At 33.0% G+C, this 61159-nt stretch overlaps 1 protein-coding gene across 1 annotated transcript; it reads left to right on the forward strand.

The window, feature by feature from the left end:
- Positions 1 to 17447: 17447 nt before the first annotated feature.
- On the forward strand, positions 17448 to 59805 carry LOC123560961 (dentin sialophosphoprotein-like; the record flags this gene model as incomplete). The annotated part of the gene is made up of 25 exons (XM_053533512.1): positions 17448 to 17579; positions 29264 to 29329; positions 30211 to 30265; positions 30610 to 30656; positions 31339 to 31393; positions 31939 to 31985; positions 32733 to 32804; positions 34672 to 34726; positions 35591 to 35637; positions 37262 to 37316; positions 38173 to 38219; positions 42037 to 42091; positions 42424 to 42470; positions 48983 to 49051; positions 49540 to 49605; positions 50376 to 50430; positions 50967 to 51013; positions 51825 to 51879; positions 52725 to 52771; positions 53747 to 53801; positions 54718 to 54764; positions 57144 to 57201; positions 57763 to 57809; positions 58787 to 58841; positions 59759 to 59805. Coding segments are annotated over exons 1-25 (1428 nt in total), but the record flags the coding sequence as incomplete, so codon positions are not given.
- Between the last annotated feature and the right edge of the window lie 1354 nt (positions 59806 to 61159).

The following is a 61159-nucleotide window of genomic DNA, read 5'->3' on the forward strand; positions in this document are numbered from 1 at the left end:
TTATTTAAAAACAAATGTCATTAGTTATATTTCTTGTGCAAAGTGCACGCGATCATATTTGAAAACAAATGTTTTAGTAAGAATTCTTGTGCACAATGCAAGTGATCGTTTTTGAAAACAAATGTTTTAGTTAGATTTCTTGTGCAAAAGTGCACGTGATCTGTTTTGAAAACAAATGTTTTAGTAAGAATTCTTGTGCACAATGCAAGTGATCGTTTTTGAAAACAAATGTTTAAGTTAGATTTCTTGTGCAAAAGTGCACGTGATCTTATTTGAAAACAAATGTTTTAGTAAGAATTCTTGTGCACAATGCAAGTGATCGTTTTTGAAAACAAATGTTTTAGTTAGATTTCTTGTGCAAAGTGCACGTGATTTTATTTAAGAACAATGTTAGTCGTTATATTACCTGTGCAGAGTACACGCGATCATATTTGAAAACAAACGGTTTTCTTAGAATTCTTACACAAAGTACACGTGATCGTATTTGAAAACAAATGTTATTAGTTACATTTCTTGTGCAAATTACTTTTTGTGCAAAGGTGCGCGTGATCTTATTTGAAAATAAATGTTAACAGTTAGATTTTTTGTGTAAGAGTGCACGTGATCTTGTTTGAACATAAATGTTATTAGATATATTTCTTGTGCGAAAATGCACGTGATCTTATTTGAAAACAAATGTTATTAGTTATATTTTTTGCATAAAGTGCACGCGATCTTATTTGAAAAGAAATGTTATTAGTTATATTTCTTGTGCAAAAGTGCACGCGATCATATTTGAAAACAAAGGTTTTAGTTAGAATTCTTGTGCAAAGTGCACGTGATCGTATTTGAAAACAAATATTTTAGTTATATTTCTTGCGCAAAGGTGTGCACACGATCGTATTTGAAAACAAATGTTTTAGTTAGAATTCTTGTGCAACGTGCACGTGATCGTATTTGAAAACAAATATTTTAGATATATTTCTTGTGCAAAAGTGCATGTGAGCGTATTTGAAAACAAATATTTTAGTTAGATTTCTTGTGCTAAAGTGCACGTGATCTTATTTGAAAACAAATGTTATTAGTTATATTTCTTGTGCAAAGTGCGACTGATCTTATTTGAAACAAATGTCATTTAGTTATATTTTTGTGCATAGGTGCACGTGATCTGATTTAAAAACAAATGTTATTAATTATATTTTCTTGTGAAAATTACATTTTGTGCAAAGGTGCGCATGATCTCATTTGAAACAAATGTTATTTTGTTATATTTTTTGTGCAAAGGTGCACGTGATCTGATTTGAAAACAAATGTTATTAATTATATTTTCTTGTGAAAATTACATTTTGTGCAAAGATGCACAAAATCTTATTTGGAAACGAATGTTAATAGTTAGATTTCTTGTGCAAAAGTGCACGTGATCTTATTTGAAAACAAACCTTTTTCGGTAACTGTTCTTGTGTGTAATGAAAACAAATGTTATTACTTAGATCTTTTTTGTGCAAATGTGCACGTGATCGTATTTGAAAACAAACGTTATAAGATAGATTTCTTGTGCAAAAGTGCATGTGATCGTATTTGAAAACAAATGTTTTAGTTAGATTTCTTGTGCAAAAGTGCACGTGATCGTGTTTGAAAACAAATGTTTTAGTTAGATTTCTTGTACAAAAGGGCACGTTATCGTATTTGAAAACAAATGTTTTAGTTAGATTTCTTGTGCAAAAGTGCACGTGATCGTATTTGAAAACAAATGTTTTAGTTAGATTTCTTGTGCAAAAGGGCACGTTATCGTATTTGAAAACAAATATTTTAGTTAGATTTCTTGTGCAAAAGTGCACGTGATCGTATTTGAAAACTAATGTTTTAGTTAGATTTCTTGTGCAAAAGTGCATTTGGTCGTATTTGAAAACAAATGTTTTAGTAAGATTTCTTGTGCAAAAGTGCACGTGATCGTATTTGAAAACAAATGTTTTAGTTAGATTTCTTGTGCAAAAGTGCACGTGATCGTATTTGAAAACAAATGTTTCAGTTAGATTTCTTGTGCAAAAGTGCACGTTATCGTATTTAAAAACAAATGTCTTAGTTAGATTTCTTGTGCAAAAGGGCACGTTATCGTATTTGAAAACAAACATTTTTCGGTAAATGTTCTTGTGTATAATGATAAGTGCGATCATCTTTCATGTGCCAGGATGCAAATTTGGAAACAAAAAATTACTATTGTGTGCAATCATGCACGTGCAAAAAAAATAAAAATCAAGTGCAGTGGTACGCGTGGTCTTGTTTGCAGATTAATGGTTGCAGATGTCTGGTGAAGCGATGGACGTGGCCATATGTCTACTTTAATGGAAAACGTGATCATATCTTAAAATAATAAATAAATAAAAAGCAAACGAGAATTTGGCTGCAGATTTCTGTCTGTTACAGTGAAAGACGTCATTACATTTGCAACAAAACAATGAATTTTCAGTTGCAGGTTATTTGTGCAACGCTGAACATGGAGGTGAATGCAAACGTTGAACTTGCAGCGACCAAGATTTTGTTGCAATGTTGCATATGGTGTTATTTCAAAGAAAACGTTTTTTTTTTCTCGTTTACAAATGTCTTGTGCAAAGATGCACGTGATCATATTTCTAGTGCAATGATGCACGTAATCATATCTCTTGTGCAAAGATGTAAGATATCTTACTTGAAAAGAAAAATCAGTGTTGAATTCCTGGTGATATGATGCATGGTGATAAAAGAAAACAACAAAAATACTAAGAACAAAAAATCAGAAAAACAATTTTCTCGGCGACAGATATTTTGTGTTATGATGCACGTGAATGTGTCATTGTCATATTTGAAAAAAAATCAATAACAAACTTCTTTTGCAATGATGAACACGGGATCAAATTTCTTTTAGAATGACAAACGTGGTCGTGTTTGAAAACAGAATACTTGTGCAAAAAGAAACAATTTTGTGCAATTATGCTCATGATAATATTTACAGGAAATAAATTCTGAATTAGAAATTCATTGTGCAATGATGCACGTGATCATATTTGAAAGGAAAATAATTTTCAGTAAGAAATTTCTTGTGAAATAGCGCATGTGATCGAGTTTTTTTTTGTGTTTTTTTTGCACAGTAATATATTTTATCGGAATTACATCTTTTCAGTCAAGGGTTTCTTATGCGGCGATGGGCGTGATTAAGCTTGCCAAAAAGGGTTTTCGGTACTGGTTTCTTGTAAAATGATGCAAGTGATCATTTGTGCAAAGTTCTTGCGCAATAGTAATCAAATTTGTTAAGACGAATTTTCAGTTACATATTTTCTATCAATGATTCACAATGATGTTTAATGATGTACGGTTTTCGTGGAAAGACGAGTTTTCGTTTGCAAATTTCTTATGCGGTGGCGGACATGATCATATTTGTCAATAAAAAAAAAAAAAAAAAAAAACCCGGAAAAACGGGTATCAGCCAGTTTTACATTATCTGCACATGATTTAATAGTGTAGGGAAAGTATGCACAGGAAAGTTCTTGTGAAAGTGTTAGAAACTGGGGAGAAGCAATTCTGTGGTGAATATATTGTGCAGAGATGCACGTGAAAAACTAAAATTCCTTTGAATATTTTTGTGAAAGGATGTTGCAGGGAGAGCTTTTGGTAACATTTCCTTGTCCGGGATGCACATTATAGAAATAGGAGATTTGAGGCAAAATTTTCAATCACAGGGGTTGGATTTTGCTGAGTTCAAGTGGTAAAATTTAAATGTCTTGTTTGAGGATATACATAGTGATTCATAGTTTATACATATACATTTAAGTAAGAAGTGTGTGATATTGTAAGTACAGTGGTAAGAATGCACCATTTAGCAAGGATCTGGGGTCGAATCAAGTTTGCTAAATATTTGTGTACAAGGAGTATGGGCAAGATATGATGCTTTAAAGACATATGACTTGTGATAAATGGCCTGGGAAAGTATCCTGTTTCAAGATGCAACCAATCTGTGTATAAAGTATTGCAGCTGTATAAACATGACCGGATTAAAAATGATCAGTTTGGTTGATGTAGAATATTCCCAGGTTAAGATAACCATTACGTGGTTGCACTTGTTGATGGTATATGATTCCAGTCTCTGGTATATTCATTGTGATTGTGACTGTATGACAATATCCGTTATAAAATAGTTGAAATCAATGTTCATTTACAGTCTCAGATGTTGGAGACCAAAGTTCAAAATAACAAGTGTATAACATTACCAAGAAAACAACTGAATGAAATCATTATAATTCTGACTATAAAAATATGAAATTGTTCATCATTTGACTAAAAAACATGAATATTCTCAATTGTGTATAATTGTGTATAAAGCATTTAAAGAATGTTCTTTTATGCTGGTGCTGTCTTTCATAAAATTAAGATTAATAAGAGGTGGCATTCAATTGAGAATATTCATGTTTTTTAGTCAAATGATGAACAATTTCATATTTTTATAGTCAGAATTATAATGATTTCATTCAGTTGATTTCTTCTGTGTGATGTGAGAAACTTGCTATTTATCTGACAAAACATATGCAGTATACTTAACAGTCAGTATGTATGTTGTAAGGACAGCCTAAGTTACGGGTCCATTGACACTTTTGTTAAATTTTTAGAAGTTCAAATAGAAAACCTTCATTTGAAGAATTTCTGGGATTAACAGTGAATATTCGACATGTTTAAAAAACCAGCCAGGCTATAAATTTAGTCACGGTACTTCTGGGCCATCGGCTTAGCATTTGTTTTCATCCAAGGCTCTAGAGGGAGCGTTAATGGGAGTTATATTGCTTTGATGTAATCGAAATTATATGGGTGATTTTTATCGAATATCACTTATTAAATAAAACTGATTTTGACTTGCTGTTTTGGTGAAAGGGTTTATTATTTGTGAATCATTATTGATAGTGTTCTAATGGTGGACCTGTAAACACACGGAATGGAAGAATGAAGTAGTCCAATTCATTGTCAGAAGAAAACAAAACAAGGGAAGTCTTATTTGGGACCTTCATTGCGGTGATGATAAGTGTGACCTTGTATAGAATATATACTGTTGCTGCCATGCTCAATTCAAGTTTTAGCATTGAACTAACTACCATCAGTTAATATGGTTTACTGTTGTTTCAGGAAATAAACACTCGTTTATCTATCATGGGAACTGAAATGATTTTGGCTGATTGTAAGAGATTATCACATATTTGATCAAAGATTACGTGACAAGTGATAAACAGATAGATATAGAATATATTTATTTAACTTTGTACTGTAATTCTGCAAGAGATGAATGACTTAGCTGATGGCAAATGATAACTTATTAAACAGACAATGTTTGCTTATTGTAAGAATGTTACATAATAAATCACAGTACAAAAGTTATTTAAAGGATAGATGAATATCATTCACATACCAGGTGTCTACCATTAATTTACAAATGTGTTGGATCTGCAAAATTAGCACATTTTTGATGTATTGGTAGCTCATACAGTTGTGTATTCAATGAATATATGAGTTTTATGTGGTATGCAACTTGTACTGGGGCATGCGGTTGTACACTTGATTGTGGGACTTGCTTTTTGTGAGTATTGGATGTATAGGAGGGTCAAGGGAGGGTTGTAATGTAGGATGAATGTTGCACTGTCATTGTAAAGGGAATTCACAGTTTTCTTATATCCAATACTATAATATGAGGGGAAAGAGAGGACACTTGAAATAGATTACTATTTCAAGTGCCCTCTATGTGCCCCGATTATGATAAGCCACTTGGTCAGTTGTTTACTGGACATGCATGATGAAGTCAGATGTTCATGAGCGTAGCATAGGTGTAAAGTAGCTATCCAGCCTATGTTGAAGTTTTGGATATATATATATATATGTTTTTTCTTTAAAAAAAAAAGAAAGAAAGAAATAGAAATATGTCAGTGCATGTCTTGATAACACATTGTTATTGTGTCTTTCTCCTTTCCCTCTAACATTTTAAGAAAGCTCACAGTTTTTTCTTATATCCAATACTATAATATGAGGGGAAAGAGAGGACACTTGAAATAGATTACTATCTGCAGGAGCGGCTACATGGAAATTAAAAAAACATTAAAACAACATGCTCAAAATGATCAATTCAAGATTTTTTGGTCTTGTATATTATATATAAGCAAGCAACATGAATATTTCAATCGCTTTTCATAATTTAAAATTTTGGTACTATTTCAAGTGCCCTCTATGTGCCCCAATTATGATAAGCCACTTGGTCAGTTGTTTACTGGACATGCATGCAGCAGCATCGTTGTTAATGTAGCTGATACAATTTAATGTTAGACATAACAATTGTCTTAGACAATAATACGTTGTCTCTCTTTTCTTGATTTCAAAGGAGTAACAATGGATACATATAAACATAGTGATGAAATTAAACATGTATGTATTAAATATGTATAGAAAAGTAAAAGGTAAGGTAGACGATGAGAGGTGATAGGAATAAGGAAAAGTGGATCGAATCGGTATGTTTATTTTCTTCATTATTGCAACCAGACTAATATGAGATGCTAAAGATTAGTGATTAAAAATTGTAATATATGAGAGTAAAGTGACGAGAGGTCTGAGATCAAATATTTCTTTTATTTGTCAGAACTGAATTGTTATGTTTGGTTTTTCAGTTGGTGTTTTGAAAGTAGTCTAATGCACAAATGTTTAAATAACTCGGAAATCGTAAAAGTGAAATGCACGTGCTGTGATGTGCAGTGTCGACGAGATATAATCACAGTGATAGACAATGTAAGTTATAGTGTAAATAATATACGTGTATATTCAATTTCATGAACTAGCACATATAACTGGTAGATCAATGTATTAATAAGAGTTTGTTGCCATGATAGACTGTTAACTTGAGTTGTTCCCTCATAGTTTCTGTTATATTTACTGGAAGCGTATCCATTGTTTTGTTACTGAAATATAAATAAATTGAGAAATTATTTGTTATATGTTAGAAAATAGTCTGAATGTACACTGCAACTAGTAGAAATTGTACAAAATGTTACTATAGTATGCGACTAGAATTAGGCTTTGAGTCACGAACGTTGGTAGTGCTACTGGCACAGGTAAATGGTATTATTTTGTACTGAAAATAGTTTTTTAAAGTTTTTTTTTAACAACGAAAAATAAAGAATGCTATGTGGCGATCAAAACCGTGAAGTTTATTTGTGTTGTCGCACGTGTAGCTGGTGGTATATAATGTTAATGGCAGTCTGAGGTGATTTACGTATTTAATTGAATCGTTGCCTGAAAGACGGTGTTACAGTTGCAAGTGAATGATAAACAAGTAAAAGTGATGAAGGGACATGTGTATTTAGGTGTTTTGTTGAGGACTCAAAACTGTTGACAGTGCTTGTTGTGTTGCTGTAGTTATTTGTGCTAAGATGCCAAAATACCAAAAATATTAATTATGTTATGGGTGCAAAAGATAAAATAAATCAATTAAATTCCGTGGTATGGTTTTGTCAGCATGGAAACACGTGATAGGAAGTATTAAAAGGAATAAAATTTCAATAGCATATGTTTTGTGCAATTACGCACGTGATGAATTTTTTGAAAATAAAAAAGAAATAAAGATAAACTTTCTGAATTAATGTTTGTGAGTTATACGCGTGGTCACGTTTGGAAAATGATGTTTTTCAGTTATAAATTTCTTGTGCAAGGATGCACGTGATCATATTTTTTCGTGCAAGGAGATCTTATTTGACAGGGAAAAGTATCAATGACAGAATCTTGGCGAAATGATGCACAATATCATGTATTAAAAAAAAATCAACAAAGAAAAAAAACTCCGGATTTTAGATATTCAAATGTGTTTATCAGGTATAAAAAAGACGGTTTAGTTCTATTCTATAAGATTAAATGAATATATTGATTCAAAACATTTTAAAATGGAAACGCTCAAATCTGCTATTTTACTGAAGAAACCATTTTTATACTTAGCAAGCTACAATCTTAAAGATGCTTTTTGAAGCGTAAATGTGGCGAACAATGCAGAAAATAGTTGGGTTTTTGCTGAAACATTTGCTGTCCCTGCAGTATCCCATGCTACAGTATTTTTACAAACGCTTAGACATCTTACGGAACGATATGCTGTAGGTCAATAAATGGAACTGTGATTCAAGAATGCAGTTGACCAACATATGTAGAGAAGATATCAAATGGTGGAAAAGTAATCTGCCTTCCTATGAGAAACTTGTGATTGCAAATGATTACAACATAGCACTTTTCACAGAATCTTCCCTAGATGGTTGGACTACTGTAATGAAATTGTCGATGGGATATAAACAGGAACCACCTAGAGCTTAGGGCAGTTTGGCAGTTTTTAATAGCATTACAGTCTTTTTGTAAAGATATGCTTGATATTTACAGATAATACAGTCAGAGCTACTTGCATAAACAAACAAGGATCAAGTAAATCAAAGCTTAATGACATAACTCAGGGACAGCTGTTTGCATAGAAAGAAAGATAAGAACTAATTTCGCAGTAGCAAATTTCTTGGGTAATGGTACACATGATATTGTTTGTAAATGTTTGTGCAATGATGCACGTGACCATATCTGCGAAACAACAAAAATCAATTTCAAATTTATTGTGCAGTGTTGCATGTGATCTTACTTTCATACAAATGTTTTTCAGTTACATTTCTTGGGCAAAGATGAGCCTGATCATAATTCTTGTGCTATGATGTACGTGTTCATATCTGAAAACAAATTTCAAGTGCACTGATATATAACTGCTTTTGTTTGGGGCAAACATTGCTTAATTATATGTACAATGGTTTTCGTGATCCTATCATTTTTTGTGCAATAATGCACGTGATCTTATTTGAAAACAAATGTTAATAGTTATATTTCTTGTACAAAGGTGCTCGTGATCTTGTTTGAAAACATATGTTATTAGATATATTTCTTGTGCAAATAGTGCACGTGATCTTGTTTGAAAACAAATGTTTTAGCTAGATTTCTTGTACAAAGGAGCACGTGATTTTATTTGAAAACAGTTGCATTAGTTTTATTTCTTGTGCAAAAAATGCACGTGATCCTATTTGAAAACAAACGTTATTAGATATATTCTTGTGCGAAAATGCACACGATCTTATTTGGAAACAAATGTTATAAGTTTTATTTCTTATGCAAAGGTACACACGATCTTATTTGAGAACAAATGCTAGTAGTTATATGACTTTTGCAAAGATGCACGTGATCTTGTTTGAAAACAAATGTTATTAGGTATAGTTATTGTGCAAAGATGAGCATGAACTTATTTAAAAACAATTTTTATCAGTTATAATTCTTGTACAAAGGTGCTCGTGATCTTGTTTGAAAACATAGCTATTTTCTTGTGCGAACGTTTTCGTGATCTTGTTTGAAAGTAAATGTTATTTGATATATTTCTTGTGCAAAAAGTGCACGTGATCTTATTTAAAAAGAAATGTTAAGTTAGATTTCTTATACAAAGGAGCACAAGATCTTATTAGAAGTTGTATTAGTTATAGTTCTTGTGCAAAGATGCACGTGATTTTGTTTGAAAACAAATGTTAATAGATATACTTCTTGTGCGAAAATGCACGTGATCTTATTTGAAAACAAAGGTTATTAGTTATATTTTTATGCAAAGTGCATTTGATATTATTTGAAAACAAATGTCATTAATTATATTTCTTGTGCAAAGTGCACGCGATCATATTTGAAAACAAATGCTTTAGTTAGAATTCTTGGGCACAATGCACGTGATTGTTTTTGAAAACAAATGTTTTAAGTAGATTTCTTGTGCAAAATTGCACGTGATCTTATTTAAGAAGAATATTAGTAGTTATATTACTTGTGCAGAGTACACGCGATCATGTTTGAAAACAAATGTTTTTCTTAGAATTCTTATACAAAGTACACGTGATCGTATTTGAAAACAAATGTTATTAGTTACATTTCTTGTGCAAATTACTTTTTGTGCAAAGGTGCGCGTAATCTTATTTGAAACAAATATTATTTATTTATATTTTTTGTGCAAAGGTGCACGTGATCTTATTTGAAAATAAATGTTAACAGTTAGATTTCTTGTGCAAAAGTGCACGTGATCTTGTTTGAACATAAATGTTATTAGATATATTTCTTGTGCGAAAATGCACGTGATCTTATTTGAAAACCAATGTTATTAGTTATATTTCTTGCGTAAAAGTGCACGCGATCTTATTTAAGAACAATGTTTTAGTTAGTTTTCTTGTGCAAAAGTGCACGTGATCTTATTTAAGAACAATGTTAGTAGTTATATTTATTGTGCAAAAGTGCACGTGATCTTATTTGAAAAGAAATGTTATTAGTTATATTTCTTGTGCAAAAGTGCACGCGATCATATTTGAAAACAAGTGTTTTAGTTAGAATTCTTGTGCAAAGTGCACACGATCGTATTTGAAAACAAATATTTTAGTTATATTTCATGTGCAAAAGTGCACACGATCATATTTAAAAACAAATGTTTTATTTAGAATTCTTGTGCAAAGTGCACGTGATCGTATTTGAAAGCAAATATTTTAGTGAGATTTCTTGTGCAAAAGTGCACGTGATCTTATTTGAAAACAAATGTTATACGTTATATTTCTTGCGCAAATTACTTTTTGTGCAAAGTGCGCCTGATCTCATTTGAAACAAATGTTATTTAGTTATGGGTGATTTTTATCGAATATCACGTAAATAAAACTGATTTTGACTTGCTGTTTTGGTGAAAGGGTTTATTATTTGTGAATCATTATTGATAGTGTTCAAATGGTGGACCTATAAACACACGGAATGGAAGAATGAAGTAGTCCAATTCATTGTCAGAAGAAAACAAAACAAGGGAAGTCTTTTTTGGGACCTTCATTGCGGTGACGATAAGTGTGACCTTGTATAGAATATATACTGTTGCTGCCATGCTCAATTCAAGTTTTAGCATTGAACTACCATCAGTTAATATGATTTTGAAGAGTTGGCTCACTGTTGTTTCTGGAAATAAACACTCGTTTATCTATCATGGGAACTGAAAAGATTTTCGCTGATTGTAAGAGATTATCACATATTTGATTAAAGATTACGTGACAAGTGATAAACAAATAGATATGGAATATATTTATTTAACTTTGTACTGTAATTCTGCAAGAGATGAATGACTTAGCTGATGGCAAATGATAACTTATTAAACAGACAATGTTTGCTTATTGTAAGAATGTTACATAATAAATCACAGTACAAAAGTTATTTAAAGGATAAATGAATATCATTCACATACCAAGTATCTACCATTAATTTACAAATGTGTTAATTCCACAAAATTAGCACATTTTTAATATACTGGTAGCTCATACAATTATGTATTCAATGAATATATGAATTTTATGTAGTATACAACTTAAACTGAGGCATGCAGTTACACACTTGATTGTAAGACTTGCTTTTTATGAGTATTGGATATATAGGAAGGACAAGAGAAGGTTGTAATATAGGATGAATGTTACACTGTCATTATAAAGGAAATTCATAGTTTTCTTATATCCAATACTATAATATGAGGGGAAAGAGAGGACACTTGAAATAGATTACTATTTCAAGTGCCCTCTATGTGCCCCGATTATGATAAGCCACTTGGTCAGTTGTTTACTGGACATGCATGATGGAGTCAGATGTTCATGAGCGTAGCCTAGGTGTAAAGTAGCTATCCAGTCTGAAGTTTTGGATATATTTATATATATATATATATATATATATATATATATATATATATATATATATATATATATATATATATATATATATATATATATATATATATATATATATATATTATTTTCTTTAAACAAAAAGAAAGAAATAGAAATATGTCAGTGCATGTGTTGATAACACATTGTTATTCTGTCTTTCTCCTTTCCCTCTAACATTTTAAGTAAGCTCACAGTTTTCTTATATCCAATACTATAATATGAGGGGAAAGAGAGGACACTTGAAATAAATTACTATCTCTATAATATGAGACCATTTGCAGTAAGATATCTGAAATGCGCGCACCAACTGAAGTACGATACTGAAATATCTCACAAATACCACATAATTATAGCGTCGTATCGTGTTTTTACGCTGTATATAACAACCCTATTCGAAAATGAAAATTGAAGACATATTTGTCACACCGCATATAGCTCCCTTCGGATATAGCTTCCCGGGGAGCTGTATTCGGCACACGTTTTCGTATATAGCTCCTTGGGACAGAGGAGCTGTATACGACAAACCCGAATATGACTCCTTATACATGGAAAAAATAGAATACTATAACAGTACTGTTCGAGTAATAAAAAACATGAATATTTGGCAGAGTGTCATTTTGGTATACGATTTTCCACATTACTTGGGAGACAGGTGGGGATTTATCAATTTTATTTCTCGTGGCATTCGTAAGTACGAGCTAGAGAGCGAGAGTGCGTAGGTATACAGCCCCGAAAACGGATATTGTTAGACCAAGAATCGCCAACCTGTACAAGAAAATAATAACTGGCAATTTAAGTTAGAAACATGGGTTTAAAATTTTGTATCTGGTCTAGCAAATATGACCTTGAGTCCAAATACATACTTGATCATACTGTGACAGGCACTCATCTTCTGTACTATGTGACAGAATTATCAAATTTGGAACAAATGTTAATTAGGTGTAACTGAAGATTTTAGTTTTTTTTGTCGGACTTGACGAAATAAGGTAGTTGCCCCAAAGTTCCAAGACTGTTCAGAAATGTTGACAGGCAAATAGTGGTTTAGTACTAGTTATGACCCTTGCATCAGAATTAAGGCATCATGTTTGAAATATTTGACACTATTTAGTCTTTAAAAATGCGACATAACGAAATGTCCAAAATAAGCCACGTGGTCCATGTTGCATAAAAACCCTGAGGAGCTATAATTATACGGAACAAAGCTACAGGTGTTCCTTTTATAGCTCCAGTTTAAGCAAGGGAGCTATATACGGAGATATATACGGAGAATACGAAAAGGTGCCCCGAATATAGCTCCCCGAGGAGCTATATCCGAAGGGAGCTATATCGGATGTGACACATATTACTAAACCTAGATTAGACACTACCGAAAAGCCTGGTAATTCATACAGCTGAGGCAAACTGAAAGATGGAGACTAAAGATAATAAAAAAAACTACCGAGGCAAATGCGGCAGAAAAATGACCGAGGCAAGTGCAAGTGCCTCGGTTGCCTCAATAGTCGCTACGGCCATGCTATATAGCATAGATTTCGCACAACCTATGCGCCCGTTAGTTTATATTCCAGCTTACACTGTCGCTGTCAGTTGGTTAATGTTCTTGCGAAAGAAGTTTTATGTTATGCATACCTAAATAAAACGGGGCGCTTATCTGACTTAATGTTGATATATTTTCTAAATTGATTCATTTTGACATTACAACAGAATGAAGTCTTGCAATCATGAGGTTTTGTTCTTAACGCGCCTTTGAACATATCATTTCTAAAAAGTCACGATTATAGATCTACGTACAGCATTTGAAAACTTCGTTATAAGATTTCTCTCAAAAATATATGGTCACTTAAAAGTTAAGAACTTATATCAGATACACTTATTAATTGTTCGTAAGTATGGAATCTTCCCGTTTATACTTTTTTTATATAAATGTTTGACATTTTAGATTTTGATTGACTTATAAGTATAACTCTATGACAACATTTGATCTTTTAGATCTGACATGTTATACACACTATTTATCCAAGTGCTGATTTTCAAAAATGTAATAGTATTTTAAGAAGATTGACAAAATATATTATGTACTAAGTACATTGATTTTGTATTAGGTTTCTGTATTGTAGTTGTATATGCATAAACTGTGTTGCTTCTTTCAAATTTTCGTTTCACGTCAGCCATGCTAAAAAGTTTATACATGAACATATATACATTTACTCAACTGAAGATGTAAGAACCAAGCAAACATGACCATATGCCTTTAAACTAGCGTTTTAGAGTGACAATAATCGCAAATACGTTGGCTATTTCAAAACTCTTATTTTTCTGTAGATCTATATTAAGTAAAATGTATGCGAATCTTTTAACGTCATTTATTTTTTCCGAAATCGGTATCTTAAAAGTAACAAAATCATGTTTGAAATGCAGAAAAATGCACGAAATGGCACCCTCGAAAAAAAAATCCAGGGGAGCATGCCCACGGGCCCCCTATCAAATGCCTTCCTATATTTTTACCTCTGGCTACGGGCCTGCATTATGGCCCTCTTGTTTATTTTGAAAGATCCCAAAGGGTTGTTACAGGAACTTTGTTATGGTTGAAAACGATTTTTAGAGAGCATTCTATGCAATATCCAGATTAAATATTATTTACTAGTTGCGGGTTATAGAACAGCCACTGAAAAGCGAAGTCAGCATCATCAAAAATATTCCTGACAACCTAGTCCAAATTGTAACGGAGAAACTGTGGATTAATAATAATATTATTAATAATTCTTACATGGCACGATCTCATTGCCACAAAATGGAAGTTTCAAGCTTATTTTTATCCTGTGAAAAACAACGGCAGATGCGGGTCCGGTAAGAGAACATTATGTGAATTAAGACGTCAAATTGCCGCATGACGTCCGGTTTGAGGTTTATCGTCTAATTTACCGAGTTTCATCGTTCAAATGTTTATTTACCACTTTTTCTTTTGTACAATAATTGTTTGTAGATATTTGTCATCCTATCAGTGGAAGTATACAATTTGGATGATTTGCGCACATGGAAGTGTACCTGATATCGCCGGAAGCGTGCCAAATATCGATATCAGGCACATCAGCTCAGTTGATTTAAAGTGCATTGAAATTTACCTGTTGCTTTTATAGTTTTGTAACAATTTAGTTTTGCAATTTATTTTATAATCCTACTATTTGATTGCTTTTAATATTTTGTAATAATCCTTAACATGTGAAATATTGCAATCATATTCATGCGTCTAAGCTTACGGTTAAAAAGGGCACATTTCTATGACAAAAATATAATACAATGTCAACAATAGATATTATTTTGATTGAAAAATCGACAAAGAGTTACATTTTCAACCCAAAAGCTTTTGAATAGACATTTTGTATAACACTTCAGTCGTAATTTGTCACGCATAATTACCGTTCCGTTATTTTCAGATATTACAGATATATGTTATAATTGTACTTACAGTAATCGAACGATAGTTTGATATTTGTATACAAACGCATTCGACCTTTTATCTACCAGTTTAGATAAATCACGCATATAGTGCATTTTATTTGACCTGGCGGGGCGTGGTTCCGCGACGGTCTACTACATTTTTGTGCAGGGTATATATCGCATGTAACCAATGTAGCGTTGAATTGTAGTCGTTGGTTTACCAAAGATTACGGAATGAAACAATTATATTGCTCTACCTATTTTTGCTCATTTTTTGAGATTACTATTATTTGCATATGTCAGAGATTAACTCCGCCCCGCCAGGTCAAATAAAATGGACTATAGACGATATGGATTAGTATCTCAAACTGAGACTCAAGGAACAAGGTACTGTATTAGCGCAACACGTTAGGCTGCTAGGTATGACATCCGAGGTCTGGAGTTCGATACTAGGTTGAAGTAAAATTTTTAAACTTTTTTTTAGCATAGATACGATATTTCCACTGGTTTTAAAAATAATATTGTAAAATAGCATACACGGATATTCGTGAACATCCATTTATACAGATGGAATGAAAGTACAGTACCCCCACATTATACACTAACATACCATTCCATAGCTCGAAATGGCGAACATTGAAAAATCTTCTGATGGTGAAAATTCTGAAACGGACACAGCCGACGATTCTGCAACAGATACAAGGGAGCCGGAAATGAAATGAAATTTAAATTGTAATGATTAAAATCTCAATGATATATATATATAAGAAATAAGAAAATAGAAAAAAGAATTAAAAAGTAATACGCGTAATAAGAAAAATAAAAAAAAGAGAAGACAAACTGAGAATTAAACTGAAATAAAACAAAAATAAAGCACGGCCACATAAAAACATTTCCTTACAAAATAAACCTTTTGTGAGTTTCGAACTCATGCTAATATTCGCATTAATATCCGGCAGTCTACCCACCTAAGCTATTTCGCCATTCAAATAAATGTTAATTTTTATTTGACAAGTATTATAAGAATGCCTATCTAATTTATCGGTATAGTAGTAAACCAACCTAAATTATCTTGTCTTAGACTCGCCTGACATTTTCGCGCCATTTTTATTATCGTTCGCCGACCGACTGTAAATCTTTAATGTTAAAGGAACTTAACTATAGTATGCGTATACTTGTGAAACAAAATTGGATTTATATGTTTCATTATGGATGTAAATTCAGTTTTTCAATTACCTATACAAAATCGTTTCCATTGTCTTGGTGCGCGGGAAATGGACAACAATGAGACTACGCAATTTGCTAGACAAGATTTTATTGCAAGCTCAGTTGATGACAAGTTAACACATTTGTTTGATGAACTAAGGTTTATTAGAAATGAACAAGTGTCATGCAGCACGAATTTAGTGATTTTTCAGAACTCTATGGGTCAAATAAGTCATAAAATTAAGCAAGTGGTTAAAGTATCAAACGCTCATACGGAACTTACACGAGCATTGGCGTATAAGTCAATCGATTTGGAGGCCCGCTCCAGAAGGAACAATGGTGCATTCAGGGGCATTGTGGAAAACAGGAACGAAAGGTGTTTTTCTGTAATATGTGACTTTCTTGAGTCAAAGTTGGATATTGATACGAGAGAAATTTACATTGCACGGACACACAGGCTTGGAGCAAAGAAACCCGGTAAGAATTTAAATAAGAGACCCATTATAGTGAATTTTAGGGACTATGGAGATGTAGACTATATAATGAGCAGAGTGACCAAGTTGAGAGACTTTCCCGGGTATTCTATAGATTCAGATTTCCCGGAGGAAATACAAGCAGCTAGATCTAGACTCTGACCAAAATTTAAGGAATACAGATCACAGCACCAAAGATCCAAAGTTAGTATAGCATATCCGGCTAAGATAATTGCTGATGGTCGGGTCATTCATGATGAATTCCCATACTAGAACTACTATGTAAATTATGACAGTCTCACACAAATCGAATTCATCAGTGATCATATTATAAACAGACATACCGAGTTCGACACAAATACAAGTCCAAACATGCAGCAAATGTGCCCAGGTGAAAATACACAGGTACAAAACAATGCTAAATACAAATATTAGTCCTGTCAGACCTCCCCCCCCCGGATTCGGCCAGACAATCTACACCCCAGATCAGTCAAAACAACTGGGTGAATTTACAAATTTGCTCAGTTCAACAGGTGTGTTTACAGGTACGACTAGTCAACCGTGTATAGCAAACGCGATGCCGGCAGTGCATAATGAGATACACTCGGTATTAACTGTACAGTGTAACAATATTGAGCAGTTATCAACCCATGTGAATACGGTATCTCAGGACACAGAATTCAGACAGGATATTTTGCCGAGCACGGAGGTATAGTGCATTTTATTTGACCTGGCGGGGCGTGGTTTCGCGACGGTCCACTTCATTTTTGTGCAGGGTATATAACACATGTAACCAATGTAGCGTTGAATTAAAGTCGTTGGTTTACCAAAGATTACGGAATGAAACAATTATATTGCTCTTCCTATTTTGCTCGTTTTTAGCTCACCTGTCACATAGTGACAAGGTGAGCTTTTGTGATCACCCTTCGTCCGTCGTCAGTCCGTCCGTCCGTCCGTCTCGTGCGTCCGTGTATCAACAATTTCTTGTCTGCACGATAGTGGTTTCATTTATGATTTTATTTTAACCAAACTTGCACACAACTTGTATCACCATAAGATCTCGGTTCCTTTCTTGAACTGGCCAGATCCCATTACAGGTTCCAGAGTTATGGCCCCTGAAAGGGCCAAAATTAGCTATTTTGACCTTGTCTGCACAATGGCAGCTTTATTTATAATTTGATTTTTACCAAACTGGCACACAACTTGTATCACCATAAGATCTCGGTTCCTTTCTTGAACTGATCAGATTCCATTATGGGTTCCAGAGTTATGGCCCCTGAAAGGGCCAAAATTAGCTATTTTGACCTTGTCTGCACAATAGCAGCTTCATTTATGATTTTATTTTAACCAAACTTGCACACAACATGTATTACCACAAGATCTTGGTTCCTTTCTTGAACTGGCCAGATTCCTTCATGGGTTCCAGAGTTATGGCCCCTTAAAGGTCCAAAATTGGCTATTTTGGCTTTTGCAGCCATATAGAGACTTCATTTATGGTTTTATTTGATACAAACTTCCAAAATATCTTCAACAACAATAAATCTTGGATTCCATGACAAATCAGATCCATTCGTAGGTTCCAGAGTTATTTTATATCTGATTACCTCCCCTGATTGTAATCAAAATGGATTTATATCAGTAAGTACTTATAGGACTTATTTGAAATTTCATTATTGTCATTAGTTGGACTGAGCCTATGAGGGTAGATAACTATGGACGGATTTTATGTCAAGTTACCTCCCTTTATTTCAAGTTAAAATGGGTATATCTCCGTAACGAATGAAGATACTGATCTGAAATTTCATTTATGTCAACAGATTTATTTGGCAGATCCTTCTTTTGTTAACTTACAATCATTTTTTTTTTTACAATATGTCTGTAAATCTTCCGAAGGGAAGTATAGTACAAATCTGTGTTGATATTTTACTCTTTATTTCGAATTTTCGGACACTTGTCCTTTTTCAAGAATATGGAAATATTTTTCTGACTAAGTAATATCCATGTAACATTTATATCACAGGAAATGAATAATGTTGACGTCCTGTCACTAAGACAACGTCACGTCATATCCTGTGTAAGACGTGACGTCGTTTCCCGCAAAAAGGGCAAGGTGTCAACATCATACATAACCAGAGAGCAAAACACAATACTAAGTGCAGCAAGATATACAAAATAATAATAATAATAATAAATAAATAAATAATAATAATAATAATAAAAAAAAATATATATATAATAAATAAAATCAACAAGATAACTGTCCAATTCATTTTAAACCCCTAAAATTTAAAATATACAGGATGTCTATACGCAGTCAGTATGGAAACACTAGAAATGCATGTATTGTCATTTAAGTGAAAGGACCCTCCATAGTTTTTAGAATTACACAAGTTATCTTGCTGCACTTAGTATTGTGTTTTGCTCTCTGGTTATGTATGATGTTGACACCTTGCCCTTTTTGCGGGAAACGACGTCACGTCTTACACAGGATATGACGTGACGTTGTCTTAGTGACAGGACGTCAACATTATTCATTTCCTGTGATATAAATGTTACATGGATATTACTTAGTCAGAAAAATATTTCCATATTCTTGAAAAAGGACAAGTGTCCGAAAATTCGAAATAAAGAGTAAAATATCAACACACATTTTTTTTTAATTACTTCCCTTTTACGTAAATATAAATAGCTTGTTTTTAGTAACTTTTTTATTATTAGCCGTAGGGAAAAACCGAGACCACTTTTCTGTGGTACAACATGGATGGTACCTCCAATTTTTAGGTGTATTTTGACATATCTGTACCTTGTAAGAGTTTTTTTTCTTTTAGGTTTAATTTCTTCCCTTTGTTGTTCCTGTCCTTTGGACTTAGATATTTTTTCTAAGGACCTTCTTGGTCCTTAAGTGCAATGATAACAGGTGAGCGATATAGGGCCATCATGGCTCTCTTGTTTGACATTACCATTATTTGCATATGTCAGAGATTAACTCCGCCCCGCCAGGTCAAATAAAACGGACTATAACAACACATGTTCTGTCACATAACGACCAAGAAGTGCAATCAGGAAGAATAACTTTTGGAGATAAGAGATACGTCCACTATCCTGAATGAAACACAAACATATAATCCGCACAATGAATCAAACACTGCAAATTCACCAAATGATCAGACTATACCAAAATCTATTGACTGTAACACTACAACACACTTTACACACGTTTCACGTGCTAGAAGTCGCTCTATGCGACGCAACCAGTCATCGAGTCCTTACAGGAGAAGCGTTTCATCCAACATAAACAGGCTTTCCCCGGCTTCTATAAATAGAAATCGGGAAATACCAGATCGTGGACGCGATGTTAATAGGTAGGACATTACGGAGAAGGTCTGTGTACGTTGTGCGTATATGAACATCAATGGTTTGCAGACTCAACGTACAAATAAACTGAACACAGATTTTCTTAAAGATACTTTTCTTAAAAACGATATCATTTTGTTTACAGAAACATGGACAGATGCATACTCTGATTTACATGTTGACGGTTTTGAACATTATGTCCTTCATAGAACTGATGTAAAAAGCAGTGCGAAACGAAATTCAGGTGGTGTTATGATATATATTAAAAATGATTTCGTATCAGACGAAACTTTGGTATTTACTTCGCAGGATGACATTATTTGGGAAAAAATACCTGGGATAAAATTGTCGTTAGATAGGGATGTTTTTATTGGTCTTTGCTATGTTATACCGGATAATAGCAGTAGACAGTCTGTTGTTGAAAATAATGTGTTTGATAGATTGGTTGATTCTGTTATACATGTAGAATATATCTCAAATGACCAATGTTATTCCTGGATTTTTGGCGATTTTAATGCCCGCACTTCTACACTACCAGACTTTGTGGTCGATGATTATTACCCGATTTTTGTAGACAAAAAGGATACATGATTGTAAATGGCCGAAAGGGAGAAGATTTAAATATGGGGAAATATACTTTTGTAAATAATAGGGGATGTAGTGTGATAGACTATTTTTTATGTAAACCTACTTTGTTCGACAGTATTCATGATTTTAAGATTGATTGCCCGAATTAATTATCAGACCATTGCTTATTGGCAGTGACCTTTTCGTTTGAAAGTACAGAGTGCGAGTGCAACCCGTGCACTACACAATGTGAATACATGTGTCCTGATTTTAAGTATGTATTGAAATCTGGGTTGAAAGATCAATATATTGAGTCACTGTCAAATGCTGAAAATTAAGAACTATTTAATGTTTTATCGAACGATATATCATCTAGCTCTTCACCGTCAGATATTGACAACTGTATACAACATTTTGAATCTATTTTTAGTGATGTAGCTTCTCCTTTTATTAAAATGATAAAAGTAGGTAACGAATCATCGACACAAACTTTTGAATTTAATCAGCCGTGGTATAACGAAGAGTGCTATGCATTATCCGAATACAAAACATTGTTAAGAAAATGTAGATTTAATTTTGATAAAGAAAAAACAAATCAGTTGCTGAAAGCTCGATACAAAAATGCACGTCTATACTGGAACATGTTAAAGGAGTCTACCATAAAACAATCAAATATACCATTGTCGGCTTTTGAGCAGTATTTCAAAATTGTAAATGATCCAAATGATAGAATTTTCTGTCCAGATGAAGACATTATCCAGTTTGTAAATCGCTATGAAAAAAATGAGTTCAAGGTAATGTTTCAGGAACTGAATCGTCAAATTTCCATAGATGAGATACATGTGGCAATTAAAGAATTGAAAACTAATAGAAGTGGCGGACCAGATTTAATTAACAATGAACTTTTTATGCATGGCAAACATATTCTAGTACCTGTTTTGTATTCTTTGTTTAACAAGATATTTAAACTTGGATACTTTCCAGAACGATGGTCAGAAGGGTATGTTATACCCTTACATAAAAAAGGGAGCATAAATAATGTAGAAAATTACCGTGGTATTACTCTGCTAAGCTGTAACGGAAAACTTTTTACTCGATTAATGAATAACAGATTGAAAGCTTGTTCGGAAAATTACAACGTTTATATCGAAGCTCAAGCGGGTTTCAGGTCTAAAATGAGTACACTCTACACATTATTTGTTTACTACACTAAGGCCTTTGATTATGTCGTAAGGGAAAACTAATGGTACAAATTAATACAATTAGGTTTAAGAGGTAAAATTTTAGACATAGTTAAATCTATTTATACATCAGTAAAATCTAGAGTTAAACATTGTAATAAGTTAAGTGAAGAATATAGTTGTATGCTAGGCGTCAGACAAGGGGAGTGTTTATCTCCCTTTTTTTTTCCATGTTCATTAACGACTTAGAAGATGTATTTATAAATAGTGATGCTAGTGGTATAGATGTTAGTATGTTTAAGGTATTTTTATTGCTTTGTGCAGATGATATAGTGGTATTTGCTAATTCAGCAGAGGAATTACAAAATAATATTAACATATTACATAATTATTGTGAGACTTGGAAACTTAAAGTAAATGTTGATAAGACAAAAGTAATGATTTTTAGAAAAGGTGGAATTATTTCTAGAAATACGGAGTTTTTATATGATGGCCAGCCTATAGAAATTGTTAACAAATTTTGTTATTTGGGGATTACATTTACCTCTGGTGGTTAACTTAGCACAGCGCAAAATACGCTTTCTGGTCAAGCACAAAAAGCTATATTTAAGTTAAATAAATATTTACATAAATTTACCTACATACCGCCAAAACACCAGTTGGACCTGTTGGACCTATAAGCTTGTATCACCCATATTGTTTTATTGTAGTGAAGTATGTGGTTTTGTTAACGATCCGTCAGTTGAAAGAGTACACATGCAATTTTGTAAGAAACTTTTAGGGTTCAAAAGTGTACACAAAATGATTTTATATATGGTGAATTAGGTCGTGTCTCTTTTAGAACAGTTCATATGTATAATGTTATAAAATACTGGTTAAAATACTACAACTTGATTACAATAAGTATGTGTTTATGACATATAACTTGTTAAAGGATGATCTTGAACAAAACAATGTACGTAATTGGTGTTCTTTAATTAAAGATTTACTGTGTTCTTTAGGTTTTGTTGATGCTTGGATATTTCAAGGCGTGGGCAATTCAGATCTGTTCTTATGTTTAGTTAAACAACGGCTAAGTGACCAGTTTATTCAAAATTGGAATTCAAGACTAAATAATTCAAGTAGAGCTTTATTGTACAGACTCATTTCGTCGATTAGATTTCAGCCGTATCTTAGTTGTTTCAATACTAATAAAGTCAATTACGCGTTTACGAGTTTCCTCTTATAGGTTACAGATTGAGGCAGGAAGATGGGTTAGACCAGTTAGTATTCCTGTAAATGATAGAAAATGTATTGGTTGTTAAACACTTGAAGACGAGTATCACTTTGTATTAGAGTGTCAAATATTTAAGGACTTAAGAAAACAATTCATACCAAAAAGATACTGGCACAGACCGAATATGTTCAAATTCGAAAAACTTTTAAATTCAGAAAATCAAAATATAGTACGAAATTTAGGAAAATTCATACATAATGCATTTGAAATCAGAAAAACAATTTTGTAGGACATTATATTTTCAAAACATTTTGCTTTTATCTTCATTATAACTTGATATTTAGGAACGAATTTGTTTTAAGCATCGATTGTGTGCAATTTAAAAAGAACTCTTGCGCTTTCGGTTTTCGGTAAGAGCTACCAAAATTTCTAAAAACAAAAAGAAAATATAATAATTATATATAAAATAAAATAAATAAATAAAAAACCCTTGATTTTTGTACTATCTCGTCGGAATGAAACTCATTCAGTTATCCTTTGTCCTTTGTCTCCTTTCGTTAAAGGTTAACTGTTTAGTTTTGTTCTGCTTTTTTTAGCCACATATCATCTTTGTTATTATATTATATGTGTTACATAATTATATGTATGTATATGCAAAATTGTGAGTGTAATTTTTTCTTCGTAATCTTTAATTATATATTTATATGTGCCACATGTATTTCTGTATAGATAGGTGTAATATGTGTTTGTTATTGTTTTCATGTATGTAAATGTGTCTATTATATACCGATAACAATTTTGCACTCTTTACACTGTCGGTATTTTGATAATGTCAGAAATATCTAAGAGTATCTTTTTTTTTCACGCAAACTAAAATGATAGTGAAGGTCAGTTAAAACAAACACTTTTGGAGTAGTTACTGCCACGAGTCCCAATTATTTAACAATTTACAGTAAGTGTTTTATGTTTGCTTTTTTTTTTTTGCATTATTTTCAGTAGGTAAATGGTTAGAGGACAGAATTTTTCTCATAGCTATTTCTGACCTTCTCCGGAACAGAATTTTTTTAATTCTTATTAAAAAAATTTCGCATAGTGTGATGTTCGCCACTGTTTTGCTATATCTTGTATTTTGAAATTTTATGTCATCATGGGTTTTGTAGCCTATCTGAAAGTAATAAAGTTATCTATCTATCTATTATCAATTACTCCATGGTAGCAATGTTGAAGAAAATCAAATCCAATAGAAATCAAATGATTGCACTTTATTAAATTCTACGCGTATTGCCCAGATATGACACCGGTACTAGTCATACGATATTACAGTATTTGACAACAAATTTACAGTGAGTTAAATAATAATTTCTTTATAATTGGTGATAACATATAATATGGCCTGACTAAATTATATTTATTACATTTCAGAAGACCTTAAACAATATAGATTTTAGATAATAGATTATCAAATTATGATTTCAATGTAACACTTGTATAAGATTTCATTGAGATTTATCAACAATCACGCTATGTTTTTAATATTTCTTTTTATGATTCAATATTGTACAACGTCTACCAAATGCTAACGTTAAAGCCTTGTTTCAAACTTCTAAAAATGATTTTTCAGGTTAGCTATAGCCTAATATGTGTTATTTAAATGTAAATTTAACACTAGGACATGGAAATGTATATGGCACGCCAATTGTCCAATTATTACGTGAACCCTAGTTCATGGTCGAAAAGCTAGGATTAACGATCGATTTAACAGTTTTTTCGAACGTAAAACCAGGTTTTTCGAATACTAACCTATATTTTCGAGCGAAAACATAGGATAACGCTCGTAACTGTAGACGAATGATTGTAAACCCAAGTTCACAGTCGTAAACATAGGTTCACGTTCGTAAACTATGGCTTACGGGCGAGGGCCGGGGTTAACGAGCGTAAACATAGGATAACGATCGTAAACATAGGATAACGACCGAAACTCATAGTTCAATCGAGAGACCTAGTTTATCAAAGGTGAACCATGGTTTACGGTCGACATATTAGGAGTTTAGAATCAACAATGAAAATCGGGCGTGAACATTGGTTTACGGCAATGAATCTATGTTTACGACCGTGAACCATAGTTTACGGACGTGAACCTATATTTTCCAGCGTAAACCTATGTTTACGAACGTGTACTTGGGTATACGAGCGTGAACTTAGGTTTACGTTTGATAAACCAGGCTTTTCGAACGTAAAACTAGGTTTTTCGAATACTAACCTATTTTTTCGAGCGAAAACATAGGATAACATCGTAAACCTTAGTTCACGCTCGTAAACATAGGTTCACGTTCGTAAACCCATGGTTTACGATTGATATACTAGGATTATCAAATCAACTATCAATTTTGGCCGTAAACCTATATTTACGTGCGTGAACGTAGATTTACGGGCGTGAACCTGTGTTTACAAGCGTGAAACTAGATTTCTCGAACAAAACTATGATTTTCGGTCGTAAACCTAGATCACCTTCGTAAACTATGGTTTAAGCTCGTGGACTCAGGTTCACGCCCGTAAACCTAGGTTCACGCTCGTAAACTTAGAATAACGACCGAAATCTATTGTTCAATCGAGAACCCTAGTATATCGAACGTAAATATGGGTTAAAGAATGTAAACTATGGTTTAAGACCGTTATCCTGTGTTTTCGCTCGTAACTATAGGTTGATATTTGATAATCCTAGTTTTTCGATCAAGAACGTAATTATTGGATAATTGGTTTACGATGAATTTCGGTCGTTGTCCTATGTTCACGAGCGTGAACCTATATTTACGGTCGTAAATCCATGTTCACGGTCATAAACCCAAGGTTACGGTCGTTAACATAGGTTCACGTTCGTAAATCATGGTTCACGCACTAGAAATCGGGTTTACGCTTGTAAATATAGGTTCACGCTCGTAAACTTAGGATAACGACCGAGATTCATAGTTCAATCGAGAAACCTAGTTTATCGAACGGGGTTCACGAGCGTAAACTATGGATTACGCCCGGTATCTTATGTTTTCGCTCGAAAATATAGGTTAGTATTTGAAAAACCTAGTTTTAGGTTCTCAAACCTTAGTTTATCGATCGTTAATCCTAGTTTTTCGACCGTGAACCGGGGTTCACGTAATTATTGGACAATTGGCTTGTCATAAATGTATTCCTAACATCCGATACTTTCTATAAGCATGTTTGCTATAGCCATTTTATTTTCCATAGATCAAAAAGGCTAAAATAGGGACATTTTAAATTGTTCCTATAAATAAAAATTCGTTATAACTGTGTTCGTAATATTTAAGAGTTAACTTACTGGTAGTTAATTAATTTCACTAGCGTGAGATGGTGAAGCACGAAATCACAATGACGAAGTGCAAGATTATTTTTTTCTCGTAATTTCGCGCTTCGCCATTGTGATCTAGTGCTTTGTTATCATAATTTTGGATTTTACGCTTCTCTATCATGCACAGGCGACACGTGAAATCATGACGGCGGAGCACGAGATCTAGAGCGCAGAATCACGAAAATTTCTTAATAATGCACTTTGGCATCGTTATTTTGCGCTTCACGCTTCACTTACGTGTGCAAGTGATAAGCGAAGCGCTTTGCCATCGTGACCTCGTGCTTCCTAGAGAATGCGATGCATGAAGTTCGAAGCGCAAAATCAGGATGGCTCAGCAATGAGATCACGGTAGTGGAGAAGGAAATCGCAAAATTTTCGTAATTTCACACTTCGCAATTGTGATCTTGCGCTTCACCATCGCGATTTCGCGTTTTTCGCTTTTCCATCATGGGCAAGGAATACGCGAAGCGCTTGATCACCATAACAAAGCATGAAATCATGATGGCGAAGCGCGAGATCACGATGACAAAGCGCGAAATCGAGAATCTTTCGTAATTTCCGCTTCGCCATCATGCCGTCGGGCTTCACGCTTCGCTCATATGTGCAGGCAATACGCGAAGTGATCTCAGCGCGAGCTCATGTTGGCAAAGCATCAAACTGCTAACATTTCAAAAGCTTTTCCATCGTTATCTCGCGCTTCACAAATCGCTGGAAAAGTTGATGCTTGAAACGTGATGCGTAAGATTGCGAAATAATTCGAAATTATGTAAGAAAAATTTTGCAGAATATAGTTTAAATTAAAAAATAGCTAAGAGAGTTGAAATAAAGAAGATGTCGCTGTCCTTTGCCGGAATGATTTCCCTATGCAAGATATCAGTTTAAGACTTGATACATTTGTAGCAGTATAATTAAACTTATCATGTCTTTGCTGACTAGTATACAGTTTGGAATTGTGACAAAATTTCTTTTAACAACTATCGTATATATACTTATAAACATACCTAAATGATATTTTGAAAGTGTGTTTCTAGCAACATCTGTTTTGAATACATACACACAAATAACATGGATCACTGAACCATAGATTGCACGTAGAATATTATGCGCATACCTAGTAAAATAACATATTTTATATGAAAAAAATTTGGAAAGAATATGGTTTTCATGCAATGTTTGTGCTTCAAATACGCGGCGCCCCATTTGCCGTTCTCACATTAGAAACGTAATCAAGGAAAGGATGCTCTGCGTATTATAAAAATACCCCAGTTACGCGCCTGTATATAATAAAGAGAAGGAGGTTTCGGGCAAAAAGTGACCTTCTGATAGTTAATTGTAGGTAAACTTGCTTGGCCACAGAGATGACCTACTGACAGTCTGAGAGTTAATGAGTTGTTTATTATATGCATAAATGCAATGACGAATGATCTATAAGGATAATGTGTTTCATTACATTACAATATCTGAAGAATCCCAAAGCACTGGTTGGTGCCCGAGTATGGTAGGGCGAAGGTACCAACGCATCTCGAGGGATTTTGCAGATCCTTACAAGCATACATAGGAAAAACGAACATGCATTAGCGCTAGTCTAGCATTGAAAATTTAAAAAGATCTAAATTAATATATTTTCAATCAGCGTCATTAAATTTCCATGAAATGTGCGGAATGTCATCGTTGTTTGATCACATTGACGTCATTTCCTTTTGAATTATCCATTGCAAGACCGTATTACGTTTACGCTTTGCAAGGAGTGTTCATATGTAAAATTGTGTGTTACCAGCGAGTGAGTGGAGCGAGAAACTCTCTGTTCACATTGTTCATCTAAAGATAATTATGAAAGATATACCATCTTAATTTTCAAAAAGCATCTACAAGTTAAAAACAGGTGTATAGTAGTTAATGTACGAGAAGAATCACGTGAAATCAATAGTTAATGCTCCAAAGTAAATAACAACTACTCAAAACATTTTCGAAACAGCTTGTGGTGAGAATGCATGCACACACACACACTTCTCCAATTGTTTTGGCAGTATCCTTAGACAAGAGACACACTTTGAAAGGGGAGTAATTGGAAATGGAACATAAAACTTTTAACGAAACATTTTGCAAGCCTCGAATGAAATATTTTAATATGTTCTTTTATTACTTTACAGAGTGACGCGGACGGCAATATTAATGAGCGTACATCTGATACAAAGGATATTGACGGTGAATACTATATAGTTATTTTACATGAGCTATATTATCTGACGCATCTGTTTTTATTTTCCTTTTTCAGATAATTTTAGTGTCGGTAGGCATCTTAAGGTGCTTTAGATTATAGTTTTCACATAGCTATTTTGTTTATATAACCAGAGGCTGAATTGACCTTGTTGTGCGATGTCGTATTGAAACAATACTTGTGACATTCAACCTGTATTTCTAAAGAAATGTCTCTTAATTTTTTTAAGAATAATTCACACTAGCTATTTTTAAATTACTTAACTGATTATTTGGTCACATAGGAAATTGGCTTTGAATTAAGTTCAAATGGGTTGAAAGGTTTGGTCTTTTTGCCTAGGTTAAATTTTTCTTACTGGAACACCATTTCGATAGGTGCAGGTTGAGAGAGAAGAGTCTAAACAAAGTTATTACTATCTTAAGTACTTATTACAATCTTAAGTTGAAGCATTTGAAAGTTTATAATTAATTAACACATTTTAAGTTTGTATTTATAGAAATTATTTGTATTCGAAGGCAACCAGGACATTGTATCTAAAGGTTTTGAAGATTTTGACGCTAAGGTAAGTCGATTAAAAGAAGAATGGCTTATTGACATCAGTCTACAAAAAGCGGCACCGTTTAACGAAGGTACTGTTATGACATGCCTTTGCATGTATATACATACAGGTCATCAGAAATAGATATATTCATTACATTTTTCTTAGAGAAATATCATTAAAACATATTTACTTTTTATGTATAAGTTGACTGTTATATTGAAGATAACGAGAGAAAAAATAAGAACAAGATGTGTGTCCACAGGATACTGGTTCCCGCACGTTTTATCACTGTACATGGTTTCATGACTATTGGTAAAATATTTTAAAGACATTAGGAACACAAACGTGTAAGCATTTTATGTGTATATCCACTAAGTCAAGTTGCAAAGCTCTTGTCAGGCTTAGTAAAATTCCAAAGGGAATATCAAGTGCTCAACGTGACACGCTATGTAACAATCCTTTGATGTTTTATGACTCTAGGTCAAATAAAGTTTGAGATTCATTAGACACCAACCTTTATGCCCGCAATTCATACTTTTGACCAAGACAAAAGCCATAATCCTATAGTCCAAAAGATTTCTTCATTTTTTAGCTCAAGCAAACTTTTCATTTCATTTGACAGTTTCATAAAATCCATTTCTTATTTAAAAGCGAAAGGAATCAACAAAATTTTAACATGACCGCCTATGTTGCCGCAATAATGTTTTCAAATTTCCATTTTTTAATACGATTCTTAAAAAGAGACATCCTTCAAAGAGAGAGTAAGTGGAAATGGAACATAAAGCTTTAAACAAAATATTAGCAAAGATAATAAGTAAAAGGGTTAGATGTCTCGGAAGTACAGAGCACTAAAACACAGCCTCGTATGAAATATCTTATTGTATTCTTTTATTACTTTACAGGGTGACACGGACGGCAATAGTAATGAGTGTGAATCTGATAAAGAGGATATTTACGGTGAATACTATAAAGTTTCTTAACATAAACTTTATTATCTAACGCAGTTGTTTTAATTTTCCTTTTTCAGATTATTTGAGTGTCGGTAAGAATCTTAAAGAGCTTTAAATAGAAGTTTTCATAAAAGATCAAAGGGTAAAAAGTTTTGATGCTTTTGCAAGGGTGATAAATCAAGGATTCCGTAGTTATCTTACTGGAATACCGTTTGAATAGGAGTATACGTTGATAGTGAAGAATGTAAACTAAGATACTACTACTCATATCTGATGTAAAAGCATTTTGAATGTTTATAATAAATAAACATATTTTAAGTTTGCATTTATAGAATTTATTTCTATTTGAAGGCATCCGGAACATTGTAACCAAGGGCTTGGAAGATTTTCCCTCTAAGGTAAGTCTATTTAAATTAATATTAATATTGCTTATTGAAGGTCCAACCAGTCTGTATAAAACGGCATCATTCAGTTTAACCTATTTACTGTTTTTACATGCCTATAATGTTTATACGCACATGTCATCAGAAATAGATTTTGAATCAAATCAGTACATTCATTTCATTTTTCTTAGAGAAATATATTTCAAACATATTTATTTTTCATATTTCTTGACTGTTGTAATAAAAATAACGAAAAAAGAAAGAACTAAATGTGTGTCCATAGGTATCATGGGCTTACACTTCTTATCACTTTATATTGATCAGTATTTAGCGCTTAGTCAAGTTCCATAGCTCTTGTCTTGCTTAGTCAATGGCCATAATCCTATATCCCAAGGTATAGGAAACCTTTAATTACATTTTTTAGCCCAGGAAAACTTTTTATTTCATTTAATAGTTAATAATATGAAGTCTCATCAATTCCATTTCTTAGTTGCAAAAGCGTAAAAATCACCAAATTTCCACTTGACCGCCTATGTTGTCGCCATATATTTTTTTAAATTTCCATTTATTGTTTAGACCCTTAGAAAAGACACACATTTTAAAGGTAGAGTAAGTGGAAATGGAGCATAATGCTTTTTAAAAAATATTAGCAAACCTCGTGTGAAATATTTTATTGTGTTATTTTATTACTTTACAGGGTGGCTCGAACGGCAATGCTAAGGAGTGTAAATCTGATACAGAGGATATTGATGGTTAATATATGATTTCTTTACATAAACTATACTATCTGATGCAGTTGTTTTAATTGTCTTTTTTCAGATATTTATAGTGTCGGTAGGCATCTTAAAAAGCTTTAAATAGTAGTTTTCTGAAAAATATGTCCGTTTATAATCGAATGCTGAACTGAACTTGCTGTGCGATGTCACATTGAAACAATACTTGTGACATTTAATCTGTACTTTTAAAGAAATGGCTCTCAATTTTTGTATAGATATTTCAAAGCGGTTTTTTTTTAAATTGCTATTAACAAACATTATGGTAATAATAATTTGGGAAGGAGTTTTACATTAAGTTCCAAAGGTCAAAAGTTTTGGTGCTTTTGTCAGGGTCAAAAGTACAGAATTCATCCCTAGTTATCTTGGCAGGAACACAATTTGAATGGGTAAACGTTGAGAGAAAAGAATTGAAACAAAGTTACTAGTACTTATATCAACATCTTAACTAAAAGCATTTTGAAAGTTTATAATTAATAAACACATTTTAAGTTTGCATTAATATAATTTATTTCTATTTGAAGGCATCCAGGACATTGTAACCAAGCGCTTGGAGGATTTTGACTCTAAGGTAAGTCGAATTTATTTGATAAAGCTTATTGACAGTCAAACAAGTCTACACAGAACGGCATCGTTTAACATATATATTGTTTTAAATACCTGTACATGTAAATGATTACAGGCCATTCGAAAAAGTATATTAAATCATATCGTTACATTCATTTAATTTTTCTTAGAGTTCAAACATATGTTCTTTTTATATTAAATGAAAATAACGACAGAAAAAAAGAGACCTAGGCGTATGTCTATATGACAGTGGTTCCTGCACTTATTATCACTGAACATGGTATTGTGACTCGAAGTGAAATATCTTTAAGACCTGTGGGACATAAACCTCTTAGCACTTTGTGTATATTTCATAAAGTCAAGTTGCATAACTCTTGTCTGGCTGAGTAAAATCAGAAAGAGAACATCAAGTGCCCAACTTTAAATGTTGTGTTATAATCCTCTAATGTTTTATGAGTCTAAATCATATACATTTTGAAATCCATTAGACATCAATATTTATGCTCTTAATATATACTTTTGACAAAGTCAAGGGTAATAATCCTATAGTTGACAGTTTAAGGAAATCCATTTCCATCTAGTTGTAATGTTCAACATGGCCGCCTCTGTTACCGCCATAATTTTTCATATTTACATTTGTTGTTGCGATTTTTAAAAAGAAGACGCTCTCTAAAGGGGGGAGTAAGTGGGAATGAAACATAAAGCTTTTTTTTTTTTTTTACAAAATATTGTTTTCTTTTATTACTTACAGGGTATCGCGGACGGCAATATTAATGAGCATAAATCTGATACAGAGGATACTACTGACGGTGAATACTATATGGTTTCCTTATATAAACTATATTATCTGACGCAGTTGTTTTAATTTAACTTTCAGATAATTAAAGTGTCGGTAGGCGTCATAAAAAAGCTTTAAATAGTAGTTTTCACAATATATTTTATTTTATAACCGGATGATGAGCTGAACGTGCAGCGCTACATCGTATTGACAAAACACTTGTGACATTTTATCAGTCTTTTAAAAGAAATAGCTCTCAAATTTTAAATGACAGTACACAGCAGTTTTTTTTTTAAATTACTATCAACAGACGTCATTTTCACATCGGGAAGGAGTCTAAAAATAAGTCAAAAAGATAAGTTTTTGTGCTTTTGCCAGGGTTGTAAATACAAGATTCATCCGTAGTTATTTTACAGGAATACCGCTTGAATAGGTATACGTTGATAGTGAAGAACCTTAACTAAGTTATAACTAATCATCAAGAGCTTATGTAAAAGCATTATGAAATATTATAATTATGTTTCTTGACATCAGCTATATTATCCGTATCATTTGTTTTAATTTTCTTTTTTCTTCAGATAACTCTAGTGTCAGTTGGTACCTTATTGACCTTTAAATAGCAGCTTTCACAAAAATATTTGTTTTAAAATGAACTGAAAGTGCTGTTTTCTGTCATATTAAAACATATCTGTTCTTTTAAAATAATGGCTCTAAACTCTTTAAAGATCGTTCATAACGGTCATTTTCTAAAGTGCAATTAACAAACATTGTGGCCCCATAGGGAAGAAGTTTTGAATTTAGTTCAATGGGTAAAAGACTTTGGTGTTTTAACCAGGGTCAAAAGTATAGGATTCATCCCAAGCTATCTTAACGGGAACACCATTTGAATAAGTTTAGGTTGAGAATGAAATATCTATAGTAAGTTATACTACTCAATATCTTAAGCAAAATCATTCTGAAAATTTACAATTAATAAACACGTTTTTAGTTTGCATTTGTAGAATTAATTTCTGTTTGAAGGCACCCAGGATATTGTAACCAATGGCTTAGAAGATTTCCGCTCTAAAGTAAGTCGATTTAAATAAATATGGCCAGTCTACACAAAATGGCACCGTATACATGTATATGTATGCGCATACAGGTCATCCGAAATAGCTTATTGAACTAGATTGTCACAAGCATTTAATTTTTCTTAAAGAAATTTATTTAGACTTAGAATTGAAAAAATAAAACATTGTTTTGGATTCCGATTTCAAGCATATTTTTTTTTCACATTTGTTGACTGTTATAGAGAAAATAACGAATGGAATAAAAGAACCAGCTGAGTGTCTATAGGACTCCGGTGCTTACACTTCCTGTAATTGTAATTGTAATTGTTTCATGACTCAAGGTGAAATATTTTAAGACATTTGAAACACAAGGTTCTAAGCACTGTTCGTGTTTTTCACGAAGTCAAGTTAAAAAACTCATGTCTGGTTGAAAAAAAAACTCCAAAAGAACACATCAGGTGCCAAACTTCTCATGCTATGTAGCAATCCTTTAATGTTTTATGACACTGGGTCAAGTACATTTTGAGATACATAAGACACCAACCTTTATTATCTTAATGCATTCTTGTATCTAAATCAAGGGCCATAATCCTATAGTCAAAGAGATAGGGCATTCAAATTTTTAATTTTATTTAACAGCCAGTCATATGAAGTTTAGGTAAACTAATTTCTTAGTTGCCAAAGCGGGTCAAAACACCAAATTTTCAAAATGGTCGCCTATACGGCTGCCATATGTTTTCAAATTTCCATTTGTTGTTACTATTAGTAGAAAAAGATACGTTGGAATGTAACATAAAGATTTTAACAAAATATTAGCAAACCTCGTATGAAATATTTTATTGTGTTCTTTTATTACTTTACAGGGTGACGCGGATGGCAATGATGATGAGCGTGAAGCTGATACAGAGGCTATTGACGGTGAATACTAAAAAATTCTTTACATAATCCATATTATCTGACGCAGCTGTTTTAACTTTCCTTTTAGATAGTTTTAGTGTCGGTGTGCATCTTGAAGAGCTTCAAATAGTAATTTTGTATAAAACTATTTTATTCCATCACCCGATGTTGAACTGAACTTGCTGTGCGATATCGTATTGAAACAATACTTGTGACGTTTAAACTGTCCTTTTACAAAAATGGCTCTCAAATATTGTAAGATATGTTACAGCGGTCATTATCAAATTGTTGTTAACAGATATTATGGTCATATGTGGAAGGATTTTTAAATTAAGCTCAAAAGGTAAAACGTTTTGGTGCTTTAAAAGCCAGGGTCAGAAGTACACGATTCATCCCTAGTTATCTCGACAGGAACACCATATGAATAGGTATACGTTGAGAGAGAAGAATCTGAACAAAGTGATTACCACTCATATCAACATCTTAAGTAAAAGCATTTTGAAAGTTTATAATTAAATAGAGGGTATTTGTTTGTTTTAGTGAAATATCAATCTTATTTCACAAGTGATCAAAAAAAAAAAAAAAAAAAGATATTTTCACGAGTGGCTCACTCTTTGTATTTCAGGTGTAAATTTCTACTTTTGTTGCGTAATTTATAAAATGTCGAAAATCGCGGGAAATGTCAGCAGAAAGCATAACACGTTAAAATGACGTCATCGTCATTATGGTCCCCGATATTCATAACGCTCGGTATAAGATTGACTTCAATCGCGACGGAGGACCGGAACTAGTTCGGCAAAAACAGTGGAAAATAAAATGACTAGAAAACATTAAATGATAAACACATTTTAAGTTTGCATTCCTAGAATTTATTTCTATTTGAAGGCATCAAGAACATGGTAACCAAGGGCTTGGAAGATCTTGACTCTAATGTAAGTCAATCCAGTCTACCCAAAATGGCTCCGTTTAACCTTTATATTGTTTATTACATACCCAATCTGACTTAAGTACTTGATCTTCTTCTAAACGAAGATTTGAGAACGACCCATTCACAAACGTCTTCTGTATATTTTGGATTTCCAGTATTGCTATATTTATTTTAACCAATCAGATGACTTGTTCGAATGTCAAAGAGTATGAAAAATGTGCAGTCAGTCCACGGCTCGATCCCGAGACCCTTTCCTTACAAAGCAAGTGGCCTACCGACTGAGCTAACCGGCTATCTGAAACATTGCGACATAAGAATTGTAAATATCATAAGTCAAGGCTACAGGTAAATTTGCAAAATGTTGTAAGTTAAGCTCTGATTGGCTAGCGAAAGGGTCGTCAGAACGAGGCTATGAATAGGTCGTTCTCAGGTCCTATGCGTAGCGTAATAGGAGATGTACTTTAGTCAGATTGTTACATACCTATACATGTATATGCTTACTTGTCATCCGAAATAGCTTATTGAACTAGATCGTTACATTCAATTATTTTTAAATTTATTTCAAACACATTTCCTTTCCATATTTGTTGACAGTTATAGTAAAAATAACGAAAGAAAATTATACGAACTAGATGTGTGTCCATTCTTGAAATTCCTGTAACTGTACTATTGATTCATGACTCTAGGTGAAATATTTTTGGTTGCGGGTTTATCCCGCTACCAAAGTTACAAGTGTATTTCTGACAATCAATTAGCATCTTTATTTTATTCCAAATCACTTCCAAAGGATGTTCATGTGCTACACAAAATAGTCCCATTCATGAACAATGCGGATGAATTATCGATGATCAGGCAGTTCTGATTCCAACTGTATCCATTCACACTGACCATTTGAATTACATAAGATCTATCAATGATAAGATTTTCCAGCCCATGGTTACATCACAAGCTGGGTCAGGCAGAGTTCATCTTAGATATGGGGCACATTTGTATTTGTTTCTCATTCATGTATATTTATAGATTGGCATTTAAACAGAAAATAAATCTACCAAAACCCGCAACCACCAGACATCTCAAGGCTTTGATTAAGACATACGGAGCACAATATTCTAAGCACTTTTTGTGTTTTTCACGAAGTCGTGTTCCGGTCTTGTCAGGCCGAATAAAATCCCAAAGAGAGCATTAGGTGCCCAACTTCACATGCTAAGTAACAATCATTAATGTTATATGACTCTAGGTCAAATACATTTTACGGTACATGATACACCAACATTTACGCTCTTAATGCATTCTTGTATCTAAATCAAGGGCCATACTCCTATAGTCTAAGAGATAGGGCTTCTTCTTATTATTACTTTTTTTGTCCGACCAAACCTTTCATTTTATTTCACAGCCAGTTATATGAAGTTTAAAAAACTGATTTCTTAGTTGTCAAAGCGGAAAAACCAAAGTTTCAAAATGATTGCCTTTATGGCCGCAATATTTTTGCCAAATTTCTAAATGTTTTACGATTCTAAAAAAAAGACACACTTCAAACAGAGAGTTATTGGGAATGGAACATTAATGTTAACAAAATATTAGCAAATTTCGTATGAAATATTTTATTGTGTTCTTTTATTACTTTACAGGGTGACGCGGACGGCAATGCTGATGAGTGTAAATCTGATACAGAGGATATTGACGGTGAATACTATAAATTTTCCTAACGTTAACTATATTATCTGACGCTGTTGTTTTAATTGTCCTTTTTACTTTACCAACAGTTCAGTGTTTGTTGCCATCTTGAAAAGCTGTAAAAAGTCAAGTTTACACAAATATGTCGTTTTATCAATAGATGCTTAGCTGAATAACATTTACGATGCACAGGAAAGGTCAATATTAATGTTGTTAAAAAAGAATGTATAGAGATTGGAATAAAACAATTCAACACGTATGCATGTATGCAATGGTAAACTGCAAAAAGCATCCTATGCAATATACATAGGACACAAGTCAGAGACACCAATAAGTTTAATTCAGCTTTTGTGTAATGCAGGTATATACACTTTATACATTGAAAACATCAAAGAGAAATCACCTACATTTCCCTAAAAATGAATTATACTAATTATTTTCTTTGTTCGTTCTCCTACGTATTTTGCATAGGATGTTTTTTTGCTGTTTTCAGACGCTGAACAGAAGTGCTGTGAAACTTTGCATAAGAATAATTGTGATGTTTAACCTGTTCTTTTAAAAAGGGGCCTCTTTCATATTTAAATTAGTTCATAGGTAATTTTAAAATGTCATTAACAGACATTATGGTAACAGAGGGAACGCTTTTACAACGCAGTTCCAATGTGATACGTTAGGTGATTTTGTTCGGCCTATCTAAATTAGGCCATAGGTGCAGGATTTATCCCTAGCTATCTAGTTGTCAAACAGAAACATCATAGAACCGAATCTATACAAGTTAATATTGCTAAATACCAATATCTTAAGATAAAGTATTTTGAAAGTTTATTTTTGATAAACACATGATCGGTTTGCATTTTATTTGAAGGCACCCCTGGCATTGTTTCTGAGAACATGGTAGATAGATGCTTTAAGGTAAGTCGATTAAATTAGATATGGCCCATTGTTAATCAAACCAATGTACAATCTCTTTTACAATTTCTTTTATGAAAAAAACCGAAATGAGAAATATTTTTAGAAAAAATCTAAAAGGTTTTGTTCAAGGTTTACAACATAGATTTAAAACGTATGCATCAGGCCGGGAAAAAAAGTTCCACCTTTAAATTATGTATTTAAAGAAGAATGAACTACAAATGTAGTTTAAAAAGCCAATTCTGATTTTTATTTTCCCCGAATGGGAAAGCATTAAGTCGCCGCTTAGTCCGCCCGTCTGTCTGTACATTCGTTTGTCTGTCCGTTCGTCCGTCCGCATATATAGTAGGACAGTTATGTTGCTGGGAGGAAATAAATAACAGTGTTTCCTATCATTCCATTTCTTCTATGTGAAAAAGAATGTTGTTTGTCCGTCCATCCGTCGCACAATTCTTGTCCAGAGTTTTTCTAAGAAATGAATGGCTTGAATTTAGCGTTGCTTCATAGGAAGCTTTATTCTCAAGACGAATGCACATATTGTCTTCATGCTCCGGTTAGAGAATTTTTTACAGGGCGCGAAATTCATCCTCTACTAGTAGAGACAAAAAAGCAATCTGACCACAGGGACAGAAATAGAACAGATAGAGAGAAATCCCTTTTAGAAAGACTCTGCGAATAGACAGTCTGATTCTTTAACGTGCCCGGTGTATAGCACTGATACACGCGTAGCCGTCTTTTCTGGGAAGAACCAGTACAGGCCTTTAAGTGATAGTATAGCGCAAGTTCTGTAACTTTCAGAATTATATACTACATGGAAATCGAACAGCCAAAACTTCTACATGCTACCATTAACTCTGACCTATAAGACATGCCTTTTTCTAGCGCGATCGCCTTTGTGGGATGGTAAAGGTCGCCGACTTGTAATCACAAAACTTACCATATAAAGCGTTCCGCCGAAAGGAATGTATGGTCAATGCATCGGAAAAGCATGGGGACTAAAGGTGCACAATTGGATTATTTCTCCAAAATCTGAACAATTCTTAAGAAGTCATTTAATGTTTCATTTGACTTAACTATGGTGAACTAGAGAATTATTTTCCGAATAGTTTGCCAAATTGTTAACTAAAAGATGAAAAATTGACTGAAAGCAAATATTTTCTTTTTGTCTGATTATAATGAGGTATACGCATATGAAACCATCATGTGTAAATCTACAATATAAAAAAATAATATAAAAAACAATATCATATCCGATTTGGCACCGTTAACTGTACGATCCTATTATTGTTATCAATGAAGTATGTAAACTGGGGTTCATTCAGTTCGAAAGACAAGTGGTGACAGTTCACTTTCAAGAATTTACGATTTCTGAGTATAAATTCGTTAAGTAGAAATCATGGAGTATTTAAATGAAATCGAGAATTCTTGAAGTGGTATTCGTGAAATTATGAAATCGTGAAATATTGAATTCTTGAATTTTTGAAATGAAATATAGATACATTGTATTTTGATTTTATGAAGTTGTTAATTATTGAATAATTGTAATCTTGAATTATTGAATAATTGAAATGTTGAATTTCTGAAATCCGGAATAATTGTAATCGAGAATTCTTGAAATTGTGAATTATTGAAATATTGAATTTTTGAAAAAATGATATATTGAATTTGGAAATCGCGAATTATTGAACTTCAGAATTTTCAAGAATTCACGAACTAATGATTTAAAAAATTCACGACTTTTGCGTGAAACTTGGAAATTGTGAATTATTATAATTTCAATAATTCACGATTTCCATATTTCACGCAACAATTCTGAACTACTGAATTCGTGAATTCTTGAAATTTTGAAGTGAAATAATTCATGAATTCACGATTTTTGCGTGAAATATGGAAATCGTGAATTATTGAAATAGTGAATTATTGAACTTGAAGATTACAAGATTTCGCGAATGCAATATTTCACAATTGTTGCGTAAAATTTGGAAATCGTAAATTTGTGAATTATTTAACTTCAAGAATTTATGAATTCACGATTTTTGCGTGTTATTTGGAAATCATGAATTATTGAACTTCAATATTTCACGATTTCAAGAATTCACAATTTCCATATTCTACGCAAAATGCGTGAATTCTTGAAATTCAATTATTCACGAATTCTCGATTTCAAAATTTGATATAAAAATCGTTTATTCTGGAATTTGTGAATTTTTGAAATCGTGAATTGATGAAGTTCAATAATTCACGATTTCAAAACATCACGATTTCCAAATTTCAAGCAAAAATCGGGAAATCTTAAATTCGTGAATTTATCAATACTTGAAGTTCAATAATTCATAAATTCATGATTTCCAAATTTCACCCAAAAATCACGAATTCTAGAATTCGTGAATTCTTGAAGTGCACTAATTTACGATTTCTCAAAATCACGGTTTCCGAACATCACACGAAAATCGTGCATTCTTGAAATCTTGATTCGTGATTTCTTGAATTTAAATAATTCACAAATATTACTCATGATTTCTAAATTTCACGCAAATTTCGAGTCAAAAATTCAATATTTCAATTATTCAATAATTTAATATTTCAGTAATTCACAATTTTAAAAATTCTCGATTTCAATTATTCAAGATTTCAATTATTTAACATTTCATAACTTCATCAATTCACGATTTCCATATTTCAAGACGAAAATTCAATTTTTCAATTATTCAATAATTCAATATTTATGTAACTCAAAATTAAAAAAAATCTGGATTTCAATTATTCAAAATTTCAATATTTCTTAATATCACTATTTCAAGATTTCAATTATTCCTATTTTTCAATATTTCACTACTTCATGAATTCACAATTTCTGTATTTCATGTCAAATATTCAAGAATTCCATTATATACGATTTCATGATTTCACAAATACCACTTCAAAAATTCTCAATCTCAATTAAATACTTCATGATTTTGTTCTTCACGAATTCATCCTCAGAAATCGCGAATTCATGAAATGTCACCACCGGTCTTTCGTAACCACCGGTCTTTCGTACTTCAAAGCATCCATTACTAGTGTCGTATGAAGAAACATTTTATGAATTAAAACAAACCAGATGAAAGAAATTAGGACTTCAATGCTTTACGCATAGTCACATATTTTAATCAAATAGATGACTTCTGAAAACTGCTTGGCCACAGAGGTGACCAACTGACAATCTTAGAGTTAATGAGTTGTTTATTACATGCATAAATGCAATGACGAATTGTTTCAAGGATAACGTATTTCATCATATTATAATATCTGCGGAATCCCAGAGCGTTGCTTGGTGCCCGCGTACGGAAGGTTGAAGGTACCAAGGTATCTGGAGAGTTTTTGCAGATCCATACACGCATACATAGGGAATACAAACATACATTAATGCTAGTCTAGCATAAAAAAGACGAAAATGAATATATTTTCAATCCACGCCATTCAATTTCCATGAAGTGCACGGAATGTCATTGTTGCTTGATAATGTTGACGTGATTACCTTTTTAATTATACGTTGTAGAATCGTATTACATTTAGGCTTTGCACGGGAATGCCCATATGTAAAATGGTGTATTAACAGCTCGTGAATGGTGTGAGAAACTCACTCTCTGCTTACATTGTTCATTGTTCACCTAAAGCTAATTATGATATTTATACCATCTACTAGTTGAAAACATGTGTACAGTAGTTAATGCACGACAATTTAAAGGGGAAGTAAATGGAGATGGAACATAAAGCTTTAAACGAAATATTAGTAAACCTCGTATAAAATGTTTTATTATTTTAATTTATTCTTTTATAGGGTGACGCCGACGGCAATATAGATCAGCTTAAATTTGATACAGTGGATATTAACGGTGAATATTATATTGTGTCTGTACATAATCTATACTATCTGATGCAGTTGTTTTAAATTTCCTTTTTCAGACAGTTTAAGTGTCGGTAGGCAAATTGTAGTTTTCACAAAAAAAATCAAAGGGTAAAAAGTTTTGGTGCTTTGGCAAGGTGAAAAATCCAGGATTGATCCGTGGTTGTCTTACCTGAATACCATTTTTAAAGGTATACGTTGATAGTGAAGAATGTAAACTAAGTAACTACAACTCTAATTTTCAGTAAAATTATTTTGACAGTTTATAATTAAATAAACATATTTTTAGTTTGCATTCATAGAATTTATTTCCATTTGTAGGCACCGAGGACATTGTAACCAAAGGTTTGGAAGATTTTCCCTCTAAGGTATGTCGATTTGAATTAGAATGGCATGTTGAAGGTCAAACTAGTATGCACAAAACGGCACCGTTTAATTAAACTTATATAATGTTTTAACTTGTACGCACAGGTGATAAGAAATAGTTCTTTTAATCAAATCGTTATAATCATTATATTTTTCTTAGAAACAATGTTCTAACATATTTATTTTTCATATTTGTTGACAGTTGAAATAGAAATAACGAAAAAATAGAGAATTACATGTGCGTCCATAGGTCACTGGGGCTTGCACTTCCTGTCACTGTATATAGTTTTATGACACTAGGTGAGCTATTTTGGAAACATATGGAACACAAGGCATTTTATCAGTATTTAGCACTTAGTCAGTTTCCATAGCTCTTGTCTGGCTAAATAAAATCTTTAAGAGAAATTAGGTGCCCAACTTCACATGCTGTGTAACAATCCAGTTCCAGTAATGTTTTATGACTCTAGGTCAAATACATTTTGAGATTCAATAGACATCAGCCGTTATGCCCTTAAAGAGAATTCCGATAGATTTTTATGCGCATCTTTCTGCGCAGCCAACACTATCTATCGAAAATTGAAGTGAAGTCAACATTTGTTGAGACATGTGACAGACAATCTGAAATATGAGGAATCTTGTATAAAATAACATTTTTAATAAGTTTTGTCAGTAATCAAATTTCGATACTGGTTTATGTTGTATTGACATGCATCATGCATGTATCTTGCCATTTTTGTGGCTGTGTTTTGACAGCACATTTTAGTACAAAGACAGTGTTGTTCATATAATATTAGACAATTGACTTTGTATTGATAAGACAATATCTTCTTTCAGGTTATTTAGTATTCAATTATAGAAAGAATTAAGCATTTTTTAAACTTTTTTTTTAACTTCTAGCAGATACACATGTAATCAATTTAGTCAGGTTCGTGCCATTTTTCGTTCGAACAGGTGTTGTATTCAAGCGGTCTTAACATAAAATTTAGCCTGGTGGCCCATATATTTAGCCATTTTTATGTTCACAATACACTTATTTATACACAAGAAAAATAGGAAAAAAATCTATGAAACAGTTTTTTCAAAATTTAAAAATATATTCTTCACTATGGGTATTTTTAATTGAAAAAGTTCACAAAAGTGAATATGAAACAAATATTTTTTTTTCATTCGTACCCATTGTTGTAAGGATATAGTATTACAAATATGACTATGATATCAAATAAGTATATAATAAAATCTGTAAAAACAATAAACCTTATTGTGATGTCTTGATGCATATGCTGGTTGGTATTTATAAAAAATCAGAAAATGTTGAAAAATCGCTGGCAGTTTCAGCAACAGTGGGTGTGTTCAAAACAATTTTTCACAAAAACAAGCCTGGTGACCCAATTTTTTATTTGTTCATTGTTTTCAGCACATATTTCCCTATCATATATGTGAATTTGAAAAAAAATCTATGAAAGGAAAAAAATTAAAAGAATTCTCTTTAATGTATATATTTGACTAAGTCAAAGGCCATAATCCCATAATCCAAGAAAAACGAAACATTTTATTACACTTTTTAGCCTTAGCAAACTTTTCATTTCATTTAACAGTCAAAATAATGAAGTTTCATCAATTCCATTTCTTAGTTGCAAAATCACAACATTTCCTCTTAACCGCCTATGTTGCCTCTATAACATTTCCATTTGATGTTACGATTCATAGAAATGAGACACACTTTAAAGGTGGACTACAAAATGAAGCATAAATCTTTTAACAAAATATTAGCTAACTAGTTCAGTAATTCTAGTGTCAAAAATGCAAATAACGGAAAAAATTTGCACAGAAATAGTTTTTGTGTTTTTATATTCTACAACATGTGCTGAGCCTATAGTGAAAAATCTACCAAAATCTAAGTATGCAAAATATGATTTTTTTGGCAAAAATGCTGGAAACTGTATGTAAAACCGCGATTTTCTGGAATATTGATTATACGCCTATATCTGTGAGTAAATTGGAATTCTGAAGCTTACAAATTTTGAAACTTATCTTGTACATTGTTTTCAATGACTTCTTAACATTGCATGTATAAAAAGATACATAGAAATACCTTTGATACAATTTTATAGTGCATTTTAAAGTTCTTTAACTGTGTTGCAAATATTTTTGTTTTAAATTTGTGGATCAGATTTGGAAGAAAAGGATTGGAATTCATTTCTTTAACTTAAAGAATAACTATATGAAATATATTTCAAAGTCAAATACAGGACCGTAGGAAGCATTTTCAGATTGGGGGGATGGGCGCACACATTATGAAAATCAGCTAAAATTGACTCGCTGTCAAAATATTTGCTATGATAATTACCATAATCAGTCAAATTACTGGGGGAACCCCATCCCGACTGTTCCTACGGCCCTGAAATAGACACTTAGGCAGGTACGCATACGGATATGAATGCATTCTTTTATTTGATTTCCATGTCTAACTTACATAGTTACTTCCTGTATGTTTGTAATCATGATGTCTGCTAAACATTTAACATTCAGGAAACACTGTCTCCCAGCAAAACAGATATTTCTGAATTAGTCTACCGACCTACTCACCAGAGATATTCTACAAATATGTTACCCTACCCTTTATTTCTTCAGAAATAATCAAACAAGTCCTGATTTATGAGCTATTATTTTGTAGATGTAGTGAAATGGGGGGTGGGTGGGGGTGAATGAGAGTAGTGCTCTCGTGCTGGGCGAATGTCCGAAACCTTGGGGACAGCAGGCAAATAGCTCTTGGGCTGTTAGTTCTCTACTGTGTCCAGACTTTAGTCTTGAGGAAATCAGTGATGAGTATCCGCAGAGGAGCAGTACATTGACCGGTAACCAGCTTGATGACTGTATCAGATGATGGTGGGAGTAATATTGCTGACACCACTAATGCTAGTAGGCCTGGTAGGAATAACACCATATTTAATCCCAACAAGTTAATTAGTACAGGAGATCATTAAGAGACTGTATCCACTCATAATCTTAGTACTGTATGTGTTAGTGCAGATACTGACTTAACCTTTCTGGGAGAGCCCCTTACAGTTTAGAAAGTACGGCAACCGTATCGACCCTTAATTCTAACATCCAAAGCAATCTGGCCAGTAATACAAATACTGTATCTATCATTCTGCTCAAGCCACGTGCAATTTAGTCAATGTGGATACCGTAGTAACCCTCAAGTCTAGCACCCATATGACTTATGCCATAAATCAGATACCTTACTTACCCTTTCTTTGGATGCCCTAGAAAGAATGGATACTGTAGTCATCCGTTTCTAGCACTCAATGTGTTCTGTACAATACTGCAGAAACTATGTATCTAACTTTTCTCCTAGTTCCATGTGTGCTATAGACAACACAGATACTGCATTCATCCCACTTCTGACACCAATATAGCGAAAATGACCATCGCTATACCGGGTCCGATACTCCTATTAGGGGCGGAAGAGATTTAACAGACAGATATAAATACAATGCAGTCACTTACTACCCAAGATGGCCTTGGATTTCAGTTGGTGATACAGAAAAGTTTCAGTTGGTGATACAGAATACGTGTAGATTCAATGGAGTCTGGAAGTTAAGCGATGCTGCTCGTCGATGATTGGTCCTCCTGGCCAGGTGATTGGGATCCTCCTCTCTGATTGGCTGTTTCTTCTGTGACCTCTTACAGTGATCTAATTAAACTTAACTGAATTCCCACTACAGAACTTTAGATTGTTAAAGATTTAGTCAGCACTAAACTCCGGTACAAACGATTAATCACAACAAAGTCCTCTGCACGTCGAACAGACGGAACAGTTGTCATGAAAGTTGTTTGCTGTATTTGTCAATCAGGGTCCAGTTGTTCGAACAGTTGTTTAACGGGCTGTTGAACTAACCGCCGGTTAAATTTTGATCCAAAATATTAGATACTGTGGAAAACACTAGTATGATGTTTTGATTTTATGGTAAGGACATTTTATTTTTCATATTCCTTAATCTATAATTTTGATTTACTAAGTCTTCTAAAATGTTGAAATATAACCCTAAATGTTAATCAACCATTAGTTTAATCGCCCGTTAAAGTTTCAAACAACTGGGCCCAGGTAACGAGGCTGTAGTTGCAGAAAAGTAGGTTTGGAATGTAATTCACATGCAGAGGACTTGACAATCTAAAGTTCACTACATCTACAAAAAATAAAAGCTCAGAAATCAGGACTTGTTTGATTATTTGCATTGATATTGTTTTGGTAGAGATACTAGCTACGAATTACAATACCATATAGTATTTAAGTAAAGCTATACAGTGTGATAACTTCTTAAAATATAATTTTTGTGAATTTTCGTTATTACCCTTACAGAAATAATTGGCCTCTCGCTACCAATAGCAGCTAGGTAGATCTAGCAGTTAAGTAGCTACTACCACACTGCTACCAGTAGCCGCTAGCTGCTATTGGTGGTGTTTCGTATGCAAATTAGTTTTCCTGCTACTTGTAGTGGCTAGCTGCTACTTTTTCCTGCTACCTTAATTGCTGCTACTTGTTACCTGCTTCTATAGTAGCGGCTAGCTGTTACCTTTTCTTGCTACTTAGCTTCTATTGGTAGTGTTTTGTATGCATATTAGTTTTCTTGCTATACTGGTAGCCGCTACCTAGCTGCTATCTTTTCATGCTACCGAGCTGCTACCTTTGAAATTATTGTAGAATATTTCGTGGATATCATCTAATCCACCCAGGGTAAACATAGTAAAGTATCATGAAGATTGGACCACAAAATTAATTAATGTATTACCCCCACAGTGTTCAAAACTGAAAAGGCTGACCTTGATATCATGACTAAGACTTATGAAGATTGCAAAAATATATGGCCTCTAGAGTGTCCACAAGGAAATCGTCTATGCCTGTGATCAGATGACAGGCTGACAGATTACGGACGAATGTGGTCTCAAAAGCTCACCTGATCACACCGAGATATTAGTGAGCTAAATAAATTTAGAAGTTCAAAAGACTGGCTCAAAAGACTCAAAATCAACAGAAGTGAAAATTAACAAAATATAAACCATTGGTATATTTGGAGACATAATTATGACTAGATCAAGATTTTATTTCAAAGAGCTGTCATTGATAGAAAAGTTTGTATTGATATATCAAATGGCAAGTATCGATGATACTGTCATTTGATATTAATGTTATCAGGTCGAGGCTGATATGCGCTGCCGAGACCAGATAACATTTGTATCAAAAGACAGTTTTTGTTTTTCTATTTATCATGTAAATCACTCAACCTAACTAGAACAACATATGCACTCATCTCTTGTTTTGTAAAATTGACTTCTGAAACAAAAAATAACTAAATTTATATTTTACGGATTTGAAAATGCATCGGCTCCTGGAATATCTGGATGAAACAACATAGCAGCGCCATCTTGAATTCAACTTGGACAATGTTTTTTAACTTTCTGACATTCTTATAAAAAAATAACAATCTGAGAGACTCTTACCTGCGTGAAAATAAAAAAAAATCACCCTCTTGAGTAAATCAGAATATATAACATTTTATACATTTGAATCGGGCAACTACATCACATGTCCCAAGCACTGAACATTTCATTTCCACCTACAGACATTGTGCTATCATGATAAATGTTAGGGGGCCTACACAATGACATCATATTAAGTGCTACTTTATTGCTATGGTTGCAGGTAGCTGCTGTCATATTAGACTTAATGTGCCAACAAAATCGCTTTGTCGCTACCTTATGTCAGTGCTAGCAGGTTCCTGATACCTAAAGTGGGGGTAGGGGGTGGGGGCAGGGTCTCTACTAGTAGTGAGTAGATAGCAGGTACATAGCAGTGACTAGGTAGCAGCTTGGCTTGCTAGCCGCTACTTTTGTTTCTATAATGGTACTTGTTACCCATTTCATAAAGATAATGCTAAAATTGTTGGTTATCATGTTGTTTTAGGCGGCCATATTGGAAATAAGGCAGTCATATTGAATATATGATGTAATATTGGATTAAAATGCTGTAGGGATTATGTCTAATGAACGTTGTTTTACATTTCTGTTATCATATGAATGTTTGACACACTCAGATGCATTATAAAACATACTATGAATCAATTCCAGAAATTCCCTTAAGTTATGGCGGCCATATTGGATTTGGCAACCATATTGGATATATATTGTTTCAAATATAATTTTCGGTGACTGGTAATAGACTCTGCTTATATCCTTTAACATTTTGACATGTTTAGATGTTTAGATAAGTATATATGAAGCTGTAATGGAATTCCAAAAATTCGCACTTTCGTTTCATTTTTTCAACATTTTACCCCAAAAATAGGGTATTTGCATCATTGGATTTTGGTAGATTTTTGATATGTCATTCCTGATATGTTATAGATCACACATGCCAAAAATCATTTCTGTGCAAATTTTTCCCCCTAAATTTCATATTTTTACTGGACTAAACCTTGTTTGAAATGTTTTATTGTTTTTTATTCCTTTACAGGGTGACGCGGACGACAATGGTAATGAAGGTAAATCTGATACAGAGGATATTGACGGTGAATACTATATGGTGTCTAAACATAAACTATACTTTCTGATGCAGTTGTTTGATTTATTTTTCTGATAGTTTAAATGTCTTAAATAGTAGTTTTCTGAAAAATATGTCGTTTTATAATCGGATGTTGAACTGAACTTGCTGTGCGATGCCGCACTGAAACAATACTTGTGACATTTAAACTCTATTTTTAAAGATATTGCTCACATTTTAACGATATTTCAAAGTGATCCTTTTCAAATTGCTATAAACAGAATTATGGTCACATTTGGAAGGAGTTTCAAATTAAGTTCAAGAGGTAAAACGTTTTGATGCTTTTGCTAGGGTCAAAAGTACAAGATTCATCCCATCCCTAGTTATCTTGACAGGAGCACAGCATTGGAATAGGTATACGTTGAAAAAAAAAGAACTAAACAAAGTTACTACTACTCATATCAACATTTTATGTAAAACAGTTTTGAAAGTTTGTGATTAATAAACACATTTTAAGTTTGTATTCATAGAATTTATTTCCATCTGAAGGTTTCCAGGACATTATGTTCAACAACTTTGAAAATTTTGACTCTAAGGTAAGTCGAATTTAATTGATACGGCTTATTGACAGTCAAACAGGTCTACACAGAACGGAACCGTTTGACATATTTACTGTTGTAAATTCCTGTACATGTAAATGATTACAGATCATCTTATTTAGTATTGAATCATATCGTTACATTCATTTCATTTTTCTGTGAGAAATATAGTTCAAACAAATTTTCTTTTTATATTAATTGACTGTTTTAAAATGAAAATAACGACAGAAAAAGAAGTAGGTGTGTGTCTATTGGACTATAGTGATTCTCGCAATAACTATCACTGTACAATGGTATTGTGACTCGAAGTGAAATATTTTTAAGACCTGTGGAACATAAACCTCTAATCACTTTGTGTAAGTTTCACAAAGTCAAGTTGCATAACTCTTGTCTGGCTGAGAACAAGAGAAGATCAGGTTCCCAATCCTTGTTTAATGACTCTTGGTCAGGTATATTTTGAGATATATGAGACACAAACCTTTTTGCTCTTTATGCATTCTTCTATCAAAACCAAGGGCCAAAATCCTATAGTCTAAGAGATAGGGCTTTTTCTTCGTTTTACTTCTTTGCCGAATCAAACTTTTGATTTTATTTCACAGCCAGTAATATGAAGTTTAAAAAAAACTCATTTCTTAGTTTCATTCTTATTCGTAAAAATAGAGACACACTTTAAACTGGGAGTGAGTGAAAATGGAACATAAAGCTTTTAACAAAATATTAGCAAATTCGTATTAAATGTTTTATTGTACTCTTTTATTACTTTACAGGGTGACGCGGACGGCAATGGTGATGAGCGTAAATTTGATACGGAGGATATTGACGGTGAATATTATAAATTTCTTTACATCAACTATATTATATGACGCTGTTGTTTTAATTTTCCTTTTCCAGTTAGTATTAGTGTGTGCATCTTAAAGACCTTCATATAGTAGTTTTTACAAAACTATTTTATTTCATAATCGGATGCTGAACTGAACTTGCTGTGCGATGTCGTATTGAAACAATACTTGTGACATTAAAACTGTCCTTTTAAAAAAATGGCTCTCAAATATTGTAAGATATTTCATAGCGGTCATTTTTGAATTGCTGTTAACAGATATTATGGTCACATTTGGAAGGAGTTTTAAATTAAGTTCAAAATGTAAAATGTGTCGGTGCTTTTGCCAGGGTCAAAAGTATAGGATTCATCCCTAGTTATCTTGACAGGAACACCATATGAATAGGTATACGTTGAGAAGGAAGAATCTGAACAAAGTTATTACTACTCATATCAACATCTTACGTGAAAGCATTTTGAAAGTTTATAATTAATAAACACATTTTAAGTTTGCATTCCTAGAATTTATTTCTATTTGAAGGCATCCAGAACATTGATACTAAAGGCTTGGAAGATTTTGTATTTAAGGTAAGTCCACCAGTCTACAGAAAATGGCACCGTTTAACGTTTATTTCGTGTATAACATACCCATACATGTACATGATAACAGGTCATCCGAAATAGCTTATTGAACTAGATCGTTGCATTAAATTATTTTTAAATCATTTCAAACACATTTCCTTTCCATATTTGTTGACAGTTATAGTGAAAATAACGAGAGAAATCTATAAGAACTAGATATTTGTCCAAAGATCACTGGTTCTTGAAATTCCTGTAACTAAGACATATGGAGCATAAGGTTATAAGCACTTTGTTTTTGTTTTTCTCGATGTCATGTCCCATAGTTCTTGTCTGGCTGAATATAATGCCAAAGAGAACATCAGGTGCCCAACTTCTCATGCTATGTAACAATCCTTAATGTTATATGACTCTATGTCAAGCACATTTTAAGATACATGATACACCAACATTTATGCTCTTAATACATTCTTCTAACGAAATTAAGGGCCATAATCCTATAGTCCATTAGATAGGGCTTCTTCTTCTTTATGTTTTAATTTTTTGCCCAATCAAACTTTTGATTTTATTTCACAGCCAGTTATATGAAGTTTCAATAAACTCATTTCTTAGTTGTCAAAGATGGTGAAAACACCAAATTTTCATAATGTCCGCCTTTACGGCCGTCATATTTTGTTCAAATTTCCATTTGTTGTTACGATTCTTAAAACAGAGACACACCTCAAAGGGAGAGTAAGTGGAAATTGAACATATAGCTTTTAACAAAATATTAGCAAACCACGTATGAAATATTTAACTGTGTTCTTATATTCCTTTACAGGGTGATGTGGATGGCAATGGTGATGAGCGTAAATCTGATACAGAGGATATTGACAGTGAATACTATAAATTTTCTTTACTTAAACTATATTATCTGACGCAGTGATTTTAATTATCCTTTTTACTAACAATTTAGTGTTTGTGGGCATCTTGAAAAGCTGTAAAAAGTGAAGTTTACACAAATATTTCGTTTTATGAATAGATGCTGAACTGAATTAAATTTACGATGCACAGGAAAAGTCAATATTGATGTTGGTAAAACGAATGTATAGTGACTGGAATAAAACAATTCAACACGTATGCATGTATGCAGTGGTTAATTGCGAAAAGTATCATACGCAATATACATAGGAGATAAGTCAAAGACACCAATAAGTATTATTCAACTTTTGTCTAATGTAGGTATATTCACTATATACATAGGAGACGTCAAAGAGAAATCGCATACATTCCCCTTAAGTTGAATTATACTAATTATTTTCTTTGTTCGCTCTCCTATGTATTTTGTATGAGATGCTTTTCGCTGAAATCAACTGGGGTGAAACTTTGTATTGGAAGAATAATTCTGATATCTAACCCGTTCTTTAAATAAAGGGCCTCTTGGATTTTTAAAATAGTTCATAGGTAGTTTTAAAAAGTCATTGACAGACCTTAAGGTAACAGAGGAGGGAACGCTTTGAAAACGTAGTTCCAATGTGAGAAGTTTTAGTGTTTCTGTTCGGCTTGTCTTGATTAGACCAAAGGTGCAGGATTTATCCCTAGTTATCTAGTTGTCAAACAGAAACACGACATAGAATCGAATCTATACAAGTTAATATTGATAATACCAACATCTTAAGATAAAGCATTTTGAAAGTTTACTTTTGATAAACACATTATCAGTTTGCGTTTCTATTTGAAGCCGCCCATGCCATTCCTTCCGAGCACATGGTACATAGTCGCTTGAAGGTAAGTCTAAGCAATCAATGGCTGGAATTTAGCGAAGCTTCATATGAAGCTTTACTCACAAAGTTATTGCCCTTTGGTTATTAAACTTTAGTAAACTATATCCTTGGCCGGAGTATTTCTCAGCAACTACTGACAAGATTTCAGCAAAATGCGCCGGAAGCTTCCTTTCAAGAGACGATGCGCATATTATCTTCATGATTCGGTCAGATGAATTTTCACAGATTTATTGCCGTTTGATTATTCAATATTGTTTGAGTATTTAGTATTTATAATATAGTAAACTATAGATCCATCCTTGTCAGGATTATTTCTCAGTAATCTCTGGCTGACACTGAGTGAATCTTTATCGGAGCTTTACTCGAAAGAGGAGATGAGGATATCTTGTGAATGCCATTTCTCAACAACTCGTTTCTTGATTCCTGCGAAACTTCTTTAAAAGCTTCACTACTATGATATAATTTGTTCATCGTCGATGAATTCCGGTTTTGTGCTTGTAATATGAAAAAAAAAATATTCTTAAGGTTGCGTCATCAGTTTTTCCGGTTTTTCTTTTCGTGTTTTATATTGAAACATTATTGCTAATCTAGAGTGTTTGTCTCTTTATATTAAATTTTGCACGTTATAGACAATGAAGTATTAGATATGCATTAGTAAAACAGTTTTTATATTAAGTATTGACAATGTACTCACCCGTCAGAGGAATGTCATAGTTTCGAGAGTTCGACCTTTGAACTATGATATACATCTTCTGTGTAAGAAAGCGATAATGTTCAATGGCTGAACAGGCGCACTTGGACAGAAAATAACAAAACAGTCTAATATTTGCTGAATGTTCTCTCTGGTTGAATATAATGCCAAAGAACATAACGGAAATACTGTTGAAAGTTTTAAGTGGGAATGTAACATAAAGCTTTTAACAAAATATTAGGAAACCACGTATGAAATATTTGATTGTGTTATTTTATTTCTTTACAGGGTGACGCGGACGGCAATAGTGATGAGCGTAAATCTGATACAGAGGATATTGACGGTAAATACTATAAGTTTCCTTTTTACATAAACTATATTATCTGACACAGTGGTTTTAACTATCCTTTTTACCAACAATTTAGTGTTTGTGGGCATCTTGAAAAGATGCAAAAAGTGAAGTTTCGCAAATATTTCGTTTTATGAATAGATGCTGAATTGAATTATTTTTACGATGCACAGGAAAAGTCAATATTGATGTTGGTAAAAACGAATGTATAGTGACAGGAATAAAACACTTTCCCGATGCAAAGATAATAACCTTTTTACTACATACACATTTACACGTAAAAATATAATGTAAATATCATAAATTTGTTCAATAGCCTGAATAGGATTGACAATACTGAACTAAATAAAACAAAATAGTGCAAAAACAAACACTGAATTACGTCACGCACCCGATATGAAATGCAGGCGTCAGTGTATGGAAAATATTGACGTTTCCGGTATCAGTGTAACTTAACGGAGAATAAAAACGTATATGTAATAATACTAATTATTTTCTTTGTTCGCTTTCCTATGTATTTTGCATGGGATGCTTTTCGCTGAACTGAACTGCAGGAAAACTTTTGTATTGGAAGAATAATTGTGATAGTTAACATGTTCTTTAAAAAAGGCCTCCTTTATTTTTAAAATAGTTCATAGGTAGTTTTAAAATGTCATTAACAGAACTTATTGTAACAGAGGGAACGCTTTTAAAACGTAGTTCCAATTAGAGAAGTGTTAGTGTTTTTGTTCGGCTTGTCTAGATTGGACCAAACATGCAGGATTTATCCCTAGTTATCTAGTTGTCAAACAGAAACACAATAGAATCGAAACGATACAAGTTAATATTGATAATACCAACATCTTAAGATAAAGCATTTTGAAAGTTTACTTTTGATAAACACATTATCAGTTTGCGTTTCTATTTGAAGGCGCCCATGCCATTCCTTCCGAGCACATGGTACGTAGTCGCTTGAAGGTAAGTCTATTAAACTAAATATGGCTTATTGTTAATCAAACCAATCTACAATCTCTTTTTCAATTTCTTTATTGATATAATGCAAATAACCGAATGAGAAATATTTTTTTAAAAATAATTCTAAAAGGTTTTGTGCAAGTTTGACAACATAGATTTAAAACGTATGCACCAGGACTTGAAAAAAAAGAAAAGTTCTACTTTTAAATCATGTATGTAAAGAACAACAAACTACAAATGTAGTAAATAAATTATTATTAATTTTTCATTTTTATGTTCTCCGAATGAGAAAGGATAAAGCTGCCGCTTCATCCCCCCGTCCGTCAGTATGTTTGTCTGCCCGTCCGTTCGTCCAGTTAGATGCCTTTTTCACAGAGTTACTGGCCTTTAGTTATTCAACTTTAGTAAATTACCTCCTTGGCCGGAGTTTTTCTCAGCAACTACTGACAGGAATTCAGCAAAATGCACCGGAAGCTTCACTGTAAGAGGAGACGCGTATGTTATCTTCATGATTCAGTCATACGATTTTCACCGATTTATTGCCGTTTGATTATTCAATATTGTTTGATTATTTAATATTAATAAACTATAGATCTATCGTTGTCAGGATTATTTCTCAGTTAGCCCTGGCTGACACTGAGTGAATCTTCATCGAAGCTTTACTCTAAAGAGGAGAAGAACATATCTTGTGAATGCCATTTCTCAACAACAGTTTTTTCCAGAGTTCTGCGAAACTTTTTTGGAAGCTTCACTAATATGACAAACTATGTTTGCCGTCGATGAATTCCGCCTTTTTGTTAAAATATGAAAACATCATTTTTAGGGTTGCATCCACCAGTTCTCCCAGTATTTTCTTGTTTTATATCGAAACATTATTGCTAATCTAGAGTGTTTGTCTCTGTATATCAAATTATCACAATATAGACAATAGAGTATTAAAGATGAATTGGTGAAACAGTTTCTATATAAAATATAGACAAATTTACTAATCCGTCCGATGAATGTCATAGTTTCGAGTGTTCGACATTTGAGCTATAATAGACATCTTCTGTGTGAAAAAGCGATATTGTTCAATTGCTGAACAATCGTACTGGAAAAGATAATAACACAAAACAAGTTAATATTTGCTGAAAATCTTCAAAGGCCCTGATGACGTGTTAGAATCGAAATAATTAATCATTGTTTGGGATTCAGATGCGTATTATTAAATAACTACGACAACGCCTTAGTGATATAATATAATACCTTCGCATCTAAACTCATAACAACGATTTTATTCAACGACAAATCAATATTTCGAATATATTGTTTCTTTACTGATTTGCTTGCCTGTAAGTAGTCAAAACTATTGACTTTCGTCCCTTTGGACCTCTTCTTTGGACTTTGGCCGGCAAGCAGTTCAACAAATGCGGTCATGTTACTTATTATGAGTTTATAAAAACAACTATACATTTATTTCTCATCGGTTTGTTCAAACGTAGCATCGAATGTTTTGACGTTACGCTTACCGGTCACGACATTATGAATAACGTCTCTTCCTATTATTAACAGGGACCCTGTACAAAGTTTTTACTAATTTATTTTGGCAATATAGGGAATAGTTACCTGGTTCAAATGCGAGTTGCTGGTTGACAGAAAATATCATTATAGTAAAATTAATGACTTCTAACCCCTACAGTGAAAACATGTGCGTGCGACATGTGAAAACTCCATCCAGTAATCACCGACCTGCATATCATGGTCACTGCTTTATAACTTATTCATTACCCTTCATGTCGATTGACTGACACATGAGCTTACAGGTTTTCTGAAATTAAAGTGTGTTTTTTTAAGGTAGGTCAATATTGGGGTTAAGACTTAAGACAATTACAAAGAAGTGTAAGGATAAAGTGTCCTTAAGTAATACTTGTAGGTGGGTAGCTAAATCTAAATACCTGCAGCAGCATTTGAAAAACTGTTGCTCGCCCTGGTTGTCCTATAATGTTAGCAACAAAAACAGAACGACATGAAACCACTTATTCATGAAAACTGATACACGATGCAAGTAAGCAAATTAGTTTTGGATTAAAACATCAGCGCGACTTCATCGAATCTTGAAAAAAACAAAAACATTTAACAATCAAAAAGCATCTAAAGATTAAAAAAATAAATGTGTAGTAGTTACTGCATGACAATAAACACAAGAAATCAAGGATTAGAAAAGAATTTGAGATTATGTTGGAAACAAATTTTTGTGAGAATGCATGTTTTCCCACATGCAATCTCAAGCACGTGCACGTGCACTTTTTTGATACAATTCATAGACAAGGTATACAGTTCAAAGGGGGAGTGATTTGGAATGAAACATAAAGCTTTTAACTTGAATATTTTATTGCTTTACAGGGAGAGGGAGACGGCGGTCCTATTAATAAAATGGATTTTGTATGTAGATTTTATACAGGTTAGTTTTTATAAAACTTAGTATTCTTAAGCATTTGTTTTAATTTTTCGTTTTATACAAAATATTTCATTATATACTGAACTTAACTTGCTGTGCAATTATGAATTTCAACAATAACTCTGACATAATTATTTTCTTTGATCGCTCTCCTATGTATTTTCAACGGGATGCTTTTTGCTGCTTTCAGACGCTGAACTGAACTGCTGTGAAACTTTGCATTGGAAGAATAATTGTCATATTTAACATGTTCTTTTAAAAAGGGCCTCTTGTATTTTTAAAAAAGTTCATAGGTATTTTTCAAATGCCATTAACAGACCTTATGGTAACAGAGGGAACGCTTTTAAAAAATAGTTCAAATATGAAAGTTTTGGTGCTTTTGTTCGGCTTGTCTGGATTGGACCAAAGGTGCAGGCTTTATCCCTACTCATCTAGTTGTCAAACAGAAACACGATAGAATCGAATCTATACAAGTTAATATTGATAATACCAACATCTTAAGATAAAGCATTTTGAAAGTTTACTTTTGATAAACACATTATCAGTTTGCGTTTCTATTTGAAGCCGCCCATGCCATTCCTTCCGAGCACATGGTACATAGTCGCTTGAAGGTAAGTCTAAGCAATCAATGGCTGGAATTTAGCGAAGCTTCATATGAAGCTTTACTCACAAAGTTATTGCCCTTTGGTTATTAAATTTTAGTAAACTATATCCTTGGCCGGAGTATTTCTCAGCAACTACTGACAAGATTTCAGCAAAATGCGCCGGAAGCTTCCTTTCAAGAGACGATGCGCATATTATCTTCATGATTCGGTCAGATGAATTTTCACAGATTTATTGCCGTTTGATTATTCAATATTGTTTGAGTATTTAGTATTTATAATATAGTAAACTATAGATCCATCCTTGTCAGGATTATTTCTCAGTAATCTCTGGCTGACACTGAGTGAATCTTTATCGGAGCTTTACTCGAAAGAGGAGATGAGGATATCTTGTGAATGCCATTTCTCAACAACTCGTTTCTTGATTCCTGCGAAACTTCTTTAAAAGCTTCACTACTATGATATAATTTGTTCATCGTCGATGAATTCCGGTTTCGTGCTTGTAATATGAAAAAGAAAATATTCTTAAGGTTGCGTCATCAGTTTTTCCGATTTTTCTTTTCGTGTTTTATATTGAAACATTATTGCTAATCTAGAGTGTTTGTCTCTTTATATTAAATTTTGCACGTTATAGACAATGAAGTATTAGATATGCATTAGTAAAACAGTTTTTATATTAAGTATTGACAATGTACTCACCCGTCAGAGGAATGTCATAGTTTCGAGAGTTCGACCTTTGAACTATGATATACATCTTCTGTGTAAGAAAGCGATAATGTTCAATGGCTGAACAGGCGCACTTGGAAAGAAAATAACACAAAACAGTCTAATATTTGCTGAATGTTCTCTCTGGTTGAATATAATGCCAAAGAACATAACGGAAATACTGTTGAAAGTTTTAAGTGGGAATGTAACATAAAGCTTTTAACAAAATATTAGGAAACCACGTATGAAATATTTGATTGTGTTATTTTATTTCTTTACAGGGTGACGCGGACGGCAATAGTGATGAGCGTAAATCTGATACAGAGGATATTGACGGTAAATACTATAAGTTTCCTTTTTACATAAACTATTTTATCTGACACAGTGGTTTTAACTATCCTTTTTACCAACAATTTAGTGTTTGTGGGCATCTTGAAAAGATGCAAAAAGTGAAGTTTCGCAAATATTTCGTTTTATGAATAGATGCTGAATTGAATTATTTTTACGATGCACAGGAAAAGTCAATATTGATGTTGGTAAAAACGAATGTATAGTGACAGGAATAAAACACTTTCCCGATGCAAAGATAATAACCTTTTTATTACATACACATTTACACGTAAAAATATAATGTAAATATCATAAATTTGTTCAATAGCCTGAATAGGATTGACAATACTGAACTAAATAAAACAAAATAGTGCAAAAACAAACACTGAATTACGTCACGCACCCGATATGAAATGCAGGCGTCAGTGTATGGAAAATATTGACGTTTCCGGTATCAGTGTAACTTAACGGAGAATAAAAACGTATATGTAATAATACTAATTATTTTCTTTGTTCGCTTTCCTATGTATTTTGCATGGGATGCTTTTCGCTGAACTGAACTGCAGGAAAACTTTTGTATTGGAAGAATAATTGTGATAGTTAACCTGTTCTTTAAAAAAAGGCCTCCTTTATTTTTAAAATAGTTCATAGGTAGTTTTAAAATGTCATTAACAGAACTTATTGTAACAGAGGGAACGCTTTTAAAACGTAGTTCCAATGTGAGAAGTTTTAGTGTTTTTGTTCGGCTTGTCTAGATTGGACCAAACATGCAGGATTTATCCCTAGTTATCTAGTTGTCAAACAGAAACACAATAGAATCGAAACGATACAAGTTAATATTGATAATACCAACATCTTAAGATAAAGCATTTTGAAAGTTTACTTTTGATAAACACATTATCAGTTTGCGTTTCTATTTGAAGGCGCCCATGCCATTCCTTCCGAGCACATGGTACGTAGTCGCTTGAAGGTAAGTCTATTAAACTAAATATGGCTTATTGTTAATCAAACCAATCTACAATCTCTTTTTCAATTTCTTTATTGATATAATGCAAATAACCGAATGAGAAATATTTTTTTTTAAATAATTCTAAAAGGTTTTGTGCAAGTTTGACAACATAGATTTAAAACGTATGCACCAGGACTTGAAAAAAAAGAAAAGTTCTACTTTTAAATCATGTATGTAAAGAACAACAAACTACAAATGTAGTAAATAAATTATTATTAATTTTTCATTTTTATGTTCTCCGAATGGGAAAGGATAAAGCTGCCGCTTCATCCCCCCGTCCGTCAGTATGTTTGTCTGCCCGTCCGTTCGTCCAGTTAGATGCCTTTTTCACAGAGTTACTGGCCTTTAGTTATTCAACTTTAGTAAATTACCTCCTTGGCCGGAGTTTTTCTCAGCAACTACTGACAGGAATTCAGCAAAATGCACCGGAAGCTTCACTGTAAGAGGAGACGCGTATGTTATCTTCATGATTCAGTCATACGATTTTCACTGATTTATTGCCGTTTGATTATTCAATATTGTTTGATTATGTAATATTAATAAACTATAGATCTATCGTTGTCAGGATGATTTCTCAGTTAGCCCTGGCTGACACTGAGTGAACCTTCATCGAAGCTTTACTCTAAAGAGGAGAAGAGCATATCTTGTGAATGCCATTTCTCAACAACAGTTTTTTCCAGAGTTCTGCGAAACTTTTTTGGAAGCTTCACTAATATGACAAACTATGTTTGCCGTCGATGAATTCCGCCTTTTTGTTAAAATATGAAAACATCATTTTTAGGGTTGCATCCACCAGTTCTCCCAGTATTTTCTTGTTTTATATCGAAACATTATTGCTAATCTAGAGTGTTTGTCTCTGTATATCAAATTATCACAATATAGACAATAGAGTATTAAAGATGAATTGGTGAAACAGTTTCTATATAAAATATAGACAAATTTACTAATCCGTCCGATGAATGTCATAGTTTCGTGTGTTCGACATTTGAGCTATAATAGACATCTTCTGTGTGAAAAAGCGATATTGTTCAATTGCTGAACAATCGTACTGGAAAAGATAATAACACAAAACAAGTTAATATTTGCTGAAAATCTTCAAAGGCCCTGATGACGTGTTAGAATCGAAATAAATCATTGTTTGGGATTCAGATGCGTATTATTAAATAACTACGACAACGCCTTAGTGATATAATATAATATCTTCGCATCTAAACTCATAACAACGATTTTATTCAACGACAAATCAATATTTCGAATATATTGTTTCTTTACTGATTTGCTTGCCTGTAAGTAGTCAAAACTATTGACTTTCGTC

Source organism: Mercenaria mercenaria, unplaced genomic scaffold (assembly GCF_021730395.1).
Source record: "Mercenaria mercenaria strain notata unplaced genomic scaffold, MADL_Memer_1 contig_2830, whole genome shotgun sequence".
Classification (NCBI taxonomy): Eukaryota; Metazoa; Mollusca; class Bivalvia; order Venerida; family Veneridae; genus Mercenaria; species Mercenaria mercenaria.